General features: G+C 56.3%; 1 protein-coding gene across 1 annotated transcript; it reads left to right on the top strand.

Annotated features, from left to right (window-relative positions):
* Positions 1-12,153: 12,153 nt before the first annotated feature.
* On the top strand, positions 12,154-53,580 carry DISP3 (dispatched RND transporter family member 3). The gene is made up of 21 exons (XM_081144044.1): positions 12,154-12,306; positions 30,345-31,431; positions 32,340-32,559; positions 35,563-35,699; positions 36,564-36,698; positions 37,230-37,390; positions 38,669-38,808; positions 40,156-40,304; positions 40,535-40,696; positions 41,556-41,717; positions 43,476-43,589; positions 44,298-44,434; positions 45,521-45,705; positions 46,551-46,681; positions 46,756-46,928; positions 47,361-47,487; positions 48,006-48,151; positions 50,240-50,399; positions 50,965-51,078; positions 51,335-51,501; positions 52,343-53,580. The coding sequence occupies exons 2-21, from the start codon at positions 30,348-30,350 to the stop codon at positions 52,703-52,705; spliced, it is 4,167 nt and encodes a 1,388-aa protein (XP_081000170.1). The 5' UTR covers positions 12,154-12,306; positions 30,345-30,347; the 3' UTR covers positions 52,706-53,580.
* Positions 53,581-68,341: the final 14,761 nt, after the last annotated feature.

The raw sequence follows: 68,341 nt of genomic DNA, 5'->3' as shown, positions 1-68,341 counted from the left end.
AAGGTTTTGCAGCCAATTCATGCACCAATTAAACACCTACTGTGTGCAAAGGGGATGGTGGTTTGTTTTATGACCTTGAGCAAGTCTTTCACTCACCCTGACTGAGCAGCTTGTGGTTTGGGACCTTCCTTTAGTCACCTTAGTGTCTTTGGGGCCTAGTACAGTACCTATCAAGCAGACAGCGCTCAACCAGTATTTGTTAAATAAATGCCGTTGAAGGGATGGAGCCGGGACCTCTCAGAGCCTTTGTTTCTTTGTCTGTAGAAGGCATATTTCATAAGAGTGTAATGGGGCTTATTATTATGGGGAGGCCTCCAGTTTACAGGTGGATAAACTGAGGACAAGATATACAAGTAGCAAGTCACTAGAGAAAGTCAAACTAGAACCCAAGTCTAGTACACTCAGGCACCCCCATTCAGGGCAAAAGAGCCATTTGCCTTCCAAGGAAGAGTGGCCAGAGCAGAGGCGAAGCTGGGTCCAGGAGCTGTGGACAGGCAGAAGGCCCTGTGCCTGGAGGGGAACAAAGCCAGTGGCAGCCCCAGCCCTGGCAGAGAGAAGTGACCCAGGAGCCAGGTCAGCATTGGCACCTTTGAGGATTGTCTCAGCAGGTGGAGAAGCCAGGGGAAGCACGAGCCTTCCTCTCCTTTTCTGAAATATCTGCTCAGAAAGGTCAGCCAGCAAAAGTGGGCACTGAGGCCAAGCTGGGAGTTGGCACATTGGGCCAGGCGACTGTCTCAGAGGAGTCCAGTCTGGGGCAGCTTCCTCTGTCAGCCAAGTGCAGCCCTTTCAAGGGGCATCTTCGCTGTCAACTTCTTCCTCTGAGCATCCCTTGTGCTTTCCAGACCCTTGTTTGCAGCAACCTCTCCTAGCAACAGTGCTTGCACTGGCCCAGGCCAGCTCAGACCCCATCTCCTCCTCGGATGAAGATATGAGAGGGTGCCATGTAGAAACACAAACGTGAAGGGCTATAGGGTGGTGCCACTGTGGAGCCCAGGAAGCTGGGAATGTCTCTCACTGTACCCAGATCGCCCAGGCCAACCTACAGTCTGGTGTCTGGTCCCACAGGAGCTCCTGGTAGAGAACAAATGTGCAGGCTCCAGAGGGGGTGCGTGAAGGCACCTTGGTCCCTCCCCTTCTCTGCATCCATAGCTTTGGGCCCCTCCCCATGAGATTCAACAAATTTACAATTCTATACCTCCTTGACTGTTGGTGGCCAACATTCTATGATTATAGGATTCCAGTTTTATTTAATCAATACTCTTAGTTGCAAGTGACAGAAAGCCTGTTCCACCTGTTCTCAAAGCTGAAAAGTCCAAAAGTAGAATAGGACTTCAGGCATAGCTTGATCCAGGAGCCCAAGTCAAGTCTCTCTGTGTCCTTCAGTTCATGGTGAGGTTGGCACATTTTATTCTTAAAATAGACATGATGGCACGATGGCTCCTGGTAACCTCTCTGTCCTCTCAGTTTCAAGTCCTTCAGGACTAATAGAGTCTCTTCCTAGCTCCCTCTAACTCCTCACACCAGGCCCAGCAATTTGACAAAAAGTCCAGGACTGAATTCTTACTGGTCTGCCTCTGCCACGAGCCTATCCCTGAACCGAGGGGACAATGGGACACACTGATTGGCTCAGGCCTGAGTCACATGTACACTCCCCCATCCAGATCACACGGCCTGAGGGGAACGGTGGTTCTCTATTGAAAACCAGTGGGCTGCTATCAAGAGAATGGCGTGCAGATTCAGGAAGCAAAAACAAAAACTGTCCCCACCCTGAGGTTCTGGGGCTGCCTGGATGAGCGATTCTATGAGACCTGACTCAAGGTTCTGAGAAATCCCTAAAGCTCCCCTCTCGGGTTTGGGGCAATGGGTGGTGCCAAGAGGTGGGGGTGCATGTGAGTCTCCCCCACTCTTCACCCTTCCAGAGATAAACTATGTCCCTTCACTTCCCATTTACGTTGAACTCTTGGGGATCGACTATTCCCTTTACATTTCCTCTCTGTTGTTATTTTGCAATGAACGTGGCTAAGTTTCTGTCTTTCGTTTTTATTGATTGCAGAGAGAGGAAGGGAGAGGGGGAGAGAGAGAAACATCAATGATGAGAGTCATTGATCGGCTGCCTCCTGCACAGCCTCCACTGGGGATCGAGCCCGCAACCCAGGCATGTGCCCTTGGCTGGAATCGAACCCAAGACCCTTCAGCGTGCAGGCTGGCGTTCCCCGCTGAGCCAACAGGCCAGGGCAACGGGGCTCTGTTTCTGACGGGGACTGTGGGGAGTGAGCTGAAGGCTCTCCGGGTAGTGGCTGCCGGGAAGGGAGCTGGGCGCCCGTCTCACAGCTTTGGGGGGCAGTCGGCTATCGGTTTGAATCTGTAAGAGGGAAGGTGGGGCATAAACACAGCACCGAAGATTGAATTATTGATCCCCTGGAGTGGTGCTTTATATTCAAACCCTCGCCGTGGCTGCCTGGCGAGCCGAGGCTACTTGACTTTGGGCTTGGCCAGGCGACTTGCTCTGGCCAACGGGCTGGTAGCAGATGCACTGAGAGCAGAGGCTTGGGGTGTGCTGTGGGTCGTGTCTGCCCTCGAGGGCTCCTGCTGTAGCCAGAAGAACCTGACCAGGCAGCCACGGCCCCTTGCATTGACTCATGGAGCAGACGCTCGGGGTGGCTGGGAGAGTGTGGGATCAGCCCTAAAACTGGGACTTCGGGGACCCCACAAAGCCAGGAGCTGGGAGCCCAGGTTTTAGAGGCCTCCCACAAAGGGCCATAGGATCATGGGGAAGTCACCCATTTAAGGAGCCTCAGCTGTCCCACTTCTAAAATGGGAAGAAGGAATGTCTGACCCTGACTTCTGACCTCAGTAGCCAGGCCCTGGAGCAGAAGGTTCCAGAACTCCAGGCTCTGCTGCTGCTCCTGACCTGCCCCTTCCCTGCCCCCAGCCCTTGCCTGGGAAGTCTTCATGCCCCCCCACGCTCCACGCGCCTTCTTCACAAACAGACTCCATATAGGAACCAAGTCAGACTGTGAACAGAGGCAGGAATAGATGCGTGAAGCTGTCCTAGGAGCAGGGAGGAGGCAGAGTTGAGGACTCCTTGGGGGAGAGCGGGGGTGGGGTGGGGGTGGCTTTGTCATAGAGGCGAGGATTGGGCCTTAAGGATGAGTAATGTTTCAGCTGGTGCAGAAGAAAAGAGCGTTTCAGGCAGACGGAGTGACGTGGGAAAGGTGGGGACATGAGGGAGCCTGGTGGGTCTGAGCCACGTCGGGACAGCTTTCCAGCTAAGGGCTGAGTCAGGGCCGCTGGGGGTGGGGCGGGGGCTGCCGTTTGATAAGGGTGGAGAAAGGCCCTCGAGGAGGAAAGGGCCTTGAGTGCCACATTCAGTGTCGGGGCTGCGTCCTGTGGGCTCTGGGGAAGGGTGGGGGCGTGGAGCGCTTGGAGCAGCAGAGCCTCCTGCAAGGAGCTGCAGAGTCATCGGGGCTCCCCAGGTGTCCCGGGAGCTCTGCTGGCTTCCCCCAGCCCCTCGTAGCATCCCCAGGAGAGAGCAAGGCCTGGATTCAGGGCCGCTATAGGCTCCCTGACCTGGGAGCCCTGCAAAGTGAGGTTTGGGAGCGGAAAGATGCAGGGACTCTGTTGGGGTTGAAGAGGAGTCTTCTTGAAATAGGTGACCAAGTGGGAAAGGGACAGCTTCCAGCTAAGACAAGAGGCAAGAAGAGGGTGGGGGGCGAGCTCATCTGGGTCACAGCATCGAGGGGACTGACTGAGCCTCAGGTGTGGTCACAAGCCCCATCCTCTTATGTCAGAGACATGTGGCTGCATCAGGGATCCCTTAGGCCTGGCCGTCAGTCAGACCTGGGTTCAAATCTTGGCCCTGCCATTTTCTAGCTGTGTGACCTTAGGCTGGTGACTTAACCTCTCTCAGTTACCTCTTTTGTGAAACAGGGACTATAATATCCACTTTCTGGCGATTTCGAGGAGATGAAATAATATCTGGCACTTACTAAGAACTTATCATTTGTAGACACTGACCTCAGTACGTCCTATGCACCCCCAACTCCTCAGCACATCCTTAGGAAGTGGGAACCACGATGAGCCCCCTTTACAGGTGAGGAACCTGAAGCACAGAAAGGTTATGTGAATTGTCAGAGTCACACAGCTAGTAAGCGGCAGAGCTGGGATTTGAACCCAGGTTGCCTGGCTCCAGGGCTTGCGCTCTGAACCCACATGCTCTATCTGAGATGATATGAACAACTCACACATAGGACACGTACAAAACGCTGGCTGCGCCCTTGTTATCTAATCCTGCCAAAAATATTCCTGGAAATGAGTTTCAGGGAGCCCTCCACAGGCTAGGGAGAAGGCTCTCTGAATTCCCTCGACTGGACCCGAAAAACAAGACGGAGCAGGACAGTGACACTGCCCGGTGGCTGCTGCATGCCGGTCACACTGCACATGACATCCTCACAACCCCCCTCCCCCCCGAGTCTTGTCTCCATTTGAAAGGTGAGAAAACGGAGTCTCAGAGAGCTGAGGCAACCTGGCCAGGGCCACCGGCTCAGTGAGCGCCGCCGCAATAAATGGACTCGAGACTGTCTGACTCCAAACTCCATTCTGTGAACCAGCTGCCCTGCAGGCCCCTTGGCTGTTCCCGGATTAAAATTACAACGATCACAAGCTCCTCAGGGGTGTGGGGGAGTCCTTGCTCTTGGTCCAGCGATGGCCGGCCCACGGTGCCGTCTGGTTCCCTCCCCTGATTTAGCGAATGTGCCCAGCGCCTGCTGGCTCGGGCGGCCCGGGCACGGAGCGGAGGGTGAGAAGCTACGGAGAGCAGGGCCGCCCGGGGGAGATCGGCTTAGAGTTTTAAAGGAAAATTGAAAGGGAGAGAGCACCCACCCAGCAACCCACCCAGGGCCAGAGGAGACTCGATCGCGCCGCCTCGGGCCCTGTGGCCCACGCCCGAGGAGGTGCTGCGGTCCCCAGGTCCCCGGCAGAGCGCAGGGACCGGGGAGCGTGGGCTCGGAGGTCCCCTGGGCCTTACAAGCCCTGGCCTCTGAGCCACATTTTCCTCATTTGTAAAAGGGAGATGGTTACCCTCCAAGAGCTGTTGTGAAGATGAAAGAGAAGACTGCGTGTAAAACGTTTATACGGGGCCTGTCACACAGTAAGTGCTCAGTAAATGTTTACTGTGGTCATCACCAAGGGAAGGAATAAGTGTCAGGGAGGGAAGGCGGGGAGCTTGGCAATGTGGGGATGGACACAGGAAAGAACACGGGGGCGGGGGGGGGCGGGAGAGGAGGAGGGGCAGCGGAGGAAGGTAAGGGGACGGGCCACCAGCCCAGCTCCCCGGCCTGGCCCAGGCTGCTCCGCCACGTGCTCGCTACTCCTGCATTCCTCCTGCGTCCCGCTGCCACATCTGCCAGGCATAGCCCTGGATGCCAGGGAGAACAGCTGTCCCTAGACGTGCCCGGCTACAAGACGAGGACCCAGAGGTGTCGTGAAGGACACGGGGGCCTTGGAGGGGTGGCTGAAAGGGCAGTGCTGTTAGGAGGCAACCACACACTGCGATCACCTGCCCTGGGCCTCAGTCTCCCTATTGGTAAATGAGAAGCCGGGAGATGGCCTGGCATTTTGTGTCAGGTAATGCCAGTCCTGTGCTGTGTCCGCAGTCAGAGGCCCTGGCCCCTTCGTCTTGTCCCGGAAGGCACGGGTGTGACCCTGGCCCCTTGGGTCCTGGGGACTGTCCTGCCATTTTCCAGTGTGGCCTTTCTCAGTTTCATGGGCGAGTTTCATCAGACAAACCAATTCTCAAGCTCTGTCTTAGACCATTTCCCTTGGCAGGTTGGGGCTCAGAGAGGAAGTGACTTCCCTGCGGATGGATCAGGAAATTAGTCTAGTTGCGTTTTAGACATAACACGAGACCTGGACCACAGCAGGGGGCTCTGAGAGTGGGCACCCAACAGGGACCTAGTTCAGCAAGAAACAGTACAGAGGAGCAGATAAATGTGGTATTTTTTACATCAGGCACAACTTGGTTCAAATTCTTCCCATCGCTGACTCTCTCTGTAGCCCTAACAGTTCCTTAACCTCGCGGACCTTGCGTTTTTCCATCTGTGAAATGGGAGTAATAGTGCAACAAAGCACTTGGGCTGCAGACTCAAACGGCCTGGGGTGGAGTCCTCGGTATGTACCTGCTGTGTGAGCTGAAGCAGCTCACTCGGAGCCCCGGTTTCCTCACCTGGGAAAAACGGTGAGAGGACATCTCCTGGGTGGCTGTGAGTGTAAATGAAGCGACACATAGATGCAGGGACTGGCACTCAATAAATGCTAGCCATTAATCACTATTGATGCCGATGTTGTCAGCAGCATCCCTGGCTGCCTAAAAGCTATTCTAACTGCCTGGGGCACTGAGGATCTGTCGACCAGCCCTTCATTCAGCTCAGAGGCCCTCGCCACAGAGCCCCCTGGCACTGTATCCCCACCCTGCCCACACTGAATGTGCCGGAATAGGAGCTGGCACTGGGGCTGCCCATCAGAGCTGCACAGATTCCGAACTGGGAAAATGCCAGGAAAGCTCTTTCTTGCCGTCACTGCCGAGGCCCAGATGGAACCTGGTGGTCAGGGTTAAAGCTGGCCTGGCTCTGGCGCCAGTGGGCCAGCCAGACTGACTGGGGCAGGGCGAGGTGCCGGCCAACTTGTGCCAGGAAGCTGAGGCCAGAGGGACAGCGGGCAGGGCGGGCTGGGAAGATGGGTGGGACTCTGCACTGAGTCATGGATGAGCTCACACAATGGCAGGTTCACCGGGAGCCTTGGGTGTCCCTGAGGAGGGGCTGGGGGTCAGGCCCTCTGCATGACCCCGCCCTCGAATGCTTGGGCAGCCCCATCGGGCACTCAGAGACCCCCCACCAGATGCAACTGTTATTCTTGAGCCTCGGCATTACTCACACTGAGCATCACACCACCTCCAAGGATTCAACTCAGGGGCCAACTCCACGCTTCTCATTCCTTTGGCCTCCCTCAGCCGCTTTGGACACCAAAACCCACCATTGTCCGTGGTCCTGAAACATCCACAGACCCGGCTGCATGGGGACGTCTACCCAGCCTCTCCTGGGAGCCCTGACCCAGGTGATGATCTTTATTCCCGATCTCTGTGGTTTCTTTTACTGATGCAGGACCAGCGGACTCGCAGCTTTAGGCTTAACTAGTTACGTAACTGGCTTCATGTTCTGTTGACCTTCTGTAGCATTTACCTCTGCTGCCATCCATCCGTCCCTTTGAACACTTGGGAATCCCATGCTCCCCGTGGCCTCCCGCCATCCTAAGCTCATTCCCTCTTCCCACACTCTCCTGGGAGATCACAGTTAGGTCTCTAGCCTCAGGTCCTCATTTGTCAGGTCAGAACAGAGGCCAGAGTGGGAAGGGCACCAAGACCACAGTGTAAGTTAGAGCCAACCTGGGGCCATCGTCTGGGTCTCCTGACTCCCCACCTACCTCATTCCCCATTGCCGCTCACTTCCCCTCCCCTGCCAAAGAAAAGGGGGCCCACGGGCAGCATGGAATCTCCCTCCAGGGCTCTTTCCATGGAGAACACACCAGCTCCCATTTATTTCCAGCTCCTCTGTGCCACTCACTGTGCTTCTGCATAGCATCTTCCTCCTCAGGGAGGTGTAGTCACTGTCCCCAGTTTACAGGTGAGGAAATGAGCTCAGAGACATGAAGGGATCTTCCCAAAGCCACAAAGCTTGTATGTGACTGAGCCAAGATTAAAACCAGAACTTCTGGGATATTTCTAACCTCTACCTTTTAAGCCAGTCCTAATAATAGACCCTCAGGGAGTCCGAGCTAAAGCCCCTACCCTGGAGGCTATGTCGCTCCCACACACAGGGACAGTCCTTGGCTGATGCCACACTGTCCAGGTCTCTGACAGGGTCCTGCTCTTCCCTGCCAGCACTTTGGCCCTGCTATGTGCAAACACCCTTGAGTCCTAACCCCTTATTGACAGCCTCAGCAATCATTGGTCTTCTCCAGATGTTGGGGTCAGAGCAAGGCCCCTAAAACACGAATGGGAGATGAAGGGGTCATCTCGTTGGGGGAGGATTATGTGGCAGCGTGAATGTTGATGGAGCTGTAATTGGCTCCCTCTTGCAGAGCCAGGGCTTCTGCAGGCCCAGGCGCTGGGGCTAATTGTTGCAGGCAATTAATAACTTGGATTGTGTTCACTCTGGCACAGGCTGCCTGCTTTCTCAGAGGAGGCAGGCAAGGCTGGGAAAGGAGAGCTGGGCCCGGCTGCTTGCAGGATTCTGGAGGAGGCAGGAGGGAAGGGCTGCCATCTGCTCAGCCTCCCCCAGGCCCTGCCTGCAGCACCCCATGCTGACCTGGCCCCATCACCTTTCCCTCTCTCTCATCTCCCAAATTACTGTCCCCTCTCCCCTTCCTCTTTGTCCCTAAACTCACACTTGCCTCCTGAACAGAGCACCAGGAAGAACAGGGCTGGGAGGAGGAAAGATGGTGACTTGGGGAAGCTCAGGACTGAAACCTGGGAGGCCTGGGTCCAACTCCAGCTCATCCACTAACTTGCTACATGACCTTGAGTCGGAGGTGCGCTCACCATGAACTTGGGCAAGTTTCCTGAGCTCTTTTGCATCTATTATATCCCATGAAGTGCAATCAACCCTGAAAGTCATGGAAACGGGGACTGATCATTCTATCATAATCTCTCTGTGTAGAACCATAACTATATAACTCTCTCTATCACTATATATGTGACTAATTGTCACCTATAAAGCCGTGCCCCACCTCAGCGGAAGCAATCGCTGCAGACACGTTATAAACAGAGGTCATGATACTCCCATGTTGCAGTTGGGGAACCTGAGTCTCAGGGAAGTGAAATGACTTGCAGGAGGTCATACCAGTGGTAGAAGACGCATAGAGAAGCCAAGCTCCGTTTTGTAAATCTGAAGCCCTTTGCAGCCCACCTCAGTTCACTGGCCTCACTCACTGGCCAAGAGCTTCAGAGTCAGTGTGTAGCTGATGGAAGGCAGGTGACTCATCTATGCGACTGCTCTGCTCCCTGATGCTGGGATGAGGAGAGACCGTCTTAATCGACTGTATTTTAAAAGAGAAACACCCAGCCTTCCCCATATGCTCTTCCCCTCAGCTGCTCAGCCATCTGGTGGGAGAACTTGATTTGTTTACTGCCCCCTCGCTGGGGCTGGGGCCAAGAAGGGAGAGGTGTTATGGACGCCGCTAGGCCATCTCCTCCCGGCAGGTAAGAAGGAGGCAGGGAAGGGGGAAGAGCAACTCGTAGTTATATAGAGCTTGGTCTATGCCATGCACTGTGCTAAAGGCTATTTTTGCACTGAGATGGTCTCATTTAATAAACTCTTTGTAACCACTACTGTGAGGCAGGTACTTTTACCTTCCCCATTTTATAGATGAGATCACTGGGGCTCAGCGAGGTGAAGTGACTTCCCCAAGGTCACACAGCTGGTAAGGGACGGAACAGATGTGTGGCTTTGCTGGGAGTGGTGGAAGCCATGCTGAGCTCAGAGGCTCTACTTCAGAGGCAGTCGGAGACAAAACAGAAATAGAAATAAAGGGATGGGAGCTAAGGACAAAGCAGCCCTTTGTAGCTCAAACCCCTTACAAAAGACGGCTTTTCAATTAGTCGTGAAGACAGAGTGCAGGGGAAGCCGCCTATCGGCACCAAAAGGCATTTAAATCAGGCCCAGGAAGAGCTTCCACCAGACAGCTCTGGAGTGGGAGCCAGGGGGGATATAGAATCTTATCTTCTGTGGCCTTTTAGTCGGCCGGGCCAATCATTTGGCCACTGGAGTCATCTTTATTTAACATCTGGAGGTAATGGAGGCTTCAGGGGCGTGCCCTCAGGTTGGGCAGGGACCTCTGAGCCCAGGATTCCCAGGCCCCCATAAACAGGCAGCCTGCAGGCAGAGCGGGACTTAAAGGGAAGGGAGTCGGACGATGAGGCCCCAGGAGGAGGATTCTCATGACTTGCCATCCCCGCGCCAGCTCCCGCTGCCACCACCGGTTCTACTTTATGGCAGGCATATTTCAAAGGCCCAGTTCCATTTGCATTTTTAAAACCTTGCTGATGGCCTGGGAAAATTGCATTTTTCCAGTGTTCGTGGGCACCACACTCCTCATCTCCTCCCCCACTCACAGGGCCTCTGTCTCTACACCCTCCATTCCCAGAAGGTCCCCCCTCAAGGGCAGAGCAAGCCCAGCCCCTAATGGAGATCATCTGGAGGTCCCTGGAGGCCAGAGAGAGCTCCGGGGAGGGTGTCGTGAAGGTGGCCACAGCTGTAGCCAGCTGGGCGGCATGAAGCTGGGACCCCAATCCACTTAATATGGTTCCCAAAAGAGTGGGGGGGGGCAGCTGTGGGTGGAGGGGGGCACGGCACCATGGGGCACATCAATGGCACTCCCTGTGGGTTTGTCAGCCTTGGAGGAACAGTGCAGGAGCCTTGGAGAACTTTGAGGGGGCTCTTGGAGGCAGCCTTCAAACCAGCTGAAAAGAGTAAGCCATTCACCCAGCAAACAAAGCCCTCTGCTCTCAGCTGGGCTTGGGAACACACTCTGTCTCCTTACTGCTCCCTTTCCCTGTCCTGCCTCCCACCCCTCCCATGGCTGCACATTCCCTGCCTTCCCTCTGAGATGCCGAGGAGGGACTGGGAGTTTGTGGGGCGGCGCTGTTTCTCTGTACTCATGTCAGATTTGGCCTCTGGTCACGGGGCGGTGACACATACACTCTCCACCTCTCGTCTCTCTCTCTCCACCTTCACAGCTCAGGGTGGCACCCTTCATGCCCGGAGCTGCCCCCAACCCTGTTTTCCAGGCCATCCCGAGCTGCTAGGAGTCCCCTGGCGGGGACTCCTCTGATGACCCTGAGCACACAGGGAGTGAGTGCTGGGGCAGGGACACTGGCTCAGGCCATTTGCTTCTGCACAGATGAGCTCTCAAGGCATCCAGGGTCATAAATACCAATGTGTCCAGTTGGCAGCCAGCCAGTGGGTATGGCTCCTGGGGACTTCGCACCAGAAAGACAGAGCAGGAGCTCCACTGAGCACATTGAGGTTAGAGATGCTCCCAGCTAGGGTTTCCTTTTTTAAAAGGAAGGGCTGGGGAAACTGACATGGGCTGAGCATCTGCCTGTCGGTATGGGCCTTGGAGGTTCATTTTAAGACTCTCCCACGTTCTTGTTTCTCCCGTAAGCTGGGAACTTCCCGAAGGCAGATTGTGTTTCACCCATCCCTCTGTCTTCCCTGTTGCTCCCTCAGCACACGCTCTGTATGACAAACTCCTGGCTCACCCCTCACACAACAGTGGCAATGGCCTCCCTTCTTTCTGGCTTCCCTCCTCAGTCCTTCAGCTGGGGGCTGGCAGCTGGTCCTTTTTAGAGGCATCCCCCTTGGCTCTCCCTGGGTGACACCAGTGCCAATGCCCTCTGAGCCCTGATGGAGAGAAATGGGCCAGGCACTGGCCGTGGCTCCCCAGCTGCTTCTTTTGTGGTCCTCTGGCCAGGGGATAGAGAAGGATGCCGGGTCCTGGGGCTGGCATGGCTCTGGGTTCTGGTGCCAGAGAGGTGAATGGAGGAGGGAGGAAGGGACGGTGCCAGGAGCCTGGGCTTGGCAGCTCCCTCCGGAGGAGACCCAGGGATGCCCTCGAATGTCCAGGAGGCTGATGACCTGCCAAGGCTGCGTGGACTAGGCGGGAACCTAGGAAACTCGGGGGAGGGGTGGGGGGGGGGCCAGGCCTGAGCCCTTTGCAGAGACGGGAACCGACCCCCAGGGGTCGCTGCGCCGCTCGCAGCCCCAGCCGGCCGGCGGCGGGAGCCCGGTTGTACCACCGGACGGCTCCCGCAGGGGGGGCGGTGGCCGCGGCGGCGCCTGGCGGCGGGCCCCGGGGACAGCGGTGCGGGCGGGGCACAGGCCCGCTCCCGCCGCTTGCGCGAGGTTCGGCGGTGCGGAGGCCGGAGGCGCGGGTGGCTGGGGGCGGGGCGCGGCTTCGGAGCCCGCCCTGGACACCCCCACACCCCGTGGTAGAAGCCGGGACCCAAACAAAGGCGGGCGGCGGATAAAAGGCGGCGGCGCGGAGCGCTCGGGGTAGCGCGCTGGGGACGACCCTCCGCGCCGCTCTGTGCGCGGCGGTGCGCTCCGGGGCGGAGAGGGAACGCGGGCCTCCTGCGCTCCCAAGAGCCTTTCCCTGCGACTCCCGCGAGGGGACCAGTCCGCACGGCGGGGTGGCCGCAGTCCCCGGCCCCTCCGGCGCCCGCGGCTCTGCCCGCTCAGCGTGGCCGCCGAGGTGAGTGCGACGGCCGCTGGGCGCCGTCGGGGGCTGGGCTGGGGGCTGCACCGCTCGGGGGAGAGGGGCAAGTCTTGCGCGCCGCCCCTACCCCGGCCTGCGCGGGGGGGTGTGAAGTTCTCCCGCTCCCCAGCCAGCCCGGCTTGCGGGCCTCGGAACCCAGCGCCCCGGGAAAGCCTGCTGGTGGTGGGCAGAGCCCAGAGCTTGCCCCCCGCGGCCGGTCCCCAGCTCGGCACCGACTCCCAGCGGGCCCCGGCAGCCTGGCTCTGCACGGGCCAGGTGGGTGTCCAGAAAGCGCCAGGCTTCCGACCTCCTGCCCCCTGCTCCCTGCTCCTCGCGGCGGGGGGATGACTGAGTCCATAAAAGTTGAGCATCAGTCCCAATCCGCCCCGTATCGGGGCTTTTGTCCGGGCTAGAGCGGAGGGAGGGCGCTTCTGCTGTCAGCGGGACCTTTCCCGCGTGCCGGGGCCCGGTTAACCGGGCCGCAGGTCCATGGGCGCGCGAGACCTCCTGGGCGGACCGGGCGGGGATGGAAGCCGCGCGCTGGGGGTGGAGGAGGGGTGGGCGGCCGGCAGTGGGCACCGAGGATCGGGAAGGTTTCTGGAGCGATCGGTGCCGAGTCCCGTGAGCCAGCCCCGCCTCTGGGGGAACTTTTCCCAACTCCCCAGGGGGCGGGGCTGGGGGGGGGGCGCGCAGCTAGGCTAGGAAGGCGCCTCCTTGGAGGCTTCCTTTCCGGGCCCCCCTCTGCTGGGGAAGCCGACGCCAGCGCCCCGCAGCCCCTCCTGGGTCTGGGCGCAGATCCCCTCCCCTCCACCCCCGGGTCAGCACCGCGGACAGCGCCCGGGGCGGCCTTGGGCGCTCAAACCCCACGAGCCCACATGCGCACCCATCTGTGTGGGGATCACGCAGATCTACAGGCCACCCGCAAACAGCCCCCACTCAGATTCATAGTCCACTGGCGCAAATACACATCCACCCACAGTCCACACGATCCACGCACGGAGGGGAAGATGCACAGCACGTGGACAAGCACAGATCTTCCCACAAGCACCAGCCACCCGGGCAGCATCTTCCGCTCCAGGTCCTGCTGCCTCCGGACACCTGAATAATCCTGAATCCAGAGCTCACTGCCGCGTGCTCACAGGGATACCCAGTCAGTCACAGAGCCCCCACCACACACACACACACACACAGACACGCACCACACACACAGTCCTGCTCCTTCCGGGGAGGCAGAGCAGACCCGGACCCTGGCAGGAACCAGGGCGGTTGCCAAATGGAGGGAGGAGGCTCTGCCCAGTGGAAGCTGCAGGCAGAAACCCAGCCTTGCAGAATCTTGGTTTTAGGCTCTGAGCCCCTCCTTCAGACCTTACTCCAGACAGATCTACAGCCAGGGCCTGTGCCCCCGTCTCTGCATCATTCTTCGCTTGCACTTCCTGTGTCTTTGTTTGCCTGCTCTGTTCTCCTCCCCCATGTTTATCTTTCACACACAATGCTCCCTCTCTTTTTTTGCCGATTCCAATTCCTCCTTGCCAGCCACCTCCACTCTCTCCCCAACTTGCCTTCAGTCTACTCCCATGTGGGTAGAGCTGACTCTTAGGGGGAGCTGACTCCATTCTCCTGGCAGATCCTGCACCCTTATTCCCCTCTTTGGAAGTCTGACACACGCCCCTTTGCACCCATGGCCTCAGCAGCTTCTGCCCCCTTTCCAGGAAAATTTCCAGGGCCAGATGTGCCAGAGTCCCCACAGTCTCTCCCAGGGGCCAGGACTCCACAGCAAGCAATTCCACACCCACTTCCTGGGGATCTGACCCTTTGACAATCTGACCCCCATGCCCTGGCTTGCCCTTTGACACCACTCCTGCTGTTGCCCTTAAAATCCAGAAACTAAGTTGAAGGAGGAAGAGTGTGATGTGGTGGAAGGAGCTCTGGAGTGCAAGTGGGAGGCTGGGAGCTAATCTCTGCTTGGCCACAGAGCAGCTGAGCCTCAGGCTTCCTGTTTGTACAGGAACAGGGCAGGTTGAAGTGACCTTCAGGGTCTCTTGTTGGTCCTAATAATGTGGGACATTGACTCTCTCATGAGTCTCTTGAGTGTGGGTGGATTGAATATTGGGGTTCTAAACCCAGAGGTTATGGTACCTTTCCCCTTCCTCATAGCACCCACGTCCTGTCCCCTAAACAAGGGATGTTCGCATGATTTCTTTTATAGAACCAGAAATGGCAAGTAATTTTCTTGAGGTCACACAACTGAAACCCAATCTCCATTGGGGCAGGCATTGATTCTACTGTCAGTGTGTCCTCTGTATGAACTACTGTTGCTGCTGGTGGAAGCTTGGTGAATGAATGAGTGAATGAATGAATGGAGACTTAAACCTGGATCTCCTGAACCCCAGAGCCTTGGGATCATGGTTTAAGCCCTTTTCTCTATAGTTTAGACATACTTCCCTTGTTCCCTCATCTCCGTTCCACTCTTCTGGTCATTCAAAGGCAGATGAAGTTGTCTAAGGCCAATTCTGATTGTAAATACTCACAGAGAAGGGACTAGCTGAGAGCAGCTTTAGAGGCCGTGCTTGGTGAGTAGGGGCTTGGCAATAAGCCCCAAGACCTAAGACTCAAAAATAGACTGTCCATGGGCAGCTGGCCAGGATCTGAGGCTGGGAGAGAAGACAGTCATCCCTACCATTTGGCTAAGCAACCACTTTCCACGGCCCCATGAGCTGGGTACTGCAAAAATCAACCTTACAGATGAACAAAGTGAGATGCTGAAAGAGGAGGTGTTTCCCTAGGGACAAACAGCCAGCCCACTGTCGGTCATAAAAATAGGCACCAAAAATAGTGGTGGTGGTGGCAACGGTGGTCCTTAATGGCATTGATGATGGTAGTGTTGTTATGATTGGAAGTTCAATGGTTGGCCTCTGGTTCCCTTCCCCTTCTTTGAAATTGTCTCCCATGTGAACCTCTTATACTCCTCCCCCTACCCAAATATGGAGAAACTGAGGGCTGGGACAGTGAGACAGGGGTGCCTGGTGGTCGGTTAGTCCCGGCTGAGGAAGGGGTCTTGTCATTAGGATTCCTCCTCCTCCTGCCCACCCTCCCCAACCCGAGCGTATCTGCCTGAGGAGCAGTGTCAAAGTCTGTCAAAACACCCTTCCTAGCTGGGTTCCAAATGCAAAGCCCAGGGACAATAAATAAAGAGCGTGCTGGCCCGAAATAGACTTACAAATATGCATGTTTTCCCAAAGTCCCGTTTCACGGGCAGACAGTGCAGCTCATGCCCCGGCTTCCGACACAGACTGGAGGCATGGGCGCTCCTGGGACCAGCCCAGGGAGGGTGGCAGAGCCTCCCCCAGCGAGCTCACTCCGAGCTCACTCCCTGCTTGGCCTCCAGAAAGCCAGCCGGCCGTGCTCCCCATTCCTCACCAGCTGGAAGGTACAGGGCTGGGAGAACTTCCATTACTACGTGTCTGGGTGGTAGCTCTTCGGAAATGGGCACCAGACAAGGCTGATGGCCTTGGGTCCTCTGCCTTCTAATGGGAGCAGTAGGCTAGTAATATCAATACTGATAATAATAGCTCCATCTGTTGAGTGCCTACTATGTGCCATGTGCTAGACATTTAGACGTCCTATCTCATTTAGCCTTGCAACCACCTCATGGCATATGGACTGTTATCCCCATTTAATAGATGGAAAGATCAAGGCTCAGAGGAGCCCAGAGGTTTCCCAAGGCCACAGAGCTGGGAGAGGCCAAGTTGGGATCAGATTTTGATCTGCATAAAGTAAGAGCCCCTATTTTGCCCAGTACTCTGCATTATTTTATTTATTTTTACTTTTTAATCCTAATCCAAGGATATATTTGTTTCAATTATTGATTTTAGAGAGAGAGGGAGAGGGAGAGAGAGAGAAACATCAGTCAGTTGCCTCCCGTACGCACCCCAACCAAGAATCGAACCTGCAACCCAGGTCCGTGCCCTGACTGGCTATCGAGCCCGAGGCCTTCTGGTGTCCGGGAGGGTGTGCCAGCCGGCTGAGCATTATTTCTGGCATTTGTTCGTTTGCCCATTCATTCATTTTCATTCATACAACAAATATTTTTGGTGTGAAGAAACCCATTTACGTGATAGTTTTCAAAGCATGTAAACTCCTCTGCCTCCTGGGTCAGGGGTGAAGGGCGGTACTGTCACCTGAGTTTAGCTCTGGCCATCTCTCGTTGGCACAAGATGGGGACCTAAGACTTCTGAGCTAGGACGGGAACTGTGTGCATCTCGGGTCCTGTCCCCAACCATGAGAGCTGGGAATCTTTGCCTGGGGGGATGGGCTCAGGCTGGAGTCACTGGGAGGCTTGGACCAGGGCTGCACGAGGCCCCTGCAGTCGGGGAGGTTATTTCAGGGAGGGCAGGTGAGTTGCCCAGCATCACACAGCACGCTGGCGGAGCCTGACCTCAGAATCCCCGACTGGCATGCGGGGAGCCGGCCTGGCTGCGGGGGGTGTGAGAAGGGACCAGCGAAGGGGGCTGACCCGCGCAGGCAGTAAACCCGACTCTTCCGCTGGCTTCCGCGGCCCAGGCCCTCTCCTCCGCATCCCCAGCATCGAGCCTGGCCCCAGTGGCCTGCCCCAGGTCCCCACCTATTCGTCATCATGAACAACACTAGCGAGTACAGAGCATCTGCCATGTGCCAGGCTCTGTGCTAAGCGCTTTACGTATATGAATTGATGTGACCCCACAATAGCCCGGGGTGTTCTAATTCCACTTCACAATGGAAGGGCCTGAGGCCGGAAAGATTGACTCACCGCCTGAGACCGCACAGCCGGTGAAGAGGGAGCTGGGCCCCAGAACCCGCCCCCCCCCAGCAGGTTTACTGCGGGGAGGGAGGTTTGGGAGCAAAGCCAGGGAAGGAAGAGCGGACCCACAGCAGCCGGCTGTTCATACCACACCCGGCCTCGTCCTGCTGGCCAGCCTTTGTGCCCGCAGAAGCCGTGTCTCTGCCAAATCCTGGAAGGAGGAAGCCCGGGCGGGGTCTGGGGCCAGCCCCTAGGGCCACAGGGTCTCGGTATTTCTCCCTGAACTCAGGGGAGACCGCACTAGGCATGCAGAACCCCGGGCATGCCCTTGACCCTGGCATCCGCTTCCTCCAAGGGAACCCGAGTGGGGACCTGGACAGTTTGGATAGTGCCACTGGGTGGCAGATGACCGTCTTGCTGTCTGCAGTGAGCTCGACCATTGGAAAGGAGAAGGTGGTGGGGACAATGGGAAGGACTGACCTGGATTTAGATGCCAGGGGGAGTGAGGAAGGTCTCTGATGGGGGTGCTCTTGGGAACCAGGGAGCTATGCCCTGGGAGACGCGCCCAGAGGTTTAAAAAGCTTCTCCTTCACCCCCACCCCGGTGTCTGCCTGAGCAGCCCCACTGTGCGCCAGGCACTAGACACGCAGAAGTGGGAAAGCCTCTGTCGCTGCCCCGGCACAGCTCCCCCGTCTCCCATCCCCGCCCTGGGACCTCCGCCCCAGCAGGGGTGAGGGATAAGTGACGGCTCAGCCTGACCCCCGCCAGAAGTGGACGAGGGACCCATGTGTCCACTGGGACTCGGAGGACATGACCCAGGCAAGTGGTCACTCCCGGGTCAGGAGGAGAGTTTCCCAGGGGTGGTGCCTGCGGTCCACCTGGGTGTCCCCCGGCCGATGCCTTGGTGGGAGAGGGGTGCAGTAGGGAAGACTCATCCCCGCCCAGCCATCTGCCCAAAGCATCCGCCGTGCGTACTGGCACCTGGACGACGCGTCCTTTGCCAAACCATGTTAATAAAGGGGACACGAGTGCCAGCTGGAAGCCACTCCCGCCGAGAAGGAGAAAGTGTGATCTGCTGGTCTCTGGCGAGGCATGGAGCTGGGCCCGCTGTGGCAGGCGTGTCCCCGCGGTGCCTGGGGCAGAGGGCTGTTTCCCTCCTGTGATGGCCTCTGCACCGTCCTGGGGGCCTCTCACGTCTGAGCCGGAGGAGTTCTGCAGGGTGATCGCCCGGAGGGAATGATGGTCGTCATAATGGCCAACAGATTTTGAATGTTTACTACCTGCCAGGCACTGGGCTTAGAGCTTCTGAGGTGTCATCACTCCGTCTCCGTGCCAGCCCTCAAAGAGAGGTGGCATCATTATATCACTTTAAGGATGAGAAATGAGAGGCGCAGGGAGACCGAGCCCCTTGCTAGTGAGCAGTGGAGGTAGGACTCAAACCCAGGCAACCTGGCCCCGGTGCCGTAACCACGGCCACCGTAAGGCGGCTGAAGCCCACACTTTGACCTTTCTCTTAACTTGATTTGGGTCTTTAAAGATGAGTGTGACGGAAACCAAAATACCTTTTGGATCCTTCAGTCACCTGGGTAATTCGTACATATGGACTTGAGCGGCGTCCCAGTTGGCTGGGTGACTCGGGTTGACCATTTGCTCCTTGGCTGTCAAGCAACCGAGCAGGTCAACGTTTTCAGATGTCCAGATGTGAACATCTGACAGACTGGCAGGCCTTTGCTGGCGGCGATCCAGATGTTTCCCCTTTTCATTCCTTGTAGACACAGCTGGGATTTGCATCCCTCTGGACATGCTGGTATGTGGGAAATTCCTAGTTGAAAGTATTGCTGGTTTTATTTTATTTTGTTTTATTTTTATATTGATTTTTAGAGAGAGGAAGGGGGTAGAGAGAGAAAGACAGAGAGAAACATCAATGTGAGAAAGAAACACCGACCGGGGATCGAATCCGCAACCCGGGTATGTGCCCTGACCGGGAATGGAACCCGCCACTTGTGGCGTAGGGGACGGCACTCCAAGTATCAGAGTTTTTGCGGGTTTTACAGCATCTTCTCGTGACTTCCCAGAGGCGGGATGTCGGCTCTGGCTCCTCTCTGCGATCCAGGCCTGAGAGGCATTAGGCTGAGGCAGAGGAAGGTCGGGCTTTGGGAAAGGCAGCAGGTAAAGGAGAAACCCCCTCCCCTTCCCCCCCCAGCCCGGGAAGCGGGACCCAGACTGGCTGGCGAAGAGCCTGCACGGGCCCTGCAAGTGTCTGCCTGTCCGACCCCGTCCTCCAGAGGCCTGGAGCAGATGGCTCCCAGCCGCAGAGCAGGAGCTGGGCAGGGGCATTCTCGGGCCTTAGTGAGCGTGAGAACGGACCTGGGTGGGAAGGTTCCCAGAGCCTGGGGGGGGGGAGTTCAAGACCTTGCCAAGTTAAGGGAATGAAGACTTAACGGAAAGACCTTCCTGTTAAGGACTTTCTGTAGCAAGCACCACCCAGTGAAGGATTTAAGACTGAGTGAATGAATGAATCGGAAAAGGTATGAATTGGTGATTGGGGCTCATGGACTTTGACAGCCAGGGCCTTGATTGGGTGGAGCCAACCGGACTCTATGTACTGACAAAGGGAAGGGTCCTGTTCTTGTCCCCTGGGACCCCCTTCAGCTCAGGGTCAGGGAGAAATAGTCTGCACCCCACCCCCATCCTGTTCTGCAGGACCTCTGGTCACCGGGCCTCTTCGGCTCCTGGCCATGGCAGCTTTGGAACCCAGGTGGCTGCAAAGCTGATGGAGGCTGCAGCCTCCACACCCTGAGAAATCTGCAACCCTCTTCACCTTCCCAGCTGCTCCCCTGGCCCTAAGTCACCCCATCTTCTCTCATGTCACACTCCTGTGTCTGACCCTTTGGAAACTCCAAATAACAGAACTTGGAGGTACCTGAAAGCTCATTGAATCCAGCTCTCCCATTTGACAGAAAGGCAAACCGAGGCCCAGGGAGGAGAAAAGACTTGCCCAAGGTCACTAGCAAATGGGGGACAGAGCCCCACTATTGTGGAAGGATTAAGGAGGTACCCACTGGATGTAGGATAATGCTGCACCTTTGAGCAGGGTGGGGGTGGGACAGGAGGGGCCTGGGATTCTTGGGCCCAGGTAGCTTCCTTGAGTCTCTCCTGACCTCTGGGGCCAAGGACAGCAGTTCTCAGTTTCTGGGGTCCTGAATCTCCCAAGCATTTTATGGGAAAGGCAGCTGAGTTGAGAGGTGGTACTTGGGGATCTGCTCTCCATCCCAGGCCTTCTGTTTTGGCTGCTCAGCTCCAACCCTCAACCCGTGTCCCCGTAGGCAGCTGTACCATCACGGAGGGTGGGCTGAGGCTGAGGGCCCATGTCAGACACCCCACCCTGGCAGGGCCTCTGTGCTGGCCCCCGGTGCCGAGGGGTACTGAACGCACCTCCTGGAGACCCCTTCCCCCTCTTCCCACTCTGTACGCCTGAGCTGTCAATCAACAGCGTAGCCAGGACGCCCTTCCCCAGAGCCACGGGCCTGTGTGGGCACCGAAGGTGCGTCTCTACCTGGCCCCCCAAGATGGTGAAGTTGGGTGTCAGCTCCTGATGCTTCTTCTTGGCCCCCTTTCCTGGAGCCTGCCACACAGCCAGGGCTGTGCCTAGACTATGGCCAGAATGACTCCGGGGCAGACGCTGTGTGCGTGTGTGTGTGCGTGTGTGTGTGCGTGTGTGCGTGTGTGTGTGTGTGTGTGTGTGTGCGCACGCACCAGCGAGGTTTGGGAGAGCTGGCTCTAGAACTCTAGGAGTTTTCAAACACGTAAGAGTCTAATAAAATCTAATATAGTGAGAAGAGTACTGAGCTGCTCAGAAACCAGGTTTAAATAAATCCCTTCTCTTACCTTCAGTTTTCTTCTTTGCAAATTGGAAATAATTCCTAAGGCTGGAAACCCTGTAGGAAAATGACCTGCAGGCTGTGAGATGCTGCACAATGCAGCAGCATCCGGTCCCCAGGATGAGGGGATCAAGGACAGGAAGAGAAGTGCCTCTGCCTTGGGGACACGAGGCCTGAGCAGCCTCTGGCATCTCCTTGTCATGCTCCTTTCATCTGGGGCTGGTCTCCTGGACCCTCCACAACCCAGGCAGCAGGAGCTGGGGGAACCCTGCGTTCTCAGAGGGGGAGATTTTCCCTAAGGCTTCTCACCTTTCCAGGTTGTGAGGCTGGGGTTACAGTCCCTTTCCAGAGCACCCCCCACCCCAAGCCAGTCGTGGTGGCCCCCTGCGGGGCTTGGTCACTTTTCATTAAGTGCCTTCATTTTTTTAAATATGTCTTTATTGATTTCAGAGAGAGGAAGGGAGAGGGAGGGAGAGTTGAAACATCAATGATGAGAGAGTCATTGATCGGCTGCCTCCTGCAAGCCCCCGACTGGGGACGGAGCCCGCAACCCGGGCATGTGCCCCGACCGGGAATCGAACCCAGATTGCTTGGATCCTAGGTCAGTGCTCAACCTCTGAGCGCCCCCGGCCAGGCCATTCAGTGCCTTCTTATCTGTTAGCTCCCAATTGACCTCAAGCTTCTCTTTGGTGGTGCCGGACCCAGGAGAGTGTTGCAGCATCCCTGGCCCCATAGACGGGGTCTGGGTATGCGGTGGGGAAGAGAAAGATCATGGTCTCCCAAGCTTTTCCCAAGCTAAGGCCTGGCAGGCGGCCACCTGCTGTGTCCCAGCGAAGCCGACGGTATCCAGCACATGCTAAGCCAGCAGTTCCTGACACTTGGGACAGCAGGACCCACCCTGTGCCCCCCCCCCCCAGTTATACAATAGCTTCTGATTAGAGATGAGGAGGAGCCCACTTTAGAGAACATCTCTCCCCAGATGGGGGACGACCCATCCAGAGATGTTAAGTGACTTGCTCTGGGTCACACAGCAGACTGGTGGCAGGGCAGGTCCCTACTCTCAACCTCAGGGGGTCACTGGGCTGCCCCGGACACCCATCCCCTGCTTCCGCCTTCCCTGGCTCCTGAGCCTGAGCTTCCAGGAAGAGCTGGCCGGGCTGGATGCAGAGATGCCGGGGGAATTGTTTTACATATTTGTTAATCGGGTCTCAGAGAGAGAGAAGGGCCCCGAGCTCATCAGCCAGGAAGGAATCCAATTTGGCTTTTATGGCCGTGGTTATTGGTCTTATTTTGCTGGAATCTTTTTATTTTTTATTAACGCAGCAATCTGGGGGCTGGGGAGCTGGTGGTTGGCTGCTGGGACCAGTGGGTCCTCTGGGCTCACACAGACTCCGGTCACCGGCCAGGACTTGGGGCTGGGGGTCGGGGAGAGGTGGTGGGAGGGGGCGGCCTGGACAGGGCGGCCAAGGCGCACAGTGGCAGTTTTCAGGAACCTCCTGACCCTTCAGACGAGGAGTGTCTGAGGGGCTGGCAGTATTTCACTAGTTCTGTAAGCATTGCTGGCTTTATTAAGCTTTTATTGCCTTTTCCTCAGAGATACAAGCCTGCTTGGTGGGCGCCAGGAGCCAGGCCTGATGGGTCTGGGCTGTGAGGCCTGAGTTGTGTAGGCAGAAAGGGGTGGGGAGGGAGGGCAGGAGTGGGTCACACAGCAGGCTGGTGGGGTTCCTCTTGCCAGTGGCTAAAGGGATGGGCTCTGACTCCCACATGCAGAGGCTCAGGTCCCAGCTCCACCCCTACGAGGGGCCTCGTGGAGGTGAATCTGGACAAGAGGTGACATTAAGTAAAGTGCTCAGTGCTGGGTGGGCACACAGAATGCTCAGTGGGTGGATAGCACCCCGCCCAAGCCCCTTGCATGGGGCCTGGCAGGTAGTAAGCAATTGGCCGCCTATTTTCTTTCACTGCCTGGCCCCTCCCAGGGGAGCTGGTTGGCAGATCTGGGTGGCCTGTTGTGTGTCCCCTCCCCAAACCCCGGAACATAAAGTCCTGTTCCTGGCCCAAATGTCATCATTTCTCTGCACTGGCCCCCTTGGCTGGGGGAAGAGGCTCCTTAAGGTGTGAGCCCTGGACACACATCCAGGAGGCTGAGTCCATGCCAGTGCCAGGTGCAGCCAGTGTGAGCCCCACTGGGGAGAAGGTCACGGGCCGGACCACCTGCTGGAGGAGACTAGGAAGGGGGAGAACGGTCCTGACCACCTGCAACAGGTCACCCGGGGAGATGGTGTAAATACAGACCCCTGCCCCCTCCCCAAGCCTGACTGGCCAGATCTGCCGTCCGGCGCAGGCATTTGTATTTTCACTAGTGCACCAGTGACTGGTCGCCGTTCCAGCCCGAGGGCCCACGCGGGACAGGATGAGAGGCAGCTCTGGCTGACATATAGACTTGCTGTGAGCCGGGGCCTGGGTCGGGCCTCTTCCCGGCTGCTGTGACTCAGCAGGTGGGGCACCACCGTCCCCGCTTTACAGATGAGGAAACTGAGGCTTGCCCAAGGCACCCAGCTAGTGGCAGAGCCTGGGTGTGAACCCAGGTCAGTCTGACTGCAAAATCCATGTTAGCTCCCTCCTCCCCGCCCGGTGCAGGCCCTGGTGCTCTCAGAACCTGGTGTCCTCCAGTGCTGGGGGCCAGTTCTGTTCCCCTGAGCCCACTAGCCAGAGAACACATGGGACAGGGGACAGTCACAGTGGCTGTTGTGACCATTAACGTTGGTTCCTCTGGTGCCGGCTGGTTCCCGGGTGATATATTGACGGGAGCAGAGCTTGTTTGCCTGATATATATGGTGCTGCTGGGCTTACGAGTCAGTGCCCACAGCTTCCTCACCAGCTGTCAGCCCGGGGCGGCCAGCTGTCCTTCAGATGCTCCATGCCCGCAGCCTGCTGTCCTTTGAGAAATGAGGGTCCTGGGAGGACCACCACAGAGCCCCTGCCCAACTCCTCCCCTCTCCACCCCCACCCTGGCTCCCGATCAATAAGCCCAGATCTTCTTTGGTGGGGAGGAGCGTCCCTCTGAATCTCCTGCCCTCTGCTTGCAAATTTAGCCCATGGGGATGGTGTATTCCTTGGGGGACAGCAGGTCTGAAAGAAATGCCGAGACCTGAGTGATTTCTGGTCCTATGGGGATGGGGTGGGCTTGCTGAAGGGCAGTGGGCTTCTTCAGTGAGTACTGACATCTCAGCTCTCGGGGAGCTCAAGGGCTCCTGGGAATGGTGAAAACAGCATGGGCTTTGGGTCGGTAGGCCTGAGGTTCAAACGTTTGTTCCATCCTTATTAGCTGTGTGACCCCAAGGGAGTCACTTAACCTCTCTGATCGCTTTTCCTCTGTAAAATGGGGATGCTCGTGATGCTCCCTTGCAGGGCTCATGTGAGCACGAGAGGGTGGGTAGAGTACATGCACATGGTGGATGCACAGCTCATTATGTTATGACTCTGGGACCCCAGAGTTCCTGCATCGAGCTAGTTGAGCTCCTGGCTTCCCCCCACCTGTGTGGTTTTGCCCCAGTTTGACCTCGATGTCTTCAACCCTTCTGCAGCCTCCTGGCCTGAGCTGGAGTGCCCAGGCCTCCAAGAAGAACTTGGGGTTCTGGGTGGCAGGCACTTAGCCGGGGCATCTGAGTGGTGGCAGATCCTAGGAAGATGGGGACTTAGGACAGAGCCCTCCTCTCCCCCATCCTTCCTCTCCCCTCAGGTGAGCTGAATTCATCGAAGGCCAGGGCAGGAAGCAGACAAGGACATGGTGTCCCTACACCAGCGTTCAGGGGTAAATGGAGCCGTTCAACTCAGAATATCTCCTTTTGAACTTCTGCGCAATTTCTCAGCCCAAGGGTAGAGGAACCAAAGACCCCAAGATGTTTTCCCAGGAGCGGAGCTGAGCCAGGGAGGCAAACACCCCGAGACAGGAGGAAGAAGCTGATGAGCTCCTAATTGCCATTAAATGACATATACATATACGTATTTTAAGTCGAATCTGCATGGCTGATGTGATTTTGCGGATCACCTTTTAGTAGTCTGGCTGGAGTGGGAATAAAGAAGGAAGGGATCCGTCACCGCTGGCGGGAGGGTTGTAAACCGGGCTGCCGGCCGGCTGTGCGGGGGCCGCGGCCCCGGGGGCTGCTCTGGGAAGCGCAAGGCGGGCGGGAAGCTGGGGGCGTCTGAGGCCACACGCCTCCCACCGAAGCCCCGTCGTGTCCAGATGGGCAAGTCATCTGGCTTGTGGCTTGAAGAATGTCCCCTTCCTTAGCCCTCAACGACAGCTTCCCTTGGGGTGGCGAACGCACAGTAGTGTACAGATGATGTCACAGACTTGTACGCCTGAAACCTGTATCACTTTATTAACCAGTGTCGCCCCAATACATTCAGTAAAAATTTTTTTTTAATAAATTTAAAAAATCATTCCCCTATTTTGGACCTTTGGGTCCACATGTCATCTTGTGTCCAGCAAGTCTGGTTGTTCCCTGGGGCTAAATTTATTTTTAAAATAAATTAAAAAAATCGTCCCCCTATTTTGGACCTTTGGGTCCACATGTCATCTTGTATCATCTTTGGGTCCAGCAAGTCTGGTGGTTCCCTGGGGCTAAAAGCTCCTCCCAAAATCTGGTGACGGAGCCAACCGAACACTCCTTCGAGCCCAGAGCCCTGGCTCTGCCGCTGAAATATGACCTTGGGTAAGTCCCTTCTCCTTGCGGGGCCTCAGTTTCCCCATCTGTAATGAAGGACTTGGGCTGGATGTGCTGATGTGTCTCTGGGCCCCGTGGGCTGGGATCTGCCTCCTGCTCGTTTTAAAGACCCCTCCCTCCGTCACGGGAACAGGAGATTCCACGCTCGCCCACCCACTGGCACTCGCCAACTGCTGTCTCCCGGGGCCCCTCTGCTTCCCAACCAGGATCTCCCTGCTGCCACCTGAGCCAACAGGGCTTGCTTTCGCTCCTTGGAGGACAGGACCCTCCTCCCACGCCTGCCATGGGAGCTCCTTGAAGAGTCAGTCTGTTAGCAAAACCTCTTCCACACACATGCACACACATTCTATTTTTAAATAGCATTTATTTCTGGTTCTAAAAGTAAGACTGTACCTGATTATTGCAGAAATAGTGGAAATAGGCAAGTATAAAAGAAAATTAAAATCGCCCATTATCCTCCCAGAGATAATCCCTTTAATGGTTTTTAAAAAAAATCCGTATCTATGTGGCTTTATTTTTTTCTGTGGTAAAGTTGGGATCATGCTGCAGATGTGACTTTTGAGTTGCCCCAAGCCCGGCCCTTGAACCTGGGCCAGGTTCTTCGTTCCGAGGCTCCCCGGGGTCTGCTGTTGCCTTTTAGGCGGCTGCCCCACTTGCTTTTCCTAAGAGGAGGGGACCTGGTTCTGCAGATGAGGGTCCACCTAGGTGCGTGCCCCTGGCAGCCCAGAGTTTAATTTTGACCACCTCTGAGTGTGAGTGTGACAGGCAGAGGCACAGACAGCGAGAGAGCACACATGCCGATCACTGAGCAGGGGCCCACGCCAAGAGCCCACCCAATGGGAGAGCATGAGGCACGACTGATCGTAGCCCCTTGTGATCAGTCCTACTTCAGGCTCCTTTCTGAGCCATGACAGGTACTGAAGGAGCTACCCTTAGCTCCTTTCCATGCAGCAGCTGGAGCTCCACGCTAAGCTAATCAATTCCTGTCATTTGAGAAAGGAAAACAAACTCGAGATTTGCAGCCCATCCAGTGAGGGGCCTGGGGAGGTGGTTGTCAGCTGAGGCATCAGCGTCAGACTCTGCCCACCGGCGGGGCCTTCCTCGGCTTGGTGGGGTCTCTCAGATGATAGCCACCCTCCTTGGTCTGCAGACTGGGGCCTCTTGGAGATTCTGGGGGCGCCACAGCTGGAGGGACCTGGGCCTTTACCCTAAAGAGGAGACAGCGTCCCAAGAGGGGACGGGACATGCCTAGGGACACAGACAGTTGGTGGCTGAGCCAGGTCTGGAGCCATGTCGCTTGACCAGCAGTGTGGTGCCACTGCCCACATGGCAGCTTTTCTTTTCAGGGGTGGAAGGAGAAGGTGGGCGTTCAGGTGGCGGGGGGGGAGGGATGAGAGACGAAGAACCCAAGCCCACTCCCTGCTTGTCCATTTCATGCTCTTCGGGGTCCTTCCCCCTCAGGCAGGAGAAACCATACCCTGCCACATGCTTTCATGGTTTGGTGTCTGACTCCTCTGTCCGTGGCAAAGCGCTTTCTATCTCATATATAACCCGGATTCTTCAGAGATTCTGTTTCCTTCCTTCATTCAACAAATACCTGCTAAGCACTGACGCCTCCAGGATTACTTTAGGCCATGGGAACCCAGCAGGGAACGTGACAGCCAAGTCCCTGCTCCCTTGGAGTTCACGTCCACCCAGCTGTGGGGCTGTCACACTGGATGGCAGAATGGCTGTGCCCAATTTTCTGGTCACTTGAATCCAGCAAATGCTGCTCCCAGGGCATAGGGTCACATGCCAGACAGTTACTACTGCTACGTAACCAACCATCCTAACACTTAGTGATGTATGACAACCACTGAATCATACTTACGGACTCTGTGGGTCAGGACAGAACACAGGAGCAGGTGGCTTAGCTCTACCCCACGGTGTCTGGGCCTCGGCTGGGAAGACTTGAAGCCTGGGGATTACCCTATGACCGGGGGCTGGAATCAGCTGGAGGAATCTTTACGCACATGTCCAGGGGTTGAGGCTGGCTGTCAGCTGGGTTATCAGCAGGAGCTTCTACATGTGGTCTCTCTGCTAGCTTGGGCTTCCTCACAGCATGGTGGCTGGGTTTCCAGGATGAGTGTCCCAGGAGAGCCAGGTGGAAGGTGCATCTCCCGTTATTACCTAGCCTCAATAGTCCCAGAGCACCACTTCGGCTGTGGCTCACCCAGGTTCAAGGGGAAGGAATGCAGGAGTTACTTCTTGATGGGAGAAATCTCAAAGTCACATTATGGGGAAAGCATGTGGAAAGGGAGATACTGTTGAGGCCACCTTTAGCAAATACAATGTGCCATGTGGGTTTTGAGGTCACGGCCTTTAGGGAGAAGCAGACTAGTAGCTATCATTTCTGAAGCACCTACCAGGCACTGTGGTCAGCCTCTGTGTACATTACCCTTCCAACACCAATGTGGTGACTACCATTAGCCCAGTTTTTCAGATGGGAAGACTGAGGCTCAGAAAGCTTAAAAACTGCCTGCCCCAAGTCACACAGCTGTGTTTTGCAGCCTTCTGTCTGCCTCCAAAGCCATAGCTCTTAACACTGACTGTTCCACTGCCTCTCCCTCTCCATCCCTAATAATCTTTACCCACCAGCTAGGGGGAAGGGGGTGTTAAGATCTGAGAAGGCTTCTCGGCAGAGGTGACACTTGAGTAAGGCCTTTAAAGATGCTTTAGATTTGGACACCTGGGAAAGGGAGAGGCATTCCTAGTGGAGTAGCAGTGGGATAGAGGGGCCCCCAAGTCACCCAAGGAGAGCTGCTATGACAGACACAGAATCCTGATCCTGGCCTTTGACCCCCTAACACACTAACACATTGTAAACTTACACCCTGAAAGGCAGGCTGAGGTGGATGGACTTGGTCTCCAGAAAAGGTGCCAAAGTGGCCGCTGCCCCCTCCACCGTGTCACCATAGGCTTCCTTTGAAGGCTGGGAATGGGGCCCAGGCTCCCACAGGCCCCTACGTCCCACCTCCGACCTCCATGTGCAGACTTGGTTTTGCTCTTTCGAGATGGAGTGAGTCAGAGCCACCTCTGGCTCACACTCAGGAGTTTCTGCTAATACGAATCAGGCCTCTGCAGTTCGTACTTCTTCATCAGGCTTGCTCTGGGGCACCGCAAAGGGGAAGTTTAATTATTTCATTGATGGGAATCGTGCATATTACAGGAGCAGTTCCCACCCCTTCCAGGCTTCTCTCCCTTTCAAATCTGCTGTGCCCTCTTCCTCTCCCACCCACCGTCACACCCCTTGCTCACTCTGCTCATCTGTTTCCCTATTTGAGTGTCTGTCTTCCCCCACCCAGTCCCCCTCTCCTCTCTGTCCCTGATCTCTCACCTGTCCTGTCTCTTTGTCTCTGTTTCCCTCCTTCCCCTCACCCTCTCTTCTTCACTTTCCCTGAGCTACCGGCAGCCCCCCCCTTCCCGGACTGACTGTCTAATTGAAATGAAGCATTCCGGAGAATGTTAATAGGAAAGACAGCATTAATTAGCCAGCTCTGGCATAATTAGCTTCCTTCTCTCACTGCCTGACATCTAACTCAATAATGAGTCTCTCTCCATTCAGAGGGCAGGCAGGACAAGGGGGACAGTCCATGCCCAGGGATGCCAGGAGGCCTCCTGCCTTCAGGCCACCCTGCTGGAGTCCTCAAGCTGCCCAACCCTGCCCTCTCCTGCCAGGCCCTCCTGCTGCTTGTTCCCAAGGCTTGGGGAGACAGATGCCTGGCCCCTGCCCGTGCCCAAAGGTTTGACGTTGCTGGAGCTGCATGTTAAGTGGTCTGAGCCTGACAAACAGTGGCTGCAGCTGCAGCGTCCCACCGAAGGGGTGGGGAGGTATTGAGAGTTCTTGAGGAGAGCCATGACCCGCATCTAGCCCTGGCACAGCTGCATGGGCAATGGCTGGGCACATTACACTCCCCGAAGGGCAGCAAAAAAATCTGTTTATGTGACATAAAATAACTAATGTACTACACAGACACAGACTGCAGAATGCTCCCACCCTGGCCCCTCCTCCCTACAATCGTGTGAGGCAGGAACGGCCACCTCTCATTTACAAAGACTCTGAGCTCCAGAGAGGTTCACGGCCTTGCCAATGTTCACACTACCAGGACCCCAACAGGGCCCGTCTTGTTCCAAAGAGCATGTTCTTTCCCTTCTACATTGATACTTCTAGAAGGTACTTTATAGTTGCTCATCAAATAACAATAATTGCAGCGGAGTCACACACCTCACGTTGGCCTTGAGTTCTAAAATCAGAGAACGCAGCAAAAACTGGGGGAATCGTGCAGAGTCAGAATTTCCCGCGACTCTCCCTCCCACAGGGAGGAACATCTCTTCTGTTGGCAGTGGGGCTGGGGCTCTCCTTTTTCTGTGGCCTTGAAAGCCACGATCTAGTTGGGGGGGGGGGCAGCGATGCACAAATAGGATTTTTCTTTTTGCTTTGTGCACATGTGGTTGAGTTCGGCTGAGTTTAAATGCCTGCGGGAAGCAATTCCATTGTAGTATTTGTACTTGGGTATGATTGGGCGGGTGAGTGCCCAGGGCTGGGCGACTGCAGCCCCGGCCTGGTCTGCTCCCTCTCTGCAGCCTGCTGACTCTCTCCCTTTTCTGTAGGCGATGGACTCGGAGGATGACCCCTTGTTGCAGGATGTGTGGCTCGAGGAAGAGGAGGACGAGGACGCAACGGGTGAGGCCTGCAGGAGCGCGCAGCAGCCCGGGCCCCAGGCCGGGGCGGGCGGGCAGTGCTGCTGGCGGCGCTGGGCCCTGCCCCCGCGGCCCCCCGCCTCGGGCTTCTGGAGTACCTTGGGCTGGGCCTTCACCAATCCGTGCTGCGCGGGGCTGGTGCTCTTCCTGGGCTGCAGCATCCCCATGGCCCTGTCGGCCTTCATGTTCCTCTGCTACCCGCCGCTGGACATCGACATCTCCTACAACGCCTTTGAGATCCGGAACCACGAGGCCTCCCAGCGATTCGACGCCCTGGCGCTGGCGCTTAAGTCCCAGTTTGGGTCCTGGGGGCGCAACCGGCGCGACTTGGCCGACTTCACCTCGGAGACGCTGCAGCGCCTCATCTCGGAGCAGCTGCAGCAGCTGCATCTCGGCAACCGCTCGCGAAGGGCCGCCCGGGGCCCACGCGCCGTCCCTGCCGCGCCGCCCCGGTGTGGCCCCGGCGCGTGGTGGGACCCCGCCCCCGCCCGGAAGCCAGCAGCCAATCGGAGCAGGCGTCTTCGACGTGATTCCACCCTGGCAGCTATGGCAGCCAATCAGAGTGAAGTTCCGATGACTCAGGGGCTGGACAAGAGTGGGCGGAGCCGGGTGAGGACCCCGCCCGCCGTGGCCAATCAGAGCCGCGCCCGCCGGGGCGCCTCGCGCTGGGACTACCCGCGCTCGTACGTGAGCACCAACACGCAGGCGCACGCGCACTGGCGGATCGAGCTCATCTTCCTGGCACGTGGCGACGCCGAGCGCAACATTTTCACGAGTGAGCGTCTGGTCACGATCCACGAGATCGAGCGCAAAATCATGGACCATCCGGGCTTCAGGGAGTTCTGCTGGAAGCCCCACGAAGTGCTCAAGGACCTGCCGCTCGGCTCCTACTCCTACTGCTCCCCGCCCAGCTCGCTCATGACCTACTTCTTCCCCACCGAGAGGGGCGGCAAGATCTACTACGACGGCATGGGCCAGGACCTGGCGGACATCCGCGGTGAGCGGGCGGCTGCGGGCGGGGTGGAGCCTGAAGGAGGGGTGGGGGGGTGGGGTCAGGGGGCCCTGAAGGAGGTGGGGTGGGGAGGGTGGGGGAGGGTAGGGGGTGGGGGGGCCGGGGGGGCCTGAAGGAGGCGGGACCGCCTTTGGGGGGTTGATTGGGGGGTTGACTCTTGGCTCAGGACTTCAGAGGCTGGGAGGAGGGCGGGGAGGGACTTGGCTGGGAGGCGGAGTCAGGCTGGAGCGGAGCCCCGGGCAGGCCCGAGGGCCACGCGGGGAAGGGTTGGCAGCAGGGCTGGGTGTGAGATGAGATCCCAGGCTGGACGGGAAGGAGGTTTGGGCGCTCACCTGGATTGAGAGTTAACGCTGTGACGAATGAGAGAAAGTGTGGGGCGTGAGGTTGGTTAAAGGGGAGGCTGGGTGTGCTTAGAGAGAACAGGCGGGTAGTCAAGAGGAAGTTTAGGGGAGTGGCTTGGGTTGAAGGAACACCAGGGTGGGATTAGTTGGAGGTGAATTAGGGATAGGACTTGAAGGATGGAGCAAAGCAAGAGAATGGTTGTAGGGGTGCGGCTTAGGTGTGTCTTTTAAGGGGGGCATGGGCAGGGTTCTAGGCAGGCAAAGGCAGGACTGCAGAGACTGAGCCTTGGAATTAGCTGGGATTCAAACAGCAATAAAAATGTCAATTTAGTGGGAGCAGCCTGGCTGGCAGGGCTGGGACTTCTCTAAACCGTCCCTCTGTCCCATTAGGAACAGTTAGCTTGAGGGGCAGTTCCCCAGTTCCTTAGAAGGGGTGAGGTGCTGAGAAGAGTAGGATGACCCTGAAGGAGGGCTGGTGGGAGATGACCCACTGAGCTCCTTTACAGCTGCACCCCCCCCCCGCCCCCCCCTCCCCCCGCCCTGCACCTACAGGTTCCCTAGAGCTGGCCATGACTCACCCTGAGTTCTACTGGTACGTGGACGAGGGCCTCTCTGCAGAAAACCTCAAGAGCTCCCTCCTGCGCAGTGAGATCCTATTTGGAGCTCCCCTGCCCAACTACTACTCTGTGGATGACCGCTGGGAGGAGCAGCGGGCCAAGTTTCAGAGCTTCGTGGTCACCTACGTGGCCATGCTGGCCAAGCAGTCTACTAGGTAGGGGGTCCAGCCACACCAGTATGTGCCTGCCCATGTGTATACCAGTAAAGGGTCATATTAGAGTAGGGAACTGGTTTCCAAGTCCTTCTTTCTCATAAGCCCCAGATCTTCCCTGCAACCTTTTTTCTAGGAAGTCTTTCTTCCCGAATCAGGGCAGAGCCAGATCTATCCTCGCCATCTCTCTGCCAGGTCAAAGGCTCCTTTTCTTGATCACCCCTAGTGGCTAGTGAACAAATAGTGGAGGAGGTAGGAAATACTAAAACTCTTGCCCTGGAGGTCTTGAGTATTGATTTTCTCCTGCAGTGGTGCTTGAGGGCTTTCTGGAAAGAGTATTAGCCGGGGATTGAGGAGTTCCTCTCTTCCTCTATATCCAGGGAGATAGTTGACAAGTCACTTCACTTCTCTGGGCCTCAGTCTTCCTCCTCGTATAATGGGAATAACGAGTTCTGCTACCCTTCTGGAGTCAGGAGAAAATGAGCTAAGAGATTGGACGGTGGGCACTTTGGGTAGTGGGGGCTTTGGTTGTCCTCCAAGCCTTCAGGTTTGTGTCTGAGAATACAACTAGGCCCCTCCCCACCAGCAAAGTACATTAGATCATTCATCTGTCAGTCCTGTGGGGTAGTAACTCCAGTGACTCGAAGTCCCTTCCCCTGCCCTGCCAAGTTAGCCAGGGGCACGTTCTTTCCATTACTCATGCTTTACACTGAGCAACTACTGTAATAATCAACTAACATTTATTGAGTGCTTGCTCTGTGCCACACACTGTTCTAAACCCTTTAGAACTCAATGAGGTAGGTGCTATTATGATTATATCTGTTTTACAGTTGAGGAAAGTGAAGCACACCACAGTTAAGTAAGTTGTCCAAAATTACAAAGCCCATAAGAGGTGGAATGAGGTTAAAATCCAGGCTTTCTAATGCAGAGCCCCCACCCTTGTGTTTTCTATGCCAGTTGTTGCATTAGGAGCTCCTCCCAGCCCTGCTGCTTTGCCGGGAAACTCCTGTTTATCCACTAAGATCCAGCCTGGGAAGCTTTTCCCTGAGGCTGGATTAAATGCCCTTCTACCCCCTGCCACAGTCCCCTTCCTTCTCCCTAAGAGAGGCAGGGAAGAGCATACACAGGCTTTGGAGCCAGATCTGTCTGTGGTCAGGTCTCAGTTACTCCATTTAGCTGTGGGAGTTTCGGTGAGTTATTTCACCTCTCTGAGCTACAGTGTCATCATAGCTTTGTCCATCTGTATTTCAGTTGTTTAATTCCTTGTCACTCAAGGTTCAGTCCTCAAATCAACAGTACCCGCAGCACCTGCGGGCTTGTTAGAACTACAGAATCTCAGAATCTCCAGGCCTTTCCTAGACCTACAGGATTTCCAGGTAACTTGTTTGCACATTAAAGTTTGAGGAAGGTCTGGTTTAATTATGTCTCAATAGAGTATGAGTTTGTTGAGGGCTGGGATTGTTCCTGGCTCATTTCTATAGGCCTAGCCCCTTGCAGTGTCAGGAACACCTTATTAGGGATTTGTCTGGGGGAGGGAAGGAGGAAGAAAGAAACCCCTGGGAAAGGTACTTGCCTGAGCTGGGAAGCTGGGAAGGGCTGGCCTTACAAGGATCTTCAGGGTTTCAGATGCCAACAATTACCTCTGCCTGATATGTTCATCTGCTGAGGCAAAACCTCTGCTCTGGGTAAGAAGCCTCTCTTCCCCTTCTTATCCCCACAGAGCTACATAGGAGTGGTGACAACCAGGACCCTTGTAGACTTGACTTAGTACCTTCTTTTGGATTAATAAAATCGTTTTTATTATTCTATTATTGGTTACTGAAGAGATGGCAACGTGCACCTTGAATTATTACAGAGTAATACAAATTGTCACTTTTACTACTTCTCTGATAATACTAGAATCTTAGAATACAGTTCACTGCATTTATAACCCTTCAGCCTTGTGCATTTTTGTGCATGCATTTTAATTCTATATACATTTTAAACCTCATAAGACATTACAGTATTATTTTACTGAGTCAGTATTCATTTATATTTACTCACATATTTACCTTTTCTGTTGCTCTTCATTACTTTCTACAATTTTATGTTTCCCTCTGGGATCATTTCCCTTGTTTCTGGAGAACTCTCTAGTATTTTTTTTTTTTTTAGTGCAGGTTTGCTGGTGATAAATTCTCTTTTGTTTGCCTAGAAAACATCTTTGTTTTACTATTATTTTTGAAGCATATTTCTGCTGGTTTAGAATTATAAATTGGCAGTTATTTTCTTTTTAATACTTTAAAGATGTTGATCCATTGTGTTCTGACTTCCATCTCTTCTGTGGAAAAGTCAGCTGTCATTCTTTTTGTTGCCCCTTTGAATGACTGTCTTTTTTTCTGTGGCTGCCTTTTTTTTTTTTTTTTTTTTAAATCTTTATTGATTTCAGAGAAAGGAAGGGAGAGAGAGATAGGAACATCAATGATGAGAGAGTCCTTGATTGAGCCCACAACCTGGGCATGTGCCCTGACCGGGAATCGAACCATGATCTCCTGGATCCTAGATCGATGCTCAACTGCTGAGCCACTCCCAGCTGGGCGGTGGCTGCTTTTAAGATTTCTCTTTGTCTTTGGTATCACTAGTCTTACTATGATTTATGTCAGTGTGGTTTCCTTTGTTCTGTTTGGAGTACACAGAACTTCTTGAAGCCATGGGTTGATAACTTTCATCAGTTTTAGGAATTTCCTGGCTATTGTCTCTTCAAATATTGCCTCTACCTCACTCTCTATCCATTTTCCTTTAAGGAGTCTAATTACATGAATGTTAGCTCTTTTCACTGAGTTTCATGTGTCAAATGCTCTTCTCTAGGTTTTACTTTTCTATTTCTTTTTTTTAATGTTTTGGTTTAGATACTCCAGTTCACTAATCTGTCTTCTGTTGTATCTAATCTGACATTTATACCACTCCTTCAAGTGTTGACAGCCATCTCTAATCCACTCTTTCTCTCTCCATGTTCCTCCCTTCCCCCAGCAAAGTTCAGGTTCTTTATGGGGGAACAGACCTCTTTGATTATGAGGTGCGCAGAACCTTCAACAACGACATGCTCCTGGCCTTTATCAGCAGCAGCTGCATCGCCGCCCTCGTTTACATTCTCACCTCCTGCTCAGGTAGGGCTTCTCTGAAGGTCTTGTCTCCTCCCAATGTGCTCCTGTCTGGACAAAGCCTTCCTTCTCAAGAATGTCAGAAATAGTCTTCTGTCCACCATGTCAGAGCTGGCAGGGAAGGGTGCTCAGAAATACTTTCCAACCCCAGGCAGGTAGGCTGAGGTCCAGAGGGAGGTGGGTCTTACCTGAGGGCCCCCAAACCCAGAATCTCACACGGTTTAGCCTTTTGCCCTTTGACCATCTTTCACTTGCTGGTAACCTTGTTTTGGGGGGTCTGGAGTACTGGACCCTCGTTATGGATTATTATGTAACCTGTTTTACGATGTCAAGTCAACCACATTTTTGTCCCCCAGTTTACTTTTCCAATGTCAGCTTCCCATGTACCCTAGTTACTTCTAACTATGTTTACAGTAGGAAATCTCTGTTACCCAAATGAAAATGGAAAAGACATTCATTCATGTAACAAGTATGAATGGGAACCAACTAAGTGCCTGATGCTCTAAGGTTCTAGGGATCCAGTGATAAATATCATAGACACACTTCCTACCCCCATGGAACCTTTGTCTACTGGGGTGACAGGTGCTAAAAATATATACAGTGTTTGTAATTTTCTACTGGCCCTTGAGATAAGTTCTGCAAAGATGAGGGCCCATGAACAAACTGCCTTACTCAGAGATGGCTTCCTCTGCCATTCAGGATTCTGGCTTAGCTCTTTCTCTGGGTATGGAGAACTGTGCTGGGTATGGATAGGGTGATGAAGGGTACTCTGCACTGGGGGCAGCTGTGATGCAGGACCAGCCAGGGTCAGGGACACTAAAAGGAAAAGACATTCACTCACTGTATTTCCTGCCTCCTTGCCCCTCCCAGTGTTCCTCTCCTTCTTTGGGATTGCCAGCATTGGCCTCAGCTGTCTGGTGGCACTCTTCCTGTACCACGTGGTCTTTGGTGTTCAGTACTTGGGCATCCTCAATGGTGTGGCTGCCTTCGTGATAGTGGGCATTGGTGAGTTGCCTCCATCGTCATAGCAATGGGCTTCCCACTTGAGAACTTTGCCCAAGAAAGGGCCTTCTCCGTGGATGCAAGCCTGCGTTCCATGTAGTTTCCATAAAGTCCCTCTCAGACCTTGGAGCCTCAGAGTGTAGTGGGGGGTAGAATATGATTGGTGGGCAGATCCCTGGCACATGGTGGGTGGAACCCCCAAGGGGTGGAAGGAGCAGGTGAGTATGCTGGGTAGAGGTTAAGAATGGTAGGAAAAGTCTGGGAAAGGTGGAAAGGAGGCAGAGATTTGGAAGAAGGAGCCTAGTCTGGGGGATGGAGCGCAGCCAAAGAGCATGGAGGGCAGGGCTTGGATTCCTGGTAGGGGGAGCCAGAGTTGGTTGGGTCTTCCAAACTCCAAGCTGAGACACAGGGTTCCCCTGGAGCCTGACCTCTCGGGGGTCCTCTCAGGGTTGGTCTAGACCCAGGCTGGGTCTGATCCTGGAGACAGCAGTGATCTTGAGCCTGCCCCCACTGGCCCGGGACTCCCTCCTGTAGGTGTGGACGACGTCTTTGTGTTCATCAACACCTACCGCCAGGCCACCCACCTGGAAGACCCACAGCTTCGGATGATCCACACCATCCAGACGGCCGGCAAGGCCACCTTCTTCACCTCCCTGACCACGGCTGCCGCCTACGCAGCCAATGTCTTCTCCCAGGTGGGAGACTGCCCTCTGGCCCTGTCCTGCCTCCCGTTTCTGCCATACATACCCGGCCCTGGCCCCTGCTCTTCCCACCACCCCTCCCCTTGTGGCCACACAGCCTTTGCCTCAGGCCCTTGCCATGTCTGTAGAGTCCATTTTTGTTGCTTATCACCATCACCAGAACGTAACAAATGGGAAAATTATAATAATGTAAATAATATTTATTGTTGATGCTCATTGATACTAATCCGGCATCTGCCCTGAAGGGCATTCGGCAGTTTCCAAAGTTCTTTTGCATTTAGTCTTCGTAATATACTTACGACAAAGGTATCATTACATCCCTATTTTCCTAATATATAAACTAAGGCCCAGAGAGCCAAAGTGACCTCCCCAAGGTCACACAGTTAAGGGGTGAGCCTGACCAAGTCTCCTGATGGCTGAGCTCTCGCCACCCACTGGCTTCATGCTGCATCGTCATCACTCACACTGGCTATCCTCTTGCTGGCCCCATGCTCCTTCAGGCTTCTGAGTTCGGGCCAGGTTGTTGGGTGCTGATAGAACCTGAAAGGCAGTGAGCCGGCCTGAGTCTGAGAGATTTTTATCACCTGGGGTGAGTCTCCCACCTAGAAACCACTAGATGCTTTGGGTTTTCTAGAGAACTCAAAGGCCTTTCTAGAGAACCACATCCAGGAAACAGGCAGAGCTGAGTTCAAGTCCTACCTCTGCCGTTTACTGGCTGTGTAACCTTAGGCAGGTTGCTTAACCTCTCTGAGACCCACTTTCCTCGTGTGGATTATGCGGGGACTGGAATGAGATCATTGTGAAAGTTTCACAGACAGGGAAGGCTTGTCAGCGTGTTGCCTGCGGTTTTCTGCGCAGGTCCCTGCGACATTCTGGAGCACACCCTTTGCTCTGAGGCCCCAGGCTCCCTCTTCCCGTCATGTGGCAGCTTTCCCTCCCTTCCCGCTCTGACGCGCGGCCTGGTCTCCCGGGGTGTGTCCGACCCCAGTCATTCACGTGGGCAGTTCCCAAGCACTTGCTCTGTGCCAGGCACTGTTCTGGGCAGGGGGCTGCAGTACGGACAAGAACCCCCTCTTCCTCTCCTTCGTGTGCCCTGGCGCCAGCCCTTGCCTCCTGCTGTCCTCCTGGGCCTCCCCCTGCCCCAGGGAGCGGTCTGGGTCCTGGTTGCCTTTGGCTGCATTGTCGGCAGGCCCCCTGGGCTCCGGGCCTGGCCAGCCCCGCATCCCCACGCCTCCCTGGCTACCTCTGCCTCTCTCCTCCCTCCGTCGCCAGATCCCGGCCGTCCACGACTTCGGCCTCTTCATGTCCCTCATCGTGTCCTGCTGCTGGCTGGCTGTGCTCTTCACCATGCCCGCCGCCCTGGGCATCTGGAGCCTTTACATGGCACCGCTAGAGGGCGCCTGCCGGGCCAGGTGAGCGGGGCAGGCGTGGGGGGTGCTGTCCTCTCCCCGAATGTCCCTAACGGGGCCTTTTGATTCGTGATTGAGCACCTTTTGTACGCCCGAGGGGACAAGGGAAAGAGAAGAGACCCTGGTCTGGCGCTTGCCATTCGTGGCCACCTGCTGTGGAGAAACAACATTTAGACACATGAGCCACGTGCAGGGCCAGGCAGGTCGGTCCAGAGGTGCTGCTGGAAGTTGAGGGGTCAGGATGTCTTGGGCTGGGTGGTCGGGAAGGGACGGGAGGAAGGCAGGGAGAGAGGGGAGGCAGGGAACGGAGCCTGGCCTGGCTGGCTGCCTGGGCTGGGGTACTGAGGAACGGTGGAGGGTCTCCGGCCTCGGGGCAGGGCACACGAAGGCAGGAATGTCAGGGGTCTGTGGCAGTGTCCTCCTGACCGTGTGAGCCAAGGAGCGGTAGGAGGGAGACGGGAGCCCAGCGGGGATCTCAGCCTTGGCCCGAGACCGACCCCTCAGCTCTTCCACTCACCCCCCCCCGCTCATGGGCGGTGGTGCGGGCTGGGCACTGGGCAAGGGCACTGTGGGCGCTCGGATCTGACTATTTCTATGACAGTTTTATAACATAGAGGCAAAATGCCTTGGGGAAAGGTGCCTTTTTCTAACCTCTCTAGAGAGATAACTGTGCCCCACCCCATCCCCATCCCCAATTCTGTGGGTGCAGTGGACACAGTGGAGTCTCCCCAGTCCTGGGCTCCAGCCTCAGCCTCTTCGCTCAGCAGCTATGGTGCCTTGGGCATGTTACCCTCTCTGCATTTGTTATTTTATTTTCTGTGAAAGGAGTGTAATTCCTATGCAGGATTCCCGTGAGGATTAAGAGAAAGAGCCCACCTGGGGCCTGTAGCCTGCTGCCTGGCACGTGGCACTCAGTGTTTGCCGCGTGCACTGTTGCTCCCAGGGCGAGCCTCGTCCCCCCACATTCCCTCCATGAGGCCTCGGCCACACCACCCACGCTCAGCCCAGCCCGCTTCCTCTCCCGGTGTCAGCCCCAGGTCACGGGCCAGCAGAGGCACGACTCCCTGCCCTGGTCACCGTGATGCGTGGGGGCCTGCGTGGTGGTGTTGCCTCTCCCTGGGTAATGGCTGCTGTCACCATTTGTCCCTCAGAGGAGTAGTGGCTCCTGAGGGTTCTGGGGGAGATGGCCCTGGAGGGAAGGCACAGGTATCTGGAGTCTGTGGTGAATGTCCTGCGCAAGCTGCCAGCGGTGTGAGGCCTGGGTTCGGGCGTTAGCCAGGACCTGGCCCCACCCTCTCCAGGCACCCAGGACCATCGGGGCTCACCTCTTCCCCCCCACTCTCTCCATAGCTGCCACCAGAAGTGTGGCCGCAAGAGCTCCCTGCACTTCCCTGGGGATGTGTTCGCCACCCCCGAGCAGGCTGGGGACAGCCCCGCCCAGGGCCCCATGCCCTACCTGGACGATGACATCCCCCTGCTCAATGTGGAGGAAGAGCCAGGTAAGAGGTGGTGCAGCCGACCCTGGAGAGACCGGGGCTGCTCTGCCAGGGGAACAGGTCCTGACAAGATGGTCTGAGGATGGGCTGGGCGTGAGGCAGGGGGCTGGACGAGCTGGGCTGGGGGGATCCGCGTCAAGCATTTGGGCTTCCGCAGAGATGGTGGAGACCGAGGCAGGCTTTGACTCAGGTCTAGGCCAGGTCTCTCACAGGCCACTGCTCTGCCCTGGCAGTGTCTCTGGAGCTAGGAGACGTGTCTCTGGTGTCTGTGCCCCCAGAGGGCCTGCAGCCTGCCCCTGACAGGGGCAGCCGGGGGCAGCTCATTGCTCAGCTTCAGGAGCTGCTGCACCACTGGGTCCTGTGGTCCGCCGTCAAGAGCCGCTGGGTGATTGTGGGTAAGTGGGCTCCCCACCCTCCTTCCCCTCTGTCTTGCAGCTTCTACTCAGTGTCAGAGTGGGGGGGCAGACTCCCCCAAAGAATGTGTAGGCACTGGGAGCCCACCCCATCCTGCAAATGAGCTAGAGGTCAGAGACCTGGGTTGGCATCTCACGCTCTGAGCCTAACCTTCCTGTGTGGAATGAAGCTAGTCCTCTACAGCTCTTGTTTATTGAGCACCTACTATGTGCCAGTCACCGTGCTGGGCAGAACAGCAGAGCACTTAATGCTTGGGCTCTGGAATTCGACCAGCCTGGCTGAGTTGGACTCCTAATTGTGCCATGTGCGGGCTGTGTGGCCTTGGCTGTGGCCTTGGCTGTGTCCGTCAGTCTGAGCTGCAGTTTCCTGTCCTGTGACTGAGTATAAGAACAGGATCTCTCTCATCAGGCAGTTGGAAGGAATGGCATAGTGCATGAAAAGAACTTAGCCCAGTGCATGGCATGCATGAGTGCTCAATAAACTGTGAGCACCATTATTATTACATTATTATTACTATTATTACCATTAGCAACAGTATTTAGGGTTGTGTACAAACTGGACGAGCCAGCTCTTTATAAACTAAGATGGTGGCTGGTTCTCACCCAGGACTGTGAGCTTGTAGCTTACAGTCTGACTCCCAAGTGACATGTGACAACCAACCCCTACCCCTGGGGGACTGATCCCTAGCAAGCTTCACCCACGGCTGGCATGCTGGGGTCTGCCCACTCCCGTGGAAGCCCCTGCCCCCTGCTCCCCCATAAAGGGAGCAGCTCTTCGCCAAGGCTCTGGAGGCATCTCTGGGGCCCCAGCCGCACCTAAGGCGGTGTCTTTGCCTCACAGGGCTCTTCGTCTCCCTCCTCATCCTGTCCCTGGTGTTTGCCAGCCGGCTGCGCCCCGCCAGCCGGGCCCCCCTGCTCTTCCGGCCCGATACCAACATCCAGGTGCTGCTGGACCTCAAGTACAACTTGAGTGCTGAGGGCATCTCCTGTATCACCTGTTCAGGTGAGGGTTTCCATCCGAGGGTCCCCTGCGAGTCCCTGCTCTCTTTGGAGTCCAGATCTCAAAGACTGTTGGCCTGAAAGATGTTAGACCCACGCTCAGTGTTTCCACATTTCATTAAACAAGTATTGGGTGTCAGCTGCCTGGTGCTGGGGAGACTGTAGTGGGTAGGACCGGCTTCCCAAGCTCAGGGAGTTCATTCCACTGCTGGGGGCCAGCCATTGTAATAGTAGATCTGAGCTGTGATGGAGGAAGAGCAGGGTGCTGGGGAGCTCAGCATCATGGAAGGCTTCCTGGAAGAGGCAATGTCTAAGCTGAGACTCAAACAATGGGAAGAGGTTAGCTAGGCTTGGGAGGGAGAGAAGGAAAGCAGTTAGCCTGGCTGGCAGGGAGAGATGGTAGGGGCTGGGGCCAGCATGCTGATGGTGGCAGTGGGGTCAAGAGATACTCGGGGTGAAATCCATAAGATTTAGTGACAGTGCGTGTCGGGGACAAGCAAGGAAGTGAGATAAAGATGTCTCCTTGCCTTACAGGTAGCCTGGGCCAGGCCCTCATTTTACAGAGGGGAGCCTGAGGTCAGGGTTTGGGCAGGGGAAGTCGACCCAAGGTCACACAGCTTTGTCTGGGCAGCTAGAGGCCGAATGAGAAGATGCTTGGGCGAATGCGTCCAGCTCCTGGGAGGAGATCCGCTGCCTGCTGTAATTGCCTTCATCTAATTGGGGCGGTGTTCAGATTAACTTGGCCTTCCCCTTGGTAATGGCATTAGCCAAATGCATGGTAATTGACTGCAGCTCAGAGAGGTGCCCGAAGAGCCCCTCCTAAATTGGAGGCTGCCCGAGCCACATCCCCGGCTCCTCTCCTGCCCGCCTGGGCATACAAATTAAGCTCCATTATCACGGCTGCTACAAAGGCTCCTGCTGTCCCTCAGGCCCCGGGGCCAGGAGCCACATCCGCTCCCATTTCACAGATGAACAAACCGCAGGATGACCCCAGAGGTCCTGGAAACATCTGGAGATGGACCAGGGCCCCGGTCAAAGTCCAGCCCCCACCCTCTCTTCTCTCTGGGCTGCCTCTTAAAGGGTCCCCTTCAGATTGTAGCAAGTGAGCTTCGCCTTTAGGGGCAGACAAGACTGGGCCCTAGCGGGGCTCTGCCCCTCACCTTCTCTGCAGGTCCTGTAACCCCCTGACCCTCTGCTTTCTTCCCTGTCCAGTGGGGTTAATAACAGCAACCTCCTGGGGTTGGTGTGAGGATTACATTTTTGAAGGTGTGAAATTTCTCTCATTAAAAAACAAAACTCATCTTCAATGCTCGGGCGACATAGGAGCGTCTCCCATCATCTGCCAGCTGGAAGCGTTCCATTTCTAATTGCACCTGATAAGCGCCCTAATTGTACATCTATCACGAGCTGAGTGCGTGAGAAGCAGTGTTCCCTGTGGTCCTCAGCCACCCTCTGGAGGCTCGGTGTCTTCCCATGTGACAGAGGAAGGGAGTGAGGCCTGGCGGGTAGGAGGAGGGAAAGCGTCAGGTGTCTGGCTGGCAGGTGCCTTTCTCTTGCCTTAAGATTCCTGTAAACTCAATATTTGATGGGTTTTTGCAGTTCCATTTGATTTCTCTCAGACCCCTTACACTCCCTCTCCCCAAGCCAAGGGCCCTGGGCTCTGCGTCCCTGGGGTTGTCACCGATCCCAGCCTCTGCCCTCAGCTGCCGGGCCCAGCCATGCTGCCCTGCTGTCCCTGACCCAGCTGGGGCTGGGGGGGTAGGTCTGTTCCAGGAGAAGCCCCACAGCCTGCAGAACAACATCCGCACGTCCCTCGAGAAGAAGAAGAGGGGCTCCGGGGTCCTGTGGGCCAGCCGGCCGGAGGCCACCCCGCAGGGTCAGTGGGGTGTGGGGTCTGCCTGGGGTAGGGGCGTCGGGAGACCCTGCCTGGTGCTAGGGTGTGGGGGCCCTGTGAGGAGAGCAGATTAAAGTCTCTCGTGAGATAAGAGCCTATGTGCTTGGGTCACTGGAGGGGTTGGATCGCGGGTGAACTCAGGGTAAACCGGGCCCTCCACCACTGTCCCACTGGCTATCTCCAGCCAGACTGTGGGCTCCCCTCCTGCCACCACTCCAGCCAAGCCTGCGGTGCCCCATGGACCTGCCCTGTGCGCCAGATCCATCCCGAGGTGGGGAGGGCAGGGGCGTCCTAACACCAGGGTCTCCATCAGAGCTGGGGTGCTGGGACATGTGTAGGAATTAGGCCCCCCATGGGGCAGTTCTGTATGAACATGGTCACCCCATCTGTGCCCACCATTGTCATTACCAGCCCCACTGTTCATACTACCTGTATCACTGGCGTCATTGCCACTCCCCTGGTCTGTGCTAACACATCTTCACCAACTTACCACCCCTGCACCCATGCCACCACCCTAAGCCGGTGACCACTACCTTGTGCCCCCCATCCATGCAGCCACCCCATCTTGTGACCACCGACACCAAGGTCAGGGCTCAGCTCTTCAGTCAGCAGAGGGTGGGCTGCTCCAGGCTCAGGGGAAGCCAGTGGAGGTAACTGTCCACCCCCTTCCATCCCTCGTTTGTCCCCTAGACTCCCCAGGCACCGTGTATGTGTCCAAGGTGAAGAGTAAAGGCCACCCAGCGGTCTACAGGTTCTCCCTCAATGCCAGCCTGCCTGCTCCTTGGCAGATCGTGTCCCCTGGGGACGGGGAGGTGCCCTCCTTCCAGGTAAGCCTGGACTGTCATGACATGAACGGCCGCTACCAGGGGAGGGCGCCCTTAATGTCCCACTGGTGGGCACTGGCCACGTAGGCAGGGGGAGGCCGGGTCTGTGAGGCCAGAGCTGCTGTAGGCAGATGAGGATCCTCTCCCGCCAGTAGCCAGGTCTGTGGTAGGGACCTGCAGAGTGGCGAGAGCATGGGCTTCCGAGTCAGTCAGTCCTGGGTTCGAGTCTTGGCTCTGCCATTTATACTCTATGTGTGTCTTTGGGCAGATTACTTAGTCTCTCTGAGCCTCAGTTTTCTCATCTGTGAAATGGGGATATGAAAAGTAGCAGCCAGAGTTGTTGGAGGTACATGAGGTAAGGCCTGTGTGTTATGTAACATCTGAAGCATAGTAAGTGCTCAGTAAACAGTAGCCATTAGTTAGATTGTTCTCAGCAGCTGCTCCAGCACCCCAAGAGAAGAGCCTCCAAAGGCCAACCCAGGCCTCCAGGGTGACACTTAACACATGTCAGCACATTTGTCCATTTGAAAGATGTGTCTGAGGCATTTCCTGACTCTGAGCCTTTGCATTGCTGTTCCCACTGCCTAGAAAGCTTTCCTTCCAACTTAGTGCATGCTGACTCCTCACTCAGGTCTCAGCATAAATGTCACCTCCCCATAGAGCCCTGTTCTGGCCATCCTTCCTGTCCCCCTCTTCCCCTACCCATTTATCCTGTGTCTTATCTTCATGATTGCTTAATTCCTGGCCCTTAAAAGAACCCAAAGCCATCGTAATTGGCAGCCCATGAGGGCAGGGACCAAGCCCACCTTGCTCATTGCTGTATCCTGAGAGCCCAGCTCAGGGCTTGGCACGGAATAGATGCTCAGCTAAAGGAAAGACTGAGGCCCAGAGAGGGAAGGAAGCACTTGCCCGATCTTCCAGCTCGAACCCAGGCCTCCTGTGCCTCTTCCCAAAGCTCTGACCTCCACTCGGGGAGCTGGGACTGGGCGGGACACACAGAGGAGGGAGGGGACAGGAGCCCGAGGCCGGGCCCAGGCTGAGGCAGCCTCCCGGAGTCATGTGTCTTGTCTCTGTCGCTCCACTGCTTAGGTGTATAGAGCGCCTTTTGGTAACTTCACCAAGAAGCTGACCGCTTGTATGTCTACAGTAGGGCAGCTCCAGGCGGCGAGCCCCTCCCGCAAGTGGATGGTGACGACCTTGGCCTGCGACACCAAGCGGGGCTGGAAGTTTGACTTCAGCTTCTATGTGGCCGCCAAGGAGCAGCAGCACACCCGGTAAAAGAGCCTTGCAATAAGCACGCTTCTACCAGCCTGGCCCCCTTCCCTCCCTCTCTCTCTCTCTGTCCCTCGATGCCAGCAGGTGCCTTTAAGGAACCCGTGTCCATTTCCACACATCATTCAGATATTTCTCTGCCCAGGACGGGGTGGGGAACACCAGCAAAGATGACAGCGGTGATCTGCTCCCCCATCTGCTTCTTTCCCTCCTGATGGGTCACAGTGGCCAAGCACTTCCCATCTCAGGGCAGAGGGGTGAGGCGTGGCAGCCGGGGGATGACCAGGATGGGCTTGCTGGGCCCTTCCAGCCCATGCTCCTGGGCTTGGATGTGGGGGTCCCTCTGCCCGCCCTCCCCTGCACGTACATAATAGCAAGGGTCAGGCTTCCTGGGTGAGCTTAGAACATTCTAAGAAGAACCTGAGCTACATCAGGTCCAGTGGTGAGCAAGCTGACCATAAAACCGTTTCTTCAAAATAGGATCTTAAGTCTCCATAAATGTTGAGGTTGAGGTGAGGAGGAATCAGAGCTTCTGAGCAGGGACCTGCAAGGCTGGCCCCGGGGGGCCCCTGTGTGAACTCCTGCACCCCCTAGAGGGCAGTTTGGAAACTGCTGACCTCTAACCCTCATGCCACAGGTGGGGAGACACTCACAGAGGGGAAGGGCCTTGGGCAGACCCCTCCACTGGGCTTTGGCAGGGTCTAGACTAGAACTGGCCGCCAACTGGAGACCAAGTCCCTGAGTCCGTCCCCTGCACTCTTGCAGCTCCTGCACGTGACCGCACTTGCCTCGCCTCCCCGGGCCCCTGGCCTCCCAGCCTCAGTCCCGGCCTCGCTTGCCTCCACAGGAAACTGTTCTTCGCTCAGTACCACAAGCCACCCTTCCACGGGCGTGTGTGCGCAGCACCCCCTGGCTGCCTGCTCAGCTCCAGCCCCGACGGGCCCACCAAAGGCTTCTTCTATGCGCCCAGTGAGAAAGGTACGTGCGGGGAGACCGCAGTGGGGCCCGGGGGGCTGGGCCTGTGCCCAACACAACTGTGACTCCGCCTGCAGGGCCCAGGACCCGCCTCTCGGCCACCTTTGGCTTCAACCCCTGCGTGAACACAGGCTGTGGGAAGCCGGCGGTGCGACCGCTGGTGGACACGGGGGCCATGGTCTTTGTGGTCTTTGGCATTGTTGGCATCAACCGCACGCGGCAGGTGGACAACCATGTCATCGGAGACCCGGTACGTGGACCGGGTGCCAAAGGGCCCGTTGCCCGGGCTTGCACACAGTGGGAGCGGGCGTGCAGGGCGGGCTGAGCGCCGCCCGACTGCACCGCTGCTCGAGCAGCTGTCCAGCTGCGAGCCAGGACCAGACGGGGAGTAGCTTGGGAGCCGGGGGAGTCGGAGGAGGTCTGTTCAGGCCACACCGAGAGTCCGCAGGGGTGCAGAGGAGGGCGGGGAGGCTGGGAGGGGCCAGGCCTCCTCCCAGGGAGCACGGGGAGGGTCGGGCTGTGCGGAGGCAGAAGAGAAAGAGGAGGCCGGGGAGGGCGCTGGGAGTGAAAGCAAGGAGGTGAGGCCGAGGGGGCCCGTGACGGTGACGGTGGCAGCGGGCACCCAGGACTGCTTTCCCGACTCACTGAGCGGCCTGCGCCGGCTTGTGTCTCCTTGGGAAAGGGCAGCGTCGTCTACGACAGCAGCTTTGATCTCTTCAAAGAAATTGGGCACTTGTGTCGCCTCTGCAAAGCCATCGCCGGGAACCTGGAGCTGGTGAAGCCGGGCGGGGCCCAGTGCCTGCCCTCAGGTGTGCGGGGAGCCGGTTCCTCGGAGGCAGGAGGGACTGGGGGCCGGGGGCACCTGCACATACGTGTCTGTGCTTGAGTGTCCGCGCTGGGGTCGGGGTGCGCGAACATTTGTGTGTCTTCCAGAAGAAAGCGGGCTCGTGCGTGATGTGAATTGGCCCAGAAGTACCGTGTGTGGCCACGTGTGCCGTGTGTGTAGCAATATGGGTGGTGTGGGTGGCCACACCTGCAGGAGTAGCTTTTCTAAAATTGGGAGCAGGGGCTGGCCCACAAGTGACCAGGGCCCTCCCCGAGAGGGCACAAGCCTGTCATTCTCCACCTGGGGCAGGTGGATGTTATAGGTTCCAATGACATTGCCAGTGGTTACACACACGTTAAACCTGCAGGTTAGAGGGAAGGCGTGTGCCCCTCCTGCACACACACCCAGATCGGGGAGCACATGTGCACGGTGGGAGGGGTGGGTTGCGGAGGGGAGGGTGCTCTCTCAGGTAACCCCCCACCTCTCTCCTCCTCCCCGCAGGCTACAGCATCTCCTCCTTCCTACAGATGTTGCACCCTGAGTGCAAGGAGCTGCCCGAACCCAACCTGCTTCCGGGGCAACTGTCACATGGGGCCGTGGGCGTCAAGGAGGGACGCGTGCAGTGGATCTCCATGGCCTTTGAGTCGGTGAGGTCCTGGTGGCCTCACGCGTGTCACCTCTGATCCCTGACCCTTGTCCCAGATCAGAGAGGTTGCCCTTCAGAGCGGGATACGGGCCTGGAGGTGAAATGGCTCGTGCTGGTTAGTGAGCAGCGGCATGGAGGCCAAGGCAGGGATTGCGGAGCTCCGCCTTTCTCCCGCGGGCTGCGGCCAGCTCCCACCGCCCCCCTCCCCACCTGCCCTGGGTCAGTGTTGTGTTGCTGCCTCTGGGCTGTAGGGACAGGTGGGGGTGGGGGTGGTGAAAGAGCAGGATACTCCCCTCTGCCACTGTGGGGGGCCAGTTTTGGGCCGCAGACCTCAATGCTGGGCCTTCCCCAGCGGGGCTCCGAAGCCAGGGGACTGGCAATCCCATAGCTCTCTGCTTCCTTTCTCACCCCGACGCTCCCTGGGCCCCGCCTAAGGAGCACACATGTGCACTCACACACGCACACACGTGCACAGGCACGCACACCCCTGCCCTGGACATCTGCAGGCCTCGGCCCTGGCACTTCCCTGGGTGAGGCTTGCCGGGTCTGGCCCTGCTCCTCCCTGCTGAGCCCGGGCCCTGTCCTGCTCTGATCCCCTTAAGCAAATAACTCATCTCCTCTGGCCTCAAGTTTCTCCTTCAGAGAACAGGGTTACAGCTCCCCACCCTCCCTCTGATGTCACTGAGAAGCAGCAGGTGTCACGTGAGGGCGCTGAGGAGTGAGAATGACAGTGGCGAGAGCGCCCGTGGACAACAATCCGTGTTCTCTGGCCCAGCCCGGATTTTCTCCCCACCACGTGTGCCACTCACTGCGCAGGCAGCCAACCCCCCCCCCCAGCCAGCAAGCAGGGCCCAGAGACCCCCCCGCCCTCCATGAGCCCCAGGCTAATGCGGACCCCAGTTCAAAGCCCAGAAAGTCTTTTTCAATCGTGGTAAAATATACATAATAAAATTGACCATCTTGACCATTGTGAACGTGTAGTTCAGTGGTAGTACATTCACACTGCTGTACCACCACCACCATCTGCCTCTTAGCTTTTCACCTTATAAAACAGAAACTGTCCCCGTTAAACATGAACGCCCCACCCCCGCCCCGGCCCCTGGCAGCTTCCATTCTCCTTTCTGTCTCTGAATTTGAATCCCCTGGGTGCCTCGTGTGGGTGGAATCGCACAGTTGCGGTCTTTTGTGTCTGGCTCATCTCAGCATAATGTCCCCCAGGTTGATCCATGCTGCAGCGTGTGTCGGAATGTCCCTCCTTTTTAAGGCTGAAACCACAGTTTCAGAGAGGAGAGACTCCCCGCTCAGGCTTCTCTATGACAGGATGGCACTTCCGAGCCCGCCCCCACCCAGTACTCACACACACGTGCGCACAGACCACCAGAACTTGTTTATACTCGGAGAGCAGAACTCGCCAGTGAGATAACACAGGTGAAAGCCCCAGAGCAGGATGAGTTCCCGTGTCTTCACCATCCCCCGGATGACTCCTCAGAGCTGGACACTGTGAACCAGACAGGTCACTCTCTGTCTCCCTGGACTGAGTCCAGCCAAGAGACTGACAGGTTGCTGGGCAGTGACAAGAACTATGATTCACAGGCCAGAGTTTGGGTCCCCTCCTGCCTGGGGGCATCTGGCCATTCTCTGATCCTGAATTTGGCCACTTAAAAAGTAATAGGTTTATCTTAGTAGGTTTCTTGCAGAGCCCAGAAGATGCCCATCTTGGGGTGTCACGGAGGGCTTCCTGGAGGAGACAGAACCATTGTGAGCCTTGAAGGAGGATGCGTGGAGCTGGCTTTCAGGCAGAGGGTGGGACACAAGAGCATAGGGCTCTGGAAGCTGACGGTGGCTCGGCTGGAATAGGCAGGGACTTTGGTTGCCCTGGGACCTGCTGCCGCTGTAAGAATCACACGTGTCCCCAGAAGCTGACAGGCTGTCATCTTGAATTGGCTCACCCCTCACTCCCCACACACGACACACTCCGTTCACCGGTGGCCAAGGAATGGCTGCACCCACCCCAGAGAACAGCCATGGCCTGGGAAGGGTGACGGGGCCACAGGCACCCGCCCACCTCACTGGCTCATGTCCCCCACAGACCACGTACAAGGGCAAGTCCTCCTTCCAGACCTACTCCGACTACCTGCGCTGGGAGAGCTTCCTGCAGCAGCAGCTGCAGACCGTCCCCGCGGGCTCGGCGCTGCGCCGCGGCTTCCAGACCTGCGAGCACTGGAAGCAGATCTTCATGGAGATCATAGGTGAGGGCCGCCCCCCCCCCCCCGGGCTCCCGGCGCTGAGGCAGGTGGTGGCAGCGGGACCAGGAGGCGACGGGGCAGGGAGGGCATCCGGGCCTCCCTTGTCACCTTCTCAAGCCTGGTCCAGCGCCCTGGAGAAACAGAAATGACCCAGTGGCTGGAAACACCAATCTGCAGCCAGAGTTTGGGTCCCTCCTGCTCAGGGCATCTGGCCGCATTCTCCGATCCTGAATTTGGCCACTTAAAAAGGAATAGCAGTGACCATTATGACGGTCTGGTCTGGTGTCATTCTGAGTTCTCGGTGCCAGGCCTTGTGCTGAGCCCCTGACCTGTGTTATCTCTTTAAACTCCAAAGAGGCCTGTGGAATAGGTACTGTTGTTACCCCATTTTAGAGATGAAGAAAGGGAGGCTCAGAGAGGTCAAGTGGCTTTCCCAGAGTGACACAGCTAGCTGTGGCTACTGTGCCCTTGGTTTAACCCCAATGACCTGTGAACTGTAGGGGTGAGGGAGGGTTGTGGGCACCGCATCCGCACAGCCCAGCTGAGGACCCCTTCTGTCACCTTGCAGGGGTGCAGAGCGCCCTGTACGGCCTGGCCCTCTCCTTGCTCATCTGCGTGGCCGCGGTAGCCGTGTTCACCACCCACGTGCTGCTCCTGCTGCCAGTGCTCCTGAGCATCTTGGGTATGTGGGCGGGGCTGGGGACCGGCAGGGGTCCTGCTGGTGGCTGCCCATCAGCAGCTTTCTCACTGGCTATAAACCAATGACATGTTGCTGTACCTCGGTCCCCCCAGCTCTCTCTGGCCCTGTCCCTCCTGCCACCAGAGGTGGGGGCGCCTCTAGACTTTACCCCATTCCCCAGGGGCCTTCCGAGTTCACCCAGAACCTGTCCGGGACTGTGGTTTGACCAGCTGCCTCCCTGCTGTGCCCTGCCCCGCAGGCATCGTCTGCCTCGTGGTGACCATCATGTACTGGAGTGGCTGGGAGATGGGCGCCGTGGAAGCCATCTCCCTGTCCATCCTGGTCGGCTCCTCCGTGGATTACTGCGTGCATCTGGTGGAGGGCTACCTGCTGGCTGGAGAGAACCTGCCCCGCCACCAGGCCGAGGTGAGCACCCTGCCTGCCTCCCCCCCCTCCCATGAACCTTTCCCTGCCTCAGCGCAGCCAAGGGACACAAAGACAGCTGGACATCCCCGTGCCTGACCTTCAACCAGCGTGTGTTCTAGAAGCTGTGGTTTCCAGGGCCGATCTCCCAGGAGACTTCAGTTCAGCTCCCCGAAAGCTGTGCTGCGGGCCCTGGGTGGGTCCACTCCCAGCCTCCTTAAGTGAGCATGCGGGTGTGGACCAGGCGACATCCAAGGGCCTCTCCTGCTTCTGGGTTTCGAGTCTGAGTCTCATTCTGCAGCCTGGGGAGCAGGCAGGGCCCTTCACTCATGACCAGAGGCCACCAGCTGGCCATCTGTGGCCTAGTGAGAACATGCCCTTGACTCAATGCCAAAAACAGCCCTGGGTCTCATAAAGTTTTTGTTTTTTCCTAGTTTGGAATTGTATAGGTGTGAAAACATTCACAAGTACGTAGGTTAAATTATTGATACATCTCGCTGCTTATGGTAAAAGAAGGAAATCAGTTCCAATTAGGGCTCCCTTTTATGAGGACCTACTGTGCAGATTATCAGCCTCCTGGTTGTCATAGCAACATTTAATGCACCCCTGCTGTGCTCTGCGAGCTGCTGTTGGGGAACCGTTTCACCTTCACCCCAACCCTGTGGAGTAGGTGCTGTAATTACCTCTTAGGAGGCAGAACCGGGGGCTTGCAGCAGCAGGGCTGGCATCGGGCAGGGGGTGCGTGTTTACCCAGCATCCAAGCCCCCATCCCAGGCCCCAGGGAGGGAGGGACCGGGTGTCATGTCAGGTCCATGCCCCAGCTTCCCCTCTCACCCGCCCCCAGGACGCCCACTCGCAGCGCCAGTGGCGGACCCTGGAGGCTGTGCGGCACGTGGGGGTGGCCATCGTCTCCAGCGCCCTCACCACGGTCATCGCCACGGTGCCCCTCTTCTTCTGCATCATCGCCCCGTTTGCCAAATTCGGCAAGATCGTCGCCCTCAACACGGGCGTGTCCATCCTGTACACGCTCACGGTCAGCACGGCCCTGCTGGGCATCATGGCCCCCGGCTCCTTCACCCGGACCAGGACTTCCTTCCTCAAGGCCCTGGGCGCCGTGCTGCTGGCGGGGGCGCTGGGGCTGGGCGCCTGCCTCGTGCTCCTGCGCAGCGGCTATAAGATCCCTCTGCCCACCGGGACCTCCCTATAGCCCTGGCACCGGGCCCTGACTTGCTCACTTTGGTCCAGCTGGTGGGAGACCAGACGCTTGTTCTGGGATCCCAGAGGCCCTTTGTTCCCAGCTTGGCTCCAGCTAGTTTTGTTCCCAGGCCTGGGCTGGAAGGCGGCCCTCGGCCCGTGGGAGCAGACAGCCACCTGTGTGGCCCACACTGCCTTCATCACGGTGCCCAGCCAAAGCTGGGTGGTGAAGCCGGCGGCCACCCCCACCCTGCCAGGCTGCTGGCAGCTGCACTGGCTTCCCCCTGATAGCAGAAAAGACCAGCCCCCCTCCCATGCCCTCTCACCAAGGAGGTCAGGTTTTGTTTGCAGTGGTCTCCCTCGCACACTGCCTCAGTGCTCACAGCTTTCTGACGTGGGTGTTACAGAGCCCCCATTCTACAGATGTGAAAACTGAGGCACCAGGAGGCAAAGTGACTGACCTGTAGCTGGGTCAGCGGCAGAGCCAGAGCTACTTCCTGAGCCCCACGCCTCCCTCGGGGACTCTGCAGGAAGAGCAAGCACAGTGGGTTCAAGGGCAGGGACCTCACACCCCCTGCCCCTCCTCCCCCCTTCAGCTTTACCATGGCCAGTGCTGGGTGGTCGCCTGGGCCTCCCAGGCCTTTCGGTCCTGGCCAGAGAGGACGGAGGGACTAGCCTGGGTTCTGCATGTCCTACCCTCGGCCCCAGCCTCAAGGAGCCCTTCTCCAACCCTGGGGCTTTGGGGCCCCAGCACAACCTTCCTTACAGAGCCACCATCTCCCCTGCCTGACTCGGGCGGTGGAACTTGGGGGAGGCAGCCCCGGGAGGCCAGCTGGCCTCGCCTGCTGCCTGCTCACAGCAGATGGTTTCGATTAAAGTGAAATGAAACTGCAGACGCCGCCGTTAACACGGGAACTTTAAGCACTGCTCTCTCACGTTCTTAAAGCTGAAATCACTCGTGTTCGGGTGCTGCCCGGAACCTGGCATGAGGAGTGGGGCTGGCCTGGGAGGAGATGGGGGTGGGGAGGAGGGTGCCCGGCCCGCCGGGGCCCAGGGCCGTGGAGTGCTCTGCTGGCCCAGGGCAAGGCTGGGGGCCTTTGGGGCTCAGTAAGGCCCTCTTCAAGGGGCTCATCTGGCACCCCAGTTGGGACATTTTTACCTGCCGTTGGTGTGCCTGGCATTGTGCTGGGCACTGACCTTTTTCCTTGGGGCAGACATTTCCCCTGGGCTTTGGGCAGCTGGATACAGACTGAGCTGGGACCGAGCCCCAAGGGTGGGAAGGATGTCATCAAGGTGGGCTCCAGGCCAGCTCACCTGGTCACCTGTGCGTATGAAGGGCCTGAGGATGCGAGATGCGGCCGACACCATGCCCCCTGCCGAGGGCATGCCTGGCACCAAGGAGCTGCTTGGTATTTGCTGAGGGAACGTCAGACCCGTAGACCCACCGTCTGCGGTGAGACAGACACCAAACCAGCAATTGATGGTGCAAGTTAACACACAGATGTTACTGTGCCGGGGTTTGTGGGAGCGGCTGGGCTGCCATGACAAAGTGCCACAAGCTGGGTGGCTTATAACAACAGGGGTTTATTCTCGCAGTTCCGAGCGCTAGAAGTCCCGAGTGAAGGTGCTGGCAGGGTTGGTTCCTCCGGAGGCTCGGAGGGTGTGTTCCATGCCCACCTCCTGGGTTCTGGTGATACCCCGCACCTTGGCGCGCCTTGGTATGCAGACACTTCTCGGCCTCCGCCTTCACGGGCCCATCTTTTCTGTCCCATTCCTATCACTGCCCCTCTCATAAGGTCACCAATCATGCTGGATTAGGGCCCACCCTCGTGACCTCATCTTAACTCCATCATCCAAAGACCCTATTTCCAGATTAGCTCACATTTGCTGGTACCAGGGTTCAATTTATATTTTGGGGCTGAACATGGGTCAGCTCATTTGTTAACCACAAAGAGTAGGTGCTGTCATAGCCATTTCCCACATGGGGAAACCAAGGCTCCAAGAAACTGGCTCGCCCGGGTGGCGCTGGTGGTAGTGGTGGAGCCAGACTGACCCCAGCCCGCCTTCCCAAGACGGACAGCCTCCCAGGGAATTGTAACTAAGGCTGCTGACAGCCGCAGGAATAATCAAGGTTGGTGGTTAAATCAGGAGCTCTTTCTTAGAAAATTTGGAGTGAAACCCTTGAATTTGTACAATACTTCACACTTAAGCATTTTCCCGTCAACCTTGCATGAACCTGAGCCCTCGGAGGCCCAGGGGCAGAGCTGTGCTCGGGACCACACAGCCCTCAGGGGCTGGGCAGGGATTCAGGGGGACCCACCCAGGGCTCCCACAGTCCCCTCGAATGGGGGGAGGGCATGACTCTGGGGTTGCCAACCCCCCTTTTCCCATCCCTTCCCATGACCACTGTGAGAGGAACAGGAAGCTTCATGTGGGAGGGGCAGGAAAAGGGAGAGGCTGGCCAGTGGACAAGACATTCCAGAAGGTGCTGAGAGAAAGGGCTGCCATTTCCAGGTCCTTGTCCCGAGACCTTCCCAATAACCTAGTTTTAATGTGGAGGCAAAGCCATTTGCGTATCACTCGCGTGCCGTCCAAATAGCGCCCCTTTGTAAAGAACCTCAGCCCTGGCCTGGCTTGAAGAGGCGGCTGCTCTTCCCTCCCCTCGGCCTCTCTCTCTCCAGAGCGCTGTGGGGTGGTTAAGGCCGGCAGGTCGAGGGCAGAGGAGGCCAGGCCCTGGTGTCACTGTCACCTCCCCGCCAGGTCATAACCCTCCTGGAAGCTGGATGTCCATGTTACAGGTGAGCACCCTGGGGCCCCAAGAGGGGACAGCACACCACCGGGCAGCTTCGGGCCAGGGCCCCTGCCCCACTCCGCCCCCTACCAGGCTCACCCTTTGCAGATGGCATTCTCAACTTCAGAACTTTCTCTCCTCATCAAAACCAGCCTGTCCTGCTTGCTTAGGCTCTGTGTGGTGATGGCTGTGTCCAGCCCCCGGCAGGTAATTCTCCCCTCCCAGGGGCAGGGGCCCAGCAAGGCTGGGGGACAGATTCGGGTGACTCTTTGGGAACTCCAGGGAACTTCAGGCACACAGCTGGCTGCCTACTTGCCTACAAATAAATGCCCCTTCATCTCGTTTGAGACTACTGACACGTCAGGGTCCAGAGGCACTAACTCCCACGAGGAGGACCTTGACCTTCCGTTGCTGCCGATGCGCAGCTTGTGGTCTTAATGAGCTTTTGCTGATTTACATTAATGAGATACTCTTCAGTAGCTCGGGCTCAGCAGTTAGCCTGGGGTCTGCTGGGGCGTGCAGGCATCCAGGGGCCGAGGAGGGGCCGAGGGACCCTTGTCACCTGCAAAGATTCCCTGAGCCCCTGCTTCTCACTCTCCTTCCCTTGGAGGCCAGGAGATATCAACGAGGGAGGGCCCCCTTTTTTGGAGTGCCTCCCATGTCCCAGGCCCACCCGTGCATTCTCAGAATCCTCACAGCATTCCTCAGAAGGGAGGGGTTTTGTCCTATTTTGCTGCTAAGGAACCTGAAGCCCAGAGGCATGAAGTAACTGGCCTGAGGTCACGCAGTTTGTGAGTGACAGCTGGGCTCGCCACCCAGGGCTGCTGGCTGAGTGTGTGCTCTCTCCCCCTACGGCCTCCCAGCATACAGCGAGATGTGACTGGCAGAAGCAGCTGCCGCAGGCCAGCTGGGCAGCCAGGGTTCTCCCCGCAGCCACAGTCACCCCCCTGCATGCTCCTGAGAGGAAGGAGCGCCAGCCCTAGAGTTGGGAGTCCAGCATCCAAGTCTTAGCTCCAGTCCTGCCTGGGTGACCTTAATCAAGCCACCAGACATTGATTTAATCCCCTGGGAAATGGGACAGGAGGGAAAATGGCCCAGAATTCTTACTCTTACTGCTGTGCTGCCAGGATTGATTCTAAAATCAAGCCACCCCCAGTGCCCACCACCAGTGGCCATCCTCCTGTGAGTGTCTCCTATTCTCAACACTGTTCACATCCTAGAAGCAGGAGAGTGTCCATTGGAGCTATTGTCTATTCAGTTGTTTAGTCTACAACTATTTATTGATCACCTACTATGTGCCAGGCACTGCTTCAGTCCTCTGTGATACAAGGGAATGCAAAAACAGCCCCAGACCCTGACCTCAGGGACCTGATAGTCAAGGTGGGGGAAATAATTTTAATAAAAGAATTCCTCAAATATATAACCACACACCAGAGGGCTGTGAGGGAGACATGTGAGGGGTGAAGGCGCAAAGCCCTGTGGCCCGGCTGGCAGAGGGGTCCCTGGGGAAGTGGCTTCTGTGCTGAGATTTAAAGGATCAGGACAGGTTTCCTCACCTCTGAGGAATGGACCCCATCAGATGCAGGCCTTCTTGAGCCAAAAAACCAAAGGCTGGTGTTAAGGCATAAAAGACGGGACTAGTATGTTAGAGGGGACAAGGCTGGAGCCTTCTTGGGGCAGCGGACAGGGAAAGGGACACCTCACTCGGCCAGGAGAGAACATCTGACCGTCTCAGGAGCTGGCACTCCTGCTTCCAGGACTGAGTCACACGCCCACCCCACAAAGTAAATTGAGAGTAATGAGCCAAGCTTGTGGAGTGACCCTCTGCACACGGGAAAGACTCTCAGCCCAGCCTCCGTCACTCTGTCACTGCGGAGAAAGTTACGCAGCAAGAACGGAGCCCCCTTTTCCTCTTGGGGCCTCCAGAGGGGTGCAGAGTGGCCGTCGCACCCGCTCCAGCAGGCTAAACACCGGTGCTTGGGCACGCAAGGCTCGGTGGGGTCCTGTGAAATGCCAGCCACTCCAAACGGACTGAAAATATGAGCCCGGCAGCGGCGGGGAGGGGAGGGGGCGCCAAACCCACTGTCCACACACAGCCTGGGGGGCTGAGGCTGGCATGGGGCCTGCCGCCTTTGCCCAGCCCTGCCCTTTCAGCCGGTCTGCATCTGCCCGAAGGACTAGCCTGCAGTCTGCGATAAAACCAAGACGCAGCAGCTGGTGGAGTGCGCCTCCTGGCCACAGGGGGGCGCTCAGGCTCCCACCCCGCGCCTTCGGGGGAGGGGGGGCTCAAAGGGAGCCTCTAGTTCCCATCATTTTGAGTTTCTCTGCCGCCGTGGTCACTGCCCCTTGATTTTTGAGGATCCTTCCCCAACCCAGACTTTGTGGTGCACATGAAGCTGAGGCCACCCTACCATGCCCCGCCCCTCCACCAGGTGAGCAACCATGTGACCTAGTCCTGGCCAATCAGTGCACGCCGTCTTCCTGGACCATGCCCCGCCCCTCCACCAGGTGAGCAACCATGTGACCTAGTCCTGGCCAATCAGCGCACGCCGTCTTCCTGGACCATGCCCCGCCCCTCCACCAGGTGAGTAACCATGTGACCTAGTCCTGACCAATCAGCGCACGCCGTCTTCCTGGCCATAATGATTGGGTGAGGGATGAGCAACTGACCCAAATCGTCCAGTGAGTGCCTTGAGCGTCTTCCTGGGGGCTTGCTGACGGTGTTGGGAAAGGCGCTTTCTCTTTTGACTGATATTTCCAGGCTGTGGGAGAAAGTCCTGGAGCCTGCCTGGGAATGAAGCCAGCAGAGGAAAGCAGAGCCAAGGCTGAATGACAGATTTCTGATGATATCCCTTAGGCCCCTGGATCTAGCCATGCCTGAAGCTAACATACCCCTAGGTTTTTCCTTAAGCCACTTTGAGTAAGGTTCTTTCATTTTATTTTATCTTTTAAAATATATCTTTATTGACTTCAGAGAGAGGAAGGGAGGGGGAGAGAGAGAGAGAGAAATAGCAATGATGAGTCATTGACCAGCTGTCTTCTGCACACCCCCGACTGGGGATTGAGCCCACAACCCGGGAATCGAACCTCGATCTCATGGATCCTAGACCGATGCTCAACCGCTGAGCCACGCCCGGCTGGGCCTCTTTCATTTTAAATCAAGAGTCCCATCTAAACAGTCCCCCACTCATCCGCTTCACACCCCCTCTCAAAAGGCTTCATTGAATCCTATCATTTACAGGTTAAACCCCCCAACTCTCACATGATGTTAAGGGTCCATTGTGACCAGGCCCCAACCCCCTCTAGGCTCATCTCCTTCTAGGTCCTCTAGTGCTGGGCTCTTCACCCTCCCCAGACAGTCCCCACCTCCCTTCTGGGCTATGCACACACGTCCCCTCTCCTTTCCCTTTAACACCTGTCAAACTCTGACCTGTCTCTCAAGGCTCAGCTCAGATGCCACCTCCTCCATGAAGCCTTCCCCTTCTCTCTCATGGCTCTTTGCGGGAACACCAAGTTGTGTCCATCTCCACCTTCCTGGCTGACAATGTCCTTTCCTTGAGAAGGGACAAGGTTGTGCCCACCCCCCGTGACTGCCCAAGGAAGCTGGGCTCTATCTGAGGCTCTGGGGATACATCGAAGGTGTTTTTATTTTATAGCAGGAGACCAGTTTATGCCTATGCAATTAGTAAAGATCTAAACGTGGCGAGGCCGCGGGGAACAGGCTCCGCACGCGCGGGTGGGAGGATGGACGGGTTGAGCCGCTGGGAGGGGAACTTGGCAGCCACCTCAAATCACAGTCCAGAGCCTTTTGATCCAGCGGCCCCGCCTGAGAATTCATCCTGCGGATCACCGTAGCCTTGGCCGAGCGTGGACATCGTTCTCCGAAGCTTTGTCCGGAGCCCCGCAGCCTCCATCACGGTGAAAGGAGCTGCAGCTGGCCCACCCGACAGCAGGACAGCAGGACAGCCTGCAGCTGGGGAAGCCCGAGGACGCATTCCCCGTGCCCGTCAGCGAAAACATCGGGGCCATTTCAAATGCGGAGGAAACGTTGCAAAGCAGTGTGTACGGTATGCGAGCTTTTGTGTTTAAAAAATGGGCAGGTGGGGAAATAGATGCTCCTTTTTGCTCATATGTGCATAAAGAAATTCTGGAAGGAAACAAAATTAAAACAGTCATTACCTGAAGGGTTGGGGAGGAGGGGGTGGCAGACAGCAGTGGGAGGAAGGCTTTCGTTATCAACCTTTTCGTATTTGAATTTTTGACCTCAGGAGTTTATTACCTGGATGAGTTTTTGTTTTGTTTTCTACATCTTTATTGATTTCAGAGAGAGGAAAGGAGAGGGAGAGAGGAACATAAATGATGAGAGTCATTGATCGGCTGCCTCCTGCACGCCCCCAACTGGGGATCAAGCCCACAACCCCGGCTTGTGCCCTGACCGGGAATCGAACCGCGATCTCCTGGATCCTAGGTCGATGCTCAACCGCTGAGCCGCCCAGCTGGGCCTGGGTGAGTTTTTTAAGCCAGGTAGAGATGTGGCTCTCAGTGGCTCCTGAGAAAGCGCGCTGGCTGTTGGGGGAGGGTGGAGTGAGGCGGAGGGAGGGGGCGCATCTCCACCCCAAAACCTGAACCCTGAACCTGCCACTGCCAGGAGCTGGTGGGGCCAGCGGCAGCCTCCTGCTGCCTTCTGAGCAGAGGCGGGGACCCTCGCACACTCTGTAGCCCGCATGCCCATCAGGAGCGCGGTGTCGCCCGGGGCTGCCCCTCCCCGCTGTGGTTGAGCGGAGGGAAAGCTGGGAAGGGGCAGCAGAGGGCAATAGGAAGAGCCTGGAGCCTGCTTGCTCACCCACTGAACAGAATAGTATCTATCATCCAGGGTTGTACTTAAATGAGGTAATACATGTCAGGGGCTGGGCCCTGGCGATGCCCGCCAAGCCACCATCACTGCCATCATCATCGTTCTGAAGCAGGCTCCTCCCGGCGCAAAGCGCCAGGACACACAGGCACTGTTCCCTCCTCAGCTAGTTTCCCTCCGACCGTGGGTGGAATAGGTTTTCTTTGCCCCTTAGGATGTGGGCAAGAGTGAAGCGAACTAAGTCCTGGGAAGAAAGTGCCCCAGGGAACCCACTGGTTCCAGGAGCCTGAGAGAGACGCAGAACAGACATGACCCAAGCCCAGCTGGTCCCAATAGCACGGATCATCTGACTCCCAGCTGACATCAATATAATGATTCTCTTAAGCCACTGAGCTTGGGGAGGTTTGTTCTATAGCATTATCGCAGCAAGAGCTGGTTAAAGCCGCCTTTATTTCTTCCAGAGGAAAGTTGAAGGTCCGTCATCCAGCCTTCAAGGCCCTTTGGCACCTCACTGACAATGTCCCCATTTTTATTTCACGGGGATGCCTCCTCTCCTTTGCACCTCGGGCCTCAGGCCTCAGCCAAACCAAACTTCTTTCAGTTCCTGATAGGCCCCGAGCTTTGGTTCAGCTCCAGACCTTCGCACAGGCTGTGCTCCCCGCCCGGAACACTCTGCCTCTCCCCGCTGCACCTTCGTGGCTCCTCCTTAGCCTGCAGCACCCAGCTTCCTCCAGGAAGCCTTCAGGGACGCCCCACGCCTGGGTTAGTTGTCCCGGGATGTGAGTCCACTCCCTGTGCCCGGGTGTGTGATGACCTCTTGTCTGTGTCTCCCCGCCAGGGCCTGCGCCGTGAAGACAAAGACTGGGCACCCCGGTTCCTGGCATATAGTATGTTCACTGTAAGTATCTATTGACCGAGCCAATTCCCTGTCCCTTCAAGCCTCCGGCTGCCTGCCTGTAAAATGGGCCGCGCCTCATCAGAACTGGGGCTCAGCGACACCCCGGCCTTGCTTCACTGCAGGGAGAGGGCTTAGAGGCACCTTCCCCCTCCAGCAGCCCTGCATCCCCCCCCCTTGCCTCCAGCCTGCTCCCCACTGCTGCTCAGAGGGACTGGGGGAGGCCCGTTATCAGCAGGTCAAGGGAGCCTTTGTTCTGCTCAAGCCCACCCCAGGGAGATGCCGCTTGAATTTATCTGGCTTGCTGGGGAGAGAAGGGCTTCTGACCAGGCTGTGCCCTGTCACCCGCCGCCTGCTGGAGCACCTCAGGGCAGAGCTGCTTTGCCGGGGCTGGAACAAGTAGAATTGTGCAGGGCAGGCAGGGGAGGGAAGGAAGCCGAGCTGTAACTGAGCCCCTCCCCCGCCGCCTCTCTCCACCTATGAAATGACTTAATCCTCACACTCTCCCTGGAAGGAGGGTGTGTCCCATTTTGCAGAGGTGAAGATGACTTGCCCGTTTTCCCCCAGTGGTGGGATTGGAACCCAGGCTGGCTGAGTCCAAGGTCAGGCTCCGCTGCTTCATTGCTCATTCCAGACCCGGAGCACCTCAGTGGCACAAGTAGTACCAAAGGGGACAGAGTCCATCAATGACACTGATAATAAAAAGAAAGACTCCCTAGGACGTGTACAGCACTATGCAATTCACAAGAGGCTGTCCCATTTAGAATCTCCCCAATCCCTCACACCTTTGTAAGTCAGGCTATTGCCAGCCCACTTTATGGAGGAGAAAACTGAGGCTCAGGAAGGTGCCGTGTCTTCTCCCAGAGTCTCTCAGCAAATGGTGAAACTGAGGCGAGACTCCTCCCAGCTTGTCCCCTGGAGCACTGGATTCCAGAAGCCCCACCCAGAGGCTCTGGGACCCTGGGCCCAGGGAGACTTTGGCATACCCGATACGCTGGGACACATCCTTTCCCCACAGTGTGGTAATCAGACCAGAAGGCTGCCTGGGTCCCACCTACACGGTACCACCACTGAGCCTCAATATTACCAATCACTTATTGCTGCCAATCAAGCCATCCCAAAATCAAGTGGCTCAAAACAACCATTGATTTAGCTCATGATTCTGAGCTAATTAAACTAAGCTGGGCTCATCTGGCGGGATCTTCTGATCCTAGAGGCTCCCTCATGTGTCTGCAGTCAGCTGTAGGTTAGCAGGGTAGTTTTGCTCCAGGGGCTAGGCTGGGGGCACGGGGCCATATGTCACTTGCCAGGCTTGTTCACAAGGCAGAGTCAGGATTTCTGGAGAATGAGAGGGAGTGCACAAGGCCTCCTTTTATAGGTTAAACTGTGTCCCCCCAATTTATACATCGAAGCCCTAACCCAGTAGCTCAGATTGTGGCCTTATTTGGAAATAGGGCCTTTAAAGAGGTGATTATGTTAAAATGAGGCTGTTAGGATGGGGTCCTGCTCTAATCTGACTGGTGTCCATATAAGCAGAGGAGATTAGGGCACACACACAGGGACACCAGAGATGTGTACACACAGAGGGACGACCACATGAAAAGGCCATCTACAAGCCAGGGATAGAGGCCTCAGAGGAAGCCAACCTGCCAGCACTTTGATCTTGGACTTCCAGCCTCCCGAACTGTGAGAAAGTAAATCTGTGTTGTTTAAGCCACTCTGTGGTGCCTTGTTATGGCAGCCCTAGAAAACTAATGCAACTGGTGTCCTGAGAGAAGGGGGAACCTTGGACACGGACACGCACAGAGGGCAGACCCCATGAAGACACAGAGGAAGCACTCCGTGAAGACGGAGGATCGGAGCAACGCATCCTCAAGCCAGTGGGTGCCAGAGGTGGTCGGCAAGCCACCAGAAGCTGGGGAGAGGCAAGGAAGGCCCCTCGGCTGCCTCCGAGGGAGGGTCTCCGAGGGAGTGAGGACCGGCGGGCACCTTGATCTTGGGCTTCTGGCCTGACAGCCCTAGGGAGTGACGCCTCCCGAAGCCTTGGATCAAAACCAGCACCTCAGCACCTCTGCTGCATTCGACTGTCAAAGCCAGTCTGGGTCGGCCCGACTCAAGTGGTGGGAAAGGCTATATTCCCCTGGACGGGATGCAAAGTCATGTTGCGAAACGGTGGGGGTACAGGGCGAATAATTAGGGCCATTTTCGCAAACCATCGACCTTGCTTAATTACTCCATCTGTTGAATGGGGCCATTGATCGTGTCCAACTCAGTACTCGGGGAGGAGTCAACAAGGCGATATTGATAAAGCACTTAGCACAGCGCCGGACAGAGTAAGGGCTCCATCCGTGCAAGCGATGGGCCATCGGATGGGCATATCTGAGGGCACTGTCCTTGGTCACTGAGTCCCGGTGCCTGGCATGGAATAGAAGTTCAGGAAGAGTCTAAGGATTCCAGCTGGTTTGCTGTAGAGCCCCGCCTGCCTGCGAGGGCTCGCCCAGTGCCCTTCGTGGGGGCGCCCAGGCCGCAGTGAAACAGCTGCCCCTGGAGCCAGCAGCCTCATTCTTACAGCAGCTGCTGCAGAGAATATAAAGGCCACGCAAAGGCCAGGCTCACTCCCCACGGCAGCTGCTTCCCGAGCACACGCTCCCGTCTCCTGGTCCAGACCGAGACGGTGACCCACAGAGGCGAGGGCATGGCCTCCTCCCACTCTGAGCGGGCAGAGCTGGCTCGGAGGCAGGTCATCCCCCCCGGGGGACTCCGCTCCATCTTCCTCCCTAAACTGCCCCTGCCCCGCAGACACGCAGGCTCTTCACAGTGTCCCTTTCCTGCCCTCGCTTTTTTGAGCCCCGAAGACTTTTGAGTAACTGAGGGTTTCGAGCCGTCAGGCTGGGGGAACAGAGGTCACAGGGCCACGTGTCGCTCACCAGGCTTGTTCACAGAGCAGTGTCAGGGTTCCTGGGAAATGCGTGGAGTGCGCACGACCTCCTGCTCTCGGCTCAGTCCCAGAAGACCGGATTCTCAAGCTTTGTTTTAGGGAGAGAGGGAAAGGGAGGGTGGAGGGGAGAGGAAGGACACACACACCTGCCAACCCAAAAATGCAATTTATAAAATGAAATCTGGTGTGACATTCAACTAAATTAACAATCTATAGATAACTCACAATGCTCATATCATTAAACAAATGTGCTTTAAATTGATTTCAAATTAGCGTCCTAATGATTTCCCCCAGGTCCAGCCTCTGCCAGCCCCCAGCGCGGCGTTTTTAATAAGAGATAGGTGTGCAACAGCAGCCTCTTTATTCTGTAATTGAAGCCATAATTGAACTCGAGGTCATATCCAAGGGCCCTATTGATCTACGTAGAGAGGAAAGTGCTGACAGCGACCATCTTTAGGCCACGGGGAGGGGTGGCCAGCGGAGAATCCTGCAGGGGCAGGTTGGGAGATCGCTTCCTGGCGGACGTGCAGGGAGCCTTGATGGCTGATGGGGAAGCTAAATAACCTTGAGACAGGCAGAGCTCTCCATGCCAGTCCTGCAGGGACCCTCTAAAGCTATGTCAAGGATCTCTGTGTCCCTCCAGGATTCCCAGGGCCCCAGGGCGAACACTTCCCCCTCTCTTACCTCACTATGACTACCTGCCCCCCAACTCTTCAGGCCAAGGGAACCCAAGCCAAGGTACATCACAAATGTGTTCTACTCTCCCTCCCTCCCTCCTCACCCTAAGTTTCGAGTCCTTGAACCCTCAGCCCAGCCCAGACTCAGAAGGGCAGGTGGGAGGTCTTTGGTTCTTATTGGCATAGCTCTGATTGCTTTCACTTTGTGAAGGACAAGCCATCACCCTCTCTATTACTATCCCTAAAGGGACTATAAGAACCTTTAGCTTCATCTCAGAGACCACTGAAGCTTCGTTTTATTCTACACCAGCCATTTGTGCTGTTCTGAATCTGGAGACCTTTTCTCCAAAGTGCATGTATACCAGATAAGTAAATGTGGGGGGGGGGAGAGGGAGAAAGAGAGGCCCCAGGGGAAAGGAGTGAGGATGATGACAGAGACCTCGTGTTTAAAAGGAAAACAGACAGACAGACAGTTCACAGAGGAGTAAAGGTGTAGCGGGAAATCTCACAATACCAAGGTCAGAGGGAACAGCCGGGGGGGTGGTGAGGCCGACTGTGGGCACTGGGTCCCCTGATAAATGTGTCCGTGTTTAGGACAATCTGTAAAATACTCCCTGTATGCCCTTGAGATCGTCGAGCTGCCTATAATACAGTCAAATTTGAACCCTAAAATTGTCTCAAGGTAATAGCAATAGCTATATATCCCAAAATATCATAAAGCCTGGAGAAAAGGCAGGGGAGAAGAAAAACTTGCTCTTTTCCCCACTACCTTCCCTGTCCTGCTTTTGGAGCATGAAGCTCCTGGCAGATTTTTAATTGCCTTTGAGGGTGGGGAGCCCCCAGGATTCCTGGGGGTGAACACCGAGCTCTGAGCAGTTCTTGGCTGGATTCTCCTCTCAGACATGCGGCGGCCTGGAGAGCGGGGAGAAGGGGAGGTTATTTTTGCTCAACTCTGAGTCATCTCATTCAGGTTCCATTACTGGGGTCAGCCACGGCGATAACCAGCGCGAGGAAGGGTCTCAGGGAAGGATGCCTCGGGCCTGGGATCCAGGAGATCGCGGTTCGATTCCCGGTCAGGGCACATGCCCTGGTTGCAGGCTCCTCGATCCCCAGCAGGGGGCGTGCAGGAGGCAGCCGATCAATGACTCATCATTGATGTTTCTCTCTCCCTCTCCCTTCCTCTCTCTGAAATCAATATAAATATCTACTTAAAAAAAAAAAGAAAAGGATGTCTCTGGTTTCCAGGAAGAGATTAGTAGAGGATAGTCATCTAATCAATATTGATCAATAAAGTGTCCCAGAAAAACCTAAAGCCACATTATGAAGCAGAGCCTTCCCCAGAACATCTTCTTTGATCAAGAGAATGCATGAAAGGCAAAATCAGGAGGAAGAATTTAAATTTTTTTTCTCTTTTCAACAAAATGACTGTAACTTAAAACAGCCGCTTCAGAAACGTATGTGCACCATGACCAGCAATTGCACGCCTGGGTGTAGACTCAACACAAACAAGTGCTTGGTCCATCAAAAAGGCATGTACAGGAATATTTACAGCTTTATTCAAATCAGCCTCGAGCTGGAAGGAATCCAAATGTCCATCAGCAGTAGAGTGGGTCAATAAACTGTGGCTTTTCACACAAAAGAGTATTAGAAAGCAATAAAAAGAAATAAACTAATGATATGCAGCCACACGGATGAATCTCAAGACATATGCTGAATGAAAGAAGTCGGACAGAGAAGAGCTCATCCTAAATTATCTTGTTTAGATGAAGTTTAAGGACAAGGAAACCTAATCTATGGGGACAGATGTCAGAAAAGCAGTTACCCCTGAGAGGAGGTGCCACAGGAGGTGGTGCTGAGCATGTTATGTATTTTTATCTGGATGGTGGCGACACACACACACCACACACACACACGCATTTAAGTGTATATTAAGATTTGTGTACTTTATGTAAGTTATACCTCAGGAATTAACAAATATTTTTCCATGGTCACTCCACTCCGAAATTTAAATCAGCACCTGCCATTCACTTGTCCAGGGCCATGAGACTCACAGAGCTTGTGCTTTATTTTTCACCTCCAGGGAAAGGGGAACATGCCTGCCCGTGGTGCAAATGAGGATTCTGAGCTGCGGGATCTTCCGGCAGGGGCTCCACTGCCGACCATTAGTCTAAGGCTGGACTGACAGGTGTCCAGGTGAGTGCAGACTGTGAGGCATGATCTGCAACACCCCTGCCCTGTCTCGTGGCATTTACTGATGTGGTCACAGCGCCCGAGGCTGGGCATGCTCCTCAGAGCTGCCCAAAGGGCCCATCACCCCATAGCCTCGCCACCCTCCCTCGAGCAGAATAGGACGGCTGTTGCAGCAGCTCCCAAATAGCTTCAAGAGATGCCAAATGAGAACTGAATGATAGCTGGGCCTTGTGATTTCCAGCAGCTCTCGTTTCGGTGTGACCCCGCTGTGGCAGGACACAGTGACCACGGGCCCCAGGCAGCTGCCAGAGCCTGTTTCAGCACCTCGGACAGAGGTGCCTTGCACAAGGCCCCTGGGGTGTCTATTATTTCAGCGAAAGGGACAGCGACTCTTGCATTAAATGGGTGTGGAAACAGACTTGGCTGGCAAAACGTGTTTGCGGAAAGTAACCTTCCTTCCCATGGTTTGCTGTTTACACACAACGTTACTGCTTCCAGCTTTGTGTAACGAATTAAATTCGGGCGGCATTAAACATGTACATGTGATGGGAAGACGGGTTTGGAGAACACCCAACATTTGCCTCCCTTCCACCTGTACCTTCTCCGTCTAATTCAGGTGTCTCCCAAGGGACTCGCGCACCCGGGAATGGCCAGGTGAATGGAGTGTCTCATATTTAGAATTGTCAGTGAAGTCCACGGGCAGAAAAACAGAACCCCTGGAACCCAACTCCTTTTCCCTCTGGAACGTAGAGGCAAGAATACCTCCCTCTCTGAGAGAGGAAACGAGAGGTTGTTTAGAAGCCTGTCCTTTAAAATATGGGCACCACCGATTAACCCGTTCACTCAGCTAATATCTATTGAAAGCCTGTCGTGTGCCGGGCCTTTGGGGATATAGTGATGAGCCACATAAATACCCTGCTCTCGTGTAGTTCACGTTCTAGAGGGAGGGAAACACAATAAATACATAAACATATCACCAGTTAGGACAACTGCAGTTTGTTGTAAGTTCTACGGAGGAAATAAGCGGAGTGAAGGACTGGACAGTGGCCGGGTGAGAAGGCGCAGCCGGGGTAGGCAGGGAACGATGCGGCTCTGGAGAGACGGTGTTGGAGGAGAGACTGGAATGATGAAAGGAACCAGGCTCGTGAAGATCTGGCAGAAACTCATCCCAAGAAAAGGGCGCAGCGACTACAGAGGTGCTGAGGTGGAGACAAGGGTGGCGTGTTCGACGGACAGAAAGGGGGCCGGTGGCTGGAGTCGCGTGCATGAGGGGAAGGCATGGGGGAAATCAAGTTGGAGAAATAAG

Source organism: Miniopterus schreibersii (genome assembly GCF_964146895.1).
Source record: "Miniopterus schreibersii genome assembly, chromosome: 8".
Classification (NCBI taxonomy): Eukaryota; Metazoa; Chordata; class Mammalia; order Chiroptera; family Miniopteridae; genus Miniopterus; species Miniopterus schreibersii.
This window is presented reverse-complemented; position numbering and strand designations above follow the sequence as displayed.

What these genes read in the sequence shown, in the direction of transcription:
- DISP3 (XM_081144044.1), top strand. Translation starts at nt 30,348, where the DNA reads ATGGACTCGGAGGATGACCCCTTGTTGCAGGATGTGTGGCTCGAGGAA. An exon ending in CTGGCCAAGCAGTCTACTAG is followed by an intron (nt 32,560 to 35,562) that starts GTAGGGGGTCCA and finishes CCCTTCCCCCAG; the next exon opens with CAAAGTTCAGGTTCTTTATG. An exon ending in AAGGAGCAGCAGCACACCCG is followed by an intron (nt 45,706 to 46,550) that starts GTAAAAGAGCCT and finishes TTGCCTCCACAG; the next exon opens with GAAACTGTTCTTCGCTCAGT.